Here is a 72,089-nt window from a genome sequence, read left to right on the forward strand (position 1 = left end):
TGATAACAGGGCACGAAAGAAATTCACACAATCTCATTCTCACAATAAGACAATAAGAAAGAACGAAACAGACAAAAATACCAGTTTCGCTCTGCACAGGTGACTTTCTTTTATTTACCCAAAATGCATTTCTTAAAGTTGGACTTTTGCACGTCAGGTAAATGTCTCTTGAAATTTACTGTAAATAAATATGTTGAGCAGCTGCATGAGAATTAGACAACACCAAGGTCATTGGTTCTCGTGCCTTGATTAATTCCGTTCACACTTTGGAGGAAGAACAAAAGCAGACAATGAACGCCTGCTGACCTGGTTGGAGTGCATATGATTCCAGTGTGAAGTTTTGACTAGAAATGTGAGGCAAAGCCATACAGCCACATAAACACAGAGATTTATACATCTGGGTCCAACAAATAACCAAAGACAAGTCTTCATTGAGAAATACGGTAACACTTTACTTTTTTATGCATAAGACTGACATTACACTGTCATTATTTGTCATTAGTATGAATAAGGTGTCATGAAGGGATTAACCTTTTGAGCTATGTTGGCATTTATTGGGTTAGGTGGCAGCATCTAATGGGGCTAGGTAGGGTTAAGGTTAAAGCTGATTGATGAGTTTCTGAGAAATCTATGTTTATGTATGATTTTTTTTTAAATGAGAAAAAATACCTAACTAGTCTTTTCCTATGGTCTACTGCCAGTGGTCATTCATATACATTAATGTATATAAGTCCCTCCTTCGTCCTATAGACCCCTATACAAATGGAAAGAATCGCAGAGTGTGCCCAGCCAATAGGCTTCAACTTCGTGTTTTTGAGACTGTCAATCAAAGTCAGTGCGGAGCTGTGCACGGAAACAAGGCCACACGTCACAACAGCAAACAGGTAAATATGATTTTGACTCTTACCTGATCCATAGATCTACAGTATATTAATGCAACCTGATGCGACCTTGCCATGTTCCGCAAAAAGTAGAGGCGTGGCTTCTGGTAGATTGGAAGAGGCAGTGGGAGGAAGTGAGACGTCCTCTCAGAAACTCCAGATAGCAGCTTTAAGGTTAGGGTTCGGGGTTAGGGTAACAAACAACACTTAATTACAGCCTTCATGACACCTTATTCACGCTAATGACATGTGTCATGTCATAATAATGACAGCGTAATGTCAGCCTTATGTGTAAAACTTCAAGTAAAGCGTTACCAGAAATACAATGACTACTTGGGCGGAACATTCATTTGACGTCTTCACTTTGGATGAAATTTCTTGTCAAGCCACGTACACAAAACTAAATGACATGATCGAATTATAAAGCATCTTCAAGTTACTTAAGAAAAACTTTAGTATCTATAGAGCTTTCAATTAGTCCAATTCATCCGTTTGTTTCTTTGCTCTCCAAACTGATGATACTGTTGAACACTTTGCAGTACTGACAAAGTGTACTGTCCTGTGTTGAATTATTGGTACACACTGTTCTACATTTCTTCTGCTAAAAGGAGTGAACCTTTTACAAGCTATTTATGTGCTGGATGACTAAACTGTGGTCTCCATGTGAAGCTTACAACACTCATGAGGGTCAAACGAGGGAAGTGGGCCATGAACAGCTGGAAACCTCTCATGTAACGGAGGAGGACACGCAACAGAAATCACGTGTGACAGATAGAGACACAACGCTGCAGGAGATTGAGCTCGTAGTAATACTACAGATTTGTTGTTAAGTCCCACTCATCAAGGACGGCATGTGTGGGCGGCTCACACCTTCTGGGCTTTGTTGATGTATTTGTCATTCATTGTGAACTCATAATCCGGCTTCACACAGTGACCATCACAGGTACATACACATACGGAGTTGATATGTTTTATTTTACTTTGATTTATGACTCTGCTGTGGACCATTTATAAGCTGAACCAGTGGCTTCCACTGTCCACTGACTGTATGAGAGAGAGAGAGAGAAACAGATGGAGACTTGCGCTGCTGATCCTTCTTCATGTTCATAGATGAGGACAGTGTGAGTGTTGCTGTTGGTCGTCAGATGCTGAGTCACAGACAGTCAGTGTATCCGATATATCAGCTATACTAGTTATCAGCTGGTTATGACCAGAGGTGAAAGTAACAGATGATAGTGCTCTTTGTTACTGTAATTGAGTTGCTTTTATGGGTACTTGTACTTTTTCGAGTATATTTCTCAATCATGAATTATGCTTTAAAGAAGTAAAATGATTTGTTACATTTCTACACCGAAATGTCGCTGAGTAAATTATTGTTTTTAGTTTTAAAATAATCAACGGACATTGTGAAACTACAAAAAATGAAATGACAACAATCAAATGTATCACATCATAGCCGACCAACCAGATTTTAACATAATGCACCATGCCTAAACACCATTGAATAGTGGTTATTTTTCCAATTTTAGAGTTGATAAATTTAGTCTACTTCAGAGACTGAGAATTGTTTTTTTTTTTTTGTTTTTTTTAATTGAATTCATTGGTATTATTTCCTTTGAAATGAATCTACATTTTAACAAACCTTTTTATTTTATACAGATGCCTTTGTGGAAAAATAAATTAAGTTCCATTTGTGCAAGATTTTTTTAGTCTTCCTTTTTAAATGTATACATGGCAAGATTTATTACCAAAAATAAATGTGGAGGATGAAAGTAACTAGTGACTTTTACTTTGAGTACTATTTAATTGAGCTACTTTTTACTTGTACTTCAGTATTTTATGTATGACTTACTTGTACTTGTACAAGTACAGTACAATTTCAATCAAGTAACTTCCCCTTGAGCAGGATATCAGTACTCTTTACACCTCTGGGTTTGACATAATGTATGACATTTACTACATAGACCCCTACCAACATTGATATTTCTACCCAAGTATTCACCGGTGATTCATAAACAGTTTTTATCCACACTATTTTCCACTTTTATTCAGCCTTAACTGTAAATCTGTTGTCTTACATATAGCTCTTTTTTCTGCAATAATATTGTTGTTTTCACACACACATTTTTCCATGTGGCATTATTTATGTTTTTAGGATTCTAAAGTAGCTTGAAATTTGGACATGTAATTTATAAGAGAGAAATTCCTGTGAGGATTTTGAAAAACATAATAAATGTCTTCTTGCGTGCACCTTTGATAAAAGTGTCATTAAAAAAAAAATGCTGTGAGGCTCGTTTTATAGAAGAAAGCTGACTCGGGGTTGAATCGGTGTTAATTGAATAGAGGCATGCAGGCAGCAGTAATACAGAGCATTAAAAAAAACTAATTACAGCATTCCCAACACAGAAGAGCAAGGTAGTAACGTCTTACAGTTTGGAACAAACTTCAACCAGAGACGAGTCATTAAGGTTCTCATTTAGCACAAAAAACTGATGATGGAAACACGGTCACAAGTTTAATAAATATTTTGAAAAATATCCTCAATTAGACATTTTTTTCTCCTCCAACTGTTATATTTATCCCTTTACTTTATAGACATGTTTTTCTCCCAGCCTAAAGGTCACAAAGCACATGTAGTCATTCCCTCAAGAGTGCTGCTCCGATGATTTCTTGTGTCTGAAATTGCTTTTTGTGCAGCGCTGACTTGACTTTTCATCAAGTGTTTACTCAATAACGTTGGTCGCCACTTAGCATTTTCCCTTGCAAAATGTTACTTTATGACTCTACATAACAAATGTTTACCACTGATAAGGTCATTTTAAGAATTTTTGTTTTTTTTTTTTTGGGTAGGGGGGGGTACTGATTGCATCATAGTGTAAGGTTCCACATGTATCTGAACACACCCTGTGGCAGGTGGGAGGGTGGATTGAGTGAGTGATTAATATGTCCTGTAGATAATGTCCACATTTGGGTATTTTGCAGGAGTTTTACTGTCACTATGGGTTCAAGTGCTCCTCCCAGCTGCAAAAACAGGTGTAGTCTCAGACGTTGTTACCTCTGCCGTGGAGGTAATATTTTAGTATTTTCACCATTTAATTTATTATGATTATTTGTTATTTTGTCTGCTAGCAGAATTTTCATCAAAAACTACTTTAAGGCATTTTGACCAAATTTTAACCATAGTAGACTTTACACCATAGAAGAATTTATTACATTTGAGGGGATCTGGATAAATATACTGAATCTGCATCAGTTTAATCTCACCATTGGCAAACTTTTAAAATGTATATCTTGGTTAGTAATTGAACGATTTTTATTAATTTGTCGAGCTGACACCTAAGTTACTCCACTGAAATTGCCATTTTATTGCTTAAAAAAAAATACATTTGGACTTGCTGTATCATTATTGATGGGGATGGACATTTCTTCCAAGCCTTTAAAGTGTGAATAATCACGGTACCATGATCAGAACACGGATCCAGATAACTGTCATATTCTGACAAAGAGGATAGTTGACGCTTGGCAGAGGATTGCACTCTCTGAGTGCTCTTGTTTGAAAAATGTGATACAGTTCAATATGTGAGTTCTACTGATGAATCCAATTATGGTTAAATGAAAGCTCATCCTGAGGCCTGTGTTCAGTAATTTACTCACACTGACAGTGTTCCTTGGGAGACATTTCAGTGTGTTCTTGCTGTTCTGTGAAGATTTATTTTTTATTTGAGAGCTAACGACTCCAGCAAAAGCAAACATGGGCCTGGGGTCCTAATCCCTGCTGTAAAAAAGAGAACCCTCTCTAAATATCGAATATATTTAGCTTTGTTCTTGCACAAGCTTTGTTTCCTTCCAGCTGCCTTTGCCCCTCTTCTCTCTTTCTCTCTCTTTGCTGAGAGATCAAATGGTAATATTACTCCAGCCATGTGTGAGCTCTGTACAAACATTAGCTCAGTACTTGCCCGTTCCATTGGACTTTTTCCGCAACAACGTTAGACTGTGCGACTTGCTGTGAGAAAACCATTTTGTGGGATGATTCCTAAAGGTCAAGGGAATTGTTCTCAAATTGCAAAACACACACAGTGCCAATCTGTGATGAGGTGAGCCAGTTAGAGAGAGTGTAAGACAAAAACCTGAGCAGCTGGAAGATTCGCTCGATAATCTCACTAGCTATCACCGCTGTAATCTGTAATGAGCTGATAGGGTATTGGCCTTGACAGCTACTGCTGTAAACTAACTCATTATGACCTGAATTGAACCGGCAAACTCTCCAGCTTAGTCTGCAGTGTAATGTGATGAGAACCAGAGGAGGAGGGATCGTAAATGCCTGAAATTATATTTGACTGAATAAGGTCAGAAAAAGGAACAAACGCCTCTGAAAAGGCATGTTTACATTTTCATAATCCTGCTTAATTATTACTTCACATGGTCCAAGCAATTTGTCACAATTGCTGACTTGATTGTAAGGATTAATAATTATGATAATAATATTTTTGATAATGGACTAATACTGGGGTTTGTTTTATGAATACCACGTAAAAAGGAGTAGTTCATAGCACTATCATGTCAATATGAACCAAAATGTCATAGATGAAGGTTTTTATAAATAATATACCAAGACTGACAGTTGAGAGCTTCACGTTACACTTTAAAGCAGGGGTGTCAAACTTATTTTATATTAGGTGCCAAATACAGACCCAGTTTGATCTCAAGTGGGTTTCAAATGGCAGGAAAAAGAAGAGCAATCTCAACAATAATGTACCCTAGTCTGCCACTTCCACGTATAAGTGATCTATTTCATAATATTTCGTGAGATGTCTCACTATGGGGATACACACTCTGTCTGCAGCCCTCAGAAGCATTCTCGTAATCTGCCAATCCTGATTGGCTGGTGATAAACGTGTGTACGTCCGCCAGGGACACTCCCACCTCCTATAAGAGGAGGAGGCGGACGGGCAGCACGTCATTCAACACCTCTTTGCATATCTCGCTTCTTCTACCAGCTCAACTGTCAGCAGACGAATCTTTCCCTTGCCTCCGTCACCGGGTGCTGATAGGAATTGGACGCACTTGCTTATTTGAGCACACTAGATCAACCAGCTCTGACCTTGCTTCTGCTCGGTCAGCGCTGTCTCAGCTCGACACCACACCACGAGCTCTCGGACGTTGGCACCACCAGCTGACGGCTCCGCTCCAATGCTGCCCTCGACCACTCTGAAGGTCCGGCGGCACGTTAGTCCACCACGCAAGCCTTCACACACCACTGGATGGCTTAGCTCCATACTCGAGCTGCAACCAGCTAGCTAGCCGCCACGTGGTAGCGCCAAGCTATCCATCTGTTCTCCCTGCCTGTGTCTGCGCCATGAATGGTGGCCAAAGCCCCTCACACTGGAGGGCTCGGAGCTCTGAGGCACGCCTTTGCCAATGTGGCAATAATATCTCGAGAAAGGACACAAACCAGGTCTGCTTGAGCTTGCCTCGGGAGGGAAAGCACACCAGCCACCCCTCTCCCAGGTCTGGATGTGGTGCAAGCACACTGCGGCTCGGCTCGCCATTCCATGGCCCGCCGTTGTGACAGAGACCGATCCCATATGAGGGGAAGAGACTCCCCACATCCAGGGGCGCATCGAGACCACCATCTTCCCGTGTTCCCTGAGCTGCTGGTCGAGGTGGTGCGCTCCTGGCAGGACAGCCCCTTCAGCAGCAGGGCTCCAGTGGCCGGTGCCTCATCCCTCGACTGTGAGGCGATGGAGAGCCTCGGACCGCTCCGGATTCCTCCTGTGGAACCACTTGTCGCGGCACACCTGCTCCATGGCTGTCTGCGGTGTCCCCCGGAAATCGAGTTACCGACCAAAGTGGACAGGTTCCAATCGAACATGTCTGGCAGGACTTATGCAGTGGCCGCATTCCCCAAATCCTGGATTTACGTGCTCTAAACAGATATCTCAGAAAATACAGGTTCAGGATGCTCACGCATGCTTCCCTGCTGTGTCTGGTGTGACAGGGCGATTGGTTTGCATCTAATTTAAACAAGAAGTTGATGTTTTCTCAGCTGATTCGGATGCTCTAAATAGCTGGAAGTGGCACCTGGGCCTTGAGTTTGTCACATGTGCTTTTAAGGGATATATAAGTGGTACATTTTGTTGGCTCAGTATTAGAATCTCTAATAAATTTGTATCCAATTGTGAGTTAGATAATTTGTTTACTTTATTTTTAGCTTACATGATTCTGCTTGCCTCCTCTGACACCCACGTTTGACCCTTTGTTACTAAAAGTTAAGAGCATCGCGAGGATTTAAATGCAGTTTCAGGTTTTACTCCATTAAAATCTAGATTTCCATTAACTGAAGTGTCTTTATGAAGCTGTATTTTATATTTAATTTGTTTCTTTTATTAACAAGTGGAACATTTTATTTGATATTCAGCTTAAGGAAGTAGATGAAGGACAGGGACACCAAGAGGACAGCGGACAAAACACACAGTGGTTTAAAAAGCCAGGAAGACCATTCTTAAACATCAGAGAAAAACAACATTTTAGACAAAAAGAAAACCTAGTCATGTATGCGATTAATATTTATCTGTGTATCTAACAACAGAAAAAAACACACGAAAGAGTAAGAGGCAGAAAAAACCATGGCTGCGTCTGAATAGTCCCTCTTATCTTCTTTCCTATCCACTTTGTGAAACTAAAAGAATGCTCACACTCACCTTCCACTCAGAAATATGAATTATGTTGAATAAAACATAATGTGGCTAAAAATGTCTCTGATCCCTTTTTCTTGAATGACAGAGTGTCTGTTTTATGTCAGTTATAATCTGATAATATGGCTTACAAATAATAAGATATGGGTTCAAGATTACTTAAAGTTGTGCAAGGCACATTATGCATTGGTAACTTACATGATCTACGTCCCTTGTTGGTCATCGTGAAGTTCCATAAGTGAACGGGTGTGCCCGTCCCTTTACATGTTGTTGCAGCAAGGAATTCTGGGTCAGCAGTATCTCATCTCCTTTGGTAAAGGATGCATTAGTGTTTCCTAGGCTAAAGGAGGTTATAAAGCAAGCATTGAGTCTCTTTTCCTTAGCTTAAAGATAATTCAAACCCTCGTCATCATGGCCACCACTTAAACACTTCCAGGGGTAAAGGAACAGTGGATAGAAAAGGAGATAGGAGGGACTATTCGGACGCAGCACATGTACTGCCAACCAAGAACTGAAACTCAAATAGGACTGACTTTCGGTCTCTCAAGTATATATTTAGGCACTATGAGTGAGCCGTGACATTCACTCTTTAGGTCGTAAGCACAGCTTAACGTAAGTTGACTTGTTGCTACTGCCATCATCATTCTATTCATCTGTCTGTTAGCATTGTTCTGGTTACTGGTTTCATGATGCTTATGCACCCTCTTCAATAACCTACTGGTCAATCATCTTCCACCGTGCAGGGAAAGGCCTACCAGCGTTTGTGTTTGTTTGTTAGTTAGCAGCTAACTCACCACCATTTTGACAGCAGCACTTCCAGGATTGCAGGAAACCAGAGGGACTAAACCAAGTCATGTAAATAGGGGTGTTTGGTGTGCTGGTGTTGGGACAAACCATTTGTACAGGGATGTTTGTGTGATTAAAAAAAAAAAAAAAAACAGTGGAGGTGAATGAATTAACACTCATTTATTATAGAAGCTTGAATAATGCATGTTTTGTATGTTGTTTATGATAATTTATTTTGTTGTTGAGTTAATTGATTTTAGATTGGGTTTGGTTTGCCTGTGGGAGGAGTTACAGGTATAGACTGCCTATAAATGGAGGCCCACCCTCAGTTGGAGGGAGGAACCTGTAGTGAGCGGAACTGATAAAGCTGACAGCAAAACAAACTGAGGGTAAAGTAGAATATGTTCCGAATTTGTAAAATGTAGCCTGGCATCTCAATGCCCTTTTCTTTTGTGTTTGCTCAGTTTATGGTTCACTGTTTTGGGGATTCACTGCAAATATGTTACACCAGCCAAAAAAGAAGAATAAATAGAAAAAGTTTAAACTCAATTCTGCTCTCAAGTCTGTCTGTCCCCTCCGCTGGTGGGCATCCTACCACACACACTATATACATTTTAGGAAAATCATAGGAATAACTTATTGTTTCTTTCAGTCCATTATTAATGTGTTGCATTGTATTGCATCCTTATCTATGTAACGTAGAGTCAGTTTCTTGCTTTGTTTTTAAATGACTTTATTGATCATTTAACCAAATAAACCATTAGATGTGTACTTCACAGGCCAAAGCGTGACAGACAGAACCACAGCGGATGGACCTCAGACCACCCACTGATTACACTGAAAAACCAACTCTGTTTTTTAAGTAAGAAAACTAGTAAGGCCTCCACAATGTCACCATCTTAAATATTCCATTTAAACATGTGGACACAGATTCTTAAGTTGAACACATTTTCATTGCCTGTGTTTTGATCATTTTGTCAGAGCCTCACAAACTACTACTTGGCAAACGTGTCATCAAGTAAACAAATGGAGGTGAGAACCACTGTCAGTACAAACAGAAATAAGCCTACATTTGAAGGCTGTCCGACAAACAAACAAAACAACAAGTGTGAGAATCTTTGTTTTTTTTTAGACACCCAACATTTACACTAAAGAAATTTAAATCCAGCTTGATGCACATTTTTAATGTTCTGTAACTACTGTATTGGCAATGTGTGATATCCCCTCTCGTTTTTTTTCCCACCATCCTACTTGCTTAATGTGGTTCATAAGTCTTGAAGTCCAGCGCCTGATATTTGAGTTCAAAGTGTCTCTAGTCTGGATTCTCTGGTACAGTACAGTCCTGTGTATGTGTGTCCTCCTGAAACTCCTGGCAAAGTACAAGCAGTCCAACAGGAGCGAGACATGAAACCAGCAACAGTATTCAGCTTCTCCCCACACACTGTGAGCTTAGGGTGGTCGTTGGGTCTGATGCTCTCCTTTCAACATTCCTTTGGTCAGTACCATTAAAACAGGGCTTAATAACCACAGACGCTACTACAGCAGGCTGCCCGGCCAGGTCACAATGGTCAGTGTGATTCTGCCCCGAAGCTCTTTCAGAAGGCGAACCAACGCTGTGTGGGTCATCCCCCAAGTGCTCTTCCCGTTCACCTCCAGCAGGATGTCTCCACACCTACACAGAAAGATCAGGCACAGAAAAAAAACAACGTTTTACCAATATTAATGAGAAAAGTTGTGCCTTATAGCTAACCGTATAGAACAAACAATTAATACATTGTGCGTTTCTTAATTTTACATTTCTAAGGACGTGAGCATAGCAAATACAAACAAAAAAGTAATATTTAAAAAAAAAAAAAGCAATGCTATTTTTTTAATAGACTAGTTTTACTTTAAATGTCCCATTTTATACTGTTTTTCATCAATTTCACACAGCTGTTAAAGGTCTAACAACACTTTCGATATGATCAATATTCGATATGCATTGCACCAAACCCATGCGTGGTCCTGATATTCAGCTGTATAAAAGTTGCTCAAATGAGCTCTGCTGAGGACAGGCTGTTTCTGTGCCTGCACCTTTAAATGCTAATGAGTTCTGTTTGTCGACGCCTACTTCTGTAGCTGGAACAGAATATAGGTACTTATGTTGATTTGTACAACCAACAACAGATCAACCTCAATACTTATGTGTCCTATGCAAATTACAATTTTAAAACCTTTTTATATATACTTTCAAAATATATTACAATTATCCCAGGCAATTTACATTGTTGCGTTTTTGCCCATTGATGATTCTCGTGCATAAGTCAAACGTTGCTGAATACCTTATCCTTCCATCGTTGTAGGCTGGTGTTCCTTCCACAATAGAGCGGATAAAAAAGGATTGATTGCAGTTCACCTCTTCTTGACCTCCCACAATACTGAACCCCAGGCTGCCGGATGTGCTGCGCCTCAGGACGATGTCTTTGCAGCAGTACAGATGCCTGCATGGGCCAAAGAAGGAGATTAAACACACTAATCTCTTATCTGCATCCTACTACCATGCATTCTATATCTATGGTAAGTTCATAAAAACAGCTCGACTGCAGAAAACAAACTCGCACTGAAAACAAAGGGACATCTTGTCATTAAATTAAGACACAGATTTATTTAAGTACCTTTGGCTCCACCACTGGTCTAGACTATATTTCTCCTGTGAGTCAGGGACTGCCCTGCATTTCTAATCAATTCTTTGTTGTAGCAGAAAAACATTTTTTTATTTCTCTCAGGTTATAGCAGCAGCTATTTATTGTCTGCGCTCAGTCTGACAGTCTAATGTCGTCTAAAAATACATCTGAAAAGGTTTTTCAGTCTCAGAAGTGTAACTGCAGTATTAATAGAAGTTTTTGTACCTGAAGGTTATACATAATGGCTCTGTCGAGATTCAAATGAGGTTCAGAAAGGTGTAAAGCTATAAACAAAAACACCTGCTCATGCTCACCTGGGTATCTGTAACCATGACACCCACAGCGGTGCGTAATCGTCATTAGGCAGCGGGCTTTTTGTGCTATCAGTGGGTGATGGTATGAGACATGGTGGCAGCATGCTGTCTTGCAGGCTTTCTTCCGGTGGACGCATCTCCAGGACCTTGAGGACGACTGGAGACGAGGTGTTTTTCAGGTTGGCCACGGCCTCCCCTCGCGTCACACCCGTCAGGTCCACCCCGTTCACATTTAGCAAAATATCACCTGTAGGAGGCAGCACGGGGACAGTAGAGCTTAACGTGTGACACATAATAGCTTTTCCACAGGACTCATAATGTGCCTGTTTTATATTCATGAGCTCTCGTGTTTAAACAGAAAAGGATGGAAACTAAGCAGCACCTGTGCTTCAAAAAGCAAATTTGAGATGAAAGTGGAGCAGGTTAAAGGGACGTCTCAGCCTAGTTCAATAATGCACAACATGAAAGGACATGTTTAGCCTGCGGGGATATGCAGATGAAAATTAATATTCCATTACATTACACAAACATGTTTCATAATGACACAGAGAGCTGCGACTATGCTCCCTGAAACAAGCTCAGACTCAAGAGTGAATTCAGCTCTGCTTTAAAAAGTCTTTAACAACCCCATTAGAGCCCACACAATCCAATGCTTGAAGGAGGAGAAGATGATGTGTAATAATGGATTTAAAATGATGAAATTTAAAGCATGATGCGTTTGGAAATAGGAAACATTCCCACTGCCTGCAGCTTTCATAGCCAGTTATAGTTATTTGTATGCTGCATGCTGCATGTGTTGGGTGTTACTTGGTGGATAAAACCAAATAATTGAATAGTTGATGAATCCTGCTCTGCAGCAGTGTTAATGATGCTGATGTTTGTGATTTGTTTATTAAGCCAATTTGCGGTGTAGTGAACCACAGCAGCACCTTCATTTTCTTTTAGAGTAATAACAGACAATCCTGCTAATGAAACAGGAGTCTTAAATGTTCAACTATTAGCCTCTTGGCAAGCATCACAGCACAGCATTACAAAATGAATATTTTAAAAGCGTAGTCAGTTGCACAAAGGCGGTTATTATTAAACCAATTACACAGGGGATCATTTGAATTGTCGTACCTTTGCGAATGGAGCCCTCCTGCCCAACCACTCCATCAGAGTCAACGTTGGTGACATAGATCGGGAGGTCCCACCCTCGGCTGGACATGCCACCAGCCACCGTCATTCCCAGCGAGTCGTACGGCTCTTTGGTTAAAGTAACCGTCTTCTCATAGCATGCAGGCTTCTGACATGAGTCCTGGAGAGCAGAGTTAGACAAAAAGGAGGAACCAGTCTAGATTATCAGTGATGGGTTAGAACATTTATTTGTGCCATCCTTCTCCAGGGGTGGACTGGCCATCTGGCATACGGGACATCGTCGTGGTGGGCCGTCGACCCGAAGTGGGCCGGTCCGGTCCGCTAAGTTTTTTGTGTTTTTTTTAATGACGAGTGAGTGGAGGCAGACATAGTAACAGGTGACAAAAAATGGTTCAAAAGTGGCCAAAACATGTCTAGAAAAGAGTAAAAAGTGACTAAAATGGGCCAAAAGCAGTCAAGAGTGGCCAAAAAATGGGCAAATAAAGAGAAACCATGTATGTAATGGCAAAGGGTAGCTTAAAAGGGCAAAATGTGGCAAACAATAGTGAAAAAGGACAAAAATGTGGAACAAAATGAGGCAAAATGTAGAAGGAAAAGGAAACAAGTGGCATTAACTAACATCTGAAAAAAATGTTGTTTGAAAAGGGGCAAAAATGGGACAAAGAAAGTTGCAAAACGGCCAAAGGATATCAGTAAAAAGGAGTTAAAAAGTTTCCACCTTTTAAGGTTTTCTAGGGGAATAATAATTCAAATTAAGACATAAAAATCCACATGTTGTGCATTATTGACTTAACGGCTTCTTTGTGGTGTCTGCTGATAAAATAGTGGGCTGGTCTGGATAGAAAATGCCAGGGATACATTTTTATTCCAGTCCACCCCTGTCCTTCTTTGTTCATTGTTCATTGGTGATTCTCTCATTGGACACAGCACAAAGAAAGCAACTTGTACAAAAGCAAAATAACTTCAAATGTGATTGAAAGCTACAAAAAGGGCACCTTTGGTATGATTACATGGCGCAATTATGTTTCAGATGAGCCCATTATCTTACTAATACAGAAGAAGAAGTCACATGAGTGCCACCTATGCTGCGCTATGCAAAGAAAAGTCTAATAACACACAGTTAATTTCTAAGTAATGAATGACCTCATTAGCCTTACTGCTGCTATATAATGTATGGTGGTAATTAAGAGAAGGACAATAAAATCACTCAAGTGCTTCTTCATTACGTGCTCATGCTGAACATAAAGAGACTGATTTATTCATGGGTGTTGTGATGTGCCATTCGGCGTAGCAAACATGACCGTGTGTGGGATAAAATAAAAAAGTGGGACATTCTTCACAGCACGTATGCTTGTGAGTCAGATGAGAGAGAGTGGAGCAGTAATGAATAACACATGGACACAATGGGGTTGATGCAACGTAGCCTTTGCTGCTTTAGCTAATGTGTTGCATTCACACTTTAGCGCTGCCCTCACTGCAGGAGATTACTGGAAGTCATACAAGTAGCACGAGGACACAGGGCTGACGAGAACTGTACACACTCAGTGTGTCATGTGGTGAAAATGACTGTATCATAATTGGCCTCATGGGTTTCCGTAGTACAGACTTACCGGAGCATCTATCACAAGTTTGTAGCTTTGCGACTAAGCTCATAACAGGGTTAAGGTAACTGATTCTCTAGTCTCTTAAATTTGTTTTCCAATTTTTCCAAGTTCTACACATGGTCAACCCATTTTTGGCCTGCAATGCTTTCTGAAAGGCATGTGTTTGGCTCAGCCTCAACCTTGTTTACGTTTTCTTACAAGGCCCTTTGGGAACACTTTACTTGAAGTTTTATACATAAGGCTGGCATTACACTGTCATTAGCATGAATAAGGTGTCAGGATGACTGTCATTAAGACTGCGTTCACACTGAAGGCAAATGTGGCCCAAATCTGAACTTTTGGGAGTCAAGTGACCAGATCAGATTTTTTAAAAGCAGTGAACTCTCAAATCCGACCCCTATATGATCTTTTCAAATCAGATTTAAAGTGTCGTTTGCTAAATTATGACGCCTTTCGCTAAATTATGACACCTTTGGTGCTATGTCATGTATGGCATGAGCTGTTGAAAAACAAGTTTCAAACACAACCTCTTCTTTTCTAAATGTGAACTTTGTGTGTTTTTTTTCTAATGCAAGGTTCTTTTTTTAAAAATGCTGAGGGATTCACCTTTGGTTGGGCATGTTGTTATTTTATCAAACCCCCAGGGGATTTAACATTCATTGTTAAAACTTTGCAGTATGGAAAATTGTTGTCACTTGTTCAAATAAAAGAAAATACTTGCAATAATTAAATCCAGTGTCTCTTTTTAAAGGGAGAAAAAAACAGAAATCGGAATTGAAAATCGAGTTTTCAAAGTAAAAAAATCGGGACCATGGAGTAGAAGCTGTGTGTGACCACTTGGAGCTGTATGACATGGTCTTTATAATCAAGACCGCACTAGGAAGGATTTGACGTGGAGGAGAATCAGCGAGGAGGTGGTAGTAGCAGGTAAAAGTTTGTAGTTTTCATTGAGCTGGGATAGCATTATCCACTAATCACACCGGCTTTTTTCACTGGTGGTTTATGTTTCTGAGAGGAGAAAAAGGAGTGCAGCTCCTCACTTCAGCAGGCAGTGAAACTCACTGAGTTGGATGTGTTGCTGGTGGGCAGTGCTTCAATTCAAATGCGTGTATGAAGCGAATAGGAACTTATTTTGATTCTGCGAAACCTGCGGAATGTTTCGTGCGGTAGATGCATCCGGTGCCGCAGAAGACGCATTCGGTGTGAACGCAACATTAGGTTAGGGTAACAAAGGGTTAGGGTTACAAACAGTACTTAATGACAGCCTTCATGACAACTTATTCATGCTAATGACAGGTGTCATATCATAACAATGACAGCGTAATGTCAGCCTTTATGTATAAAACTTTAAGTAAAGTGTTACCAGTCCTTTTAACATAACGGAGCAACATGACGCCCATCCTGTGTTACAACTGGCCAAATCTGTGGTTCAAGCTGCAAATAAACCTGTCTGCTCTGGAGCAGACAGATGTGTGATGATAACTTGTCGGACATCTTGTTAGGATATTTGTTCTTTGAACTGATCAGTGTTTATGGGTAGAATTTACCAGATGCTGAATTAGTTATGTAATTCACATTAATCCTTTCTCTTTTGCAGCAAATGTCCTCCCACATGAATATATCACTGATAACTATGCTCCTCCTGTAGTGCTTTGTAATGACATGCACACCTCAGCTTTGATGGGAAAATAATGCCTTCATTGATCATTTGTACCTGAAAGTGAATATTAACCATGGGCAGTGGACAAAGCTTCTCTCTGTGTATCAGGCCTTTTATCATCTCATGAGCGTGTGTTTGAATGTGCTGCTCACCAGCAGTGTTTGCTCTATATCCACAGGGGAATATGGTGGTGGACCCTCCATGGCCCACGGCGCTTCCTGGAGGATGTCAGGGGCGGGCAGGCAGATTTGACGGGACACAATGAAATGAACTCTCTCCTCACTCGCCTATAAAGAAGCAACAAAGGGTAGAAAAGTTGTGAGCTGTGGCAATGCAGGCTACACAGATATATGTTCCAAATGCTGATTTGATAAGTGACGTCAGGAAATGATGAGCCTAACATGATTTTTTTTTTTTACATCAATCACAAAAACCATGTACAGTAACTTCCTCCTGATCATGTCAAATTCTTTTCTTTCAACAATGTCGTGTTTTACGATACAACTATTGCTTAATGTTGAATGTTACTATTTAACAGTGCTGAATCTCAATTTTCTATTTTTTACACAACATAATGTTTACTAAAAAAAAAAAAAAAAAATAATTTATAAGCATGCACCATTGCGAAAAGCACATCAATGTGGTTTAGTCACTAATGTAAAAATATAAAACGTAAATTATGTTCAGAGGTAATCATGTCTCAATATCTGTATTTATAACACACAAAAAAGAGATATGTTGAATAAAGCCAGAATAATCACTTTGATAGGGCCCTATAAAATCTGTTTAATTTTTTTCCAAATTTTGTTTTATTTTTCCTCAAATTCCGTGTTTTCCACATTTTTATTTTTTCTTAGAAATATTAATACATTCTTTCCCTAAAATATTAGTTTTTAACTCCTGTGAGAAAACAAGATATATACCCTCGCAATGACGCGCATGTCGGGATGTGGCGCACGTTGAGGTGTGTTGCATGTCGGGGTGTGGCAGAAAATTTGACGTGTTGGAACGTAGCTGACCTTTTTTCAAAAATTAATACAGAGTATTACTAAACATAACATGGTTATGGTTTATTATTTGTTTTACTTGAGAGAGTCATTATAAGTACTCTGTGGAATATTTGGACCAGAACGACAATGTATAAAATATATCATTTTGAATTATTACTTGTTTAAATTAAACATGTAATAATTAAAATTATTTTATTACATTAGTGCGTGTGTGTTTGTTTGCGTGCGTGCGTGCGTGTGTTCATTGCACCTCTCTCACAAAATGACTCATGACACATTATTCCAATTTTTTCAAATGTGAGAGAGAAACTATAAAACCGATTTAATAGTAAAAGGAAATAAAAGGTACATCTTGCATTTTAATTCTTTGTATAAATGACAGTATATAAAATCATAAAATATTAAAAAGCAGTGAGAAACCATTGAGCATTAATGTTAACTATACATATTTACAACAAAAATACACAAATCTCATGAAAAACACACAAATGACAAAAAATTAGGCTTTACATGATCAGGAGTTTTGGGCCGCTCACCAATCATTGACGTAATGATTAAACAAAAACAAATGTTTGCAAGGATGCATCAGTTATTTCACAACTAGGGGCCATAATATTTGACAGTGTCAGAACTTATCATTAACCTACAATGTTTCAGACGCTACAATCCGTGGCATCGATGGTCTCGTCCACAACAAATAAACAGCTTTTCCCACAGATCTTCTGTAGCTCTGATTAGATGTTGTTCAAACGCTCCCAGCGGGTGAAGCTGATTAAAGCTGATCATGTTTTCACGGAACGATGCAGCGCTTGACGAGAAACGAGGCACAGCAAAGTTAAGCAGGCACTGGTCGGCTCTGTATTTTAAGAGTCAGTTATGATTTGTGTAGTTTTTTGGCAGTTTATACGCTGTTTCGGGTGGTTTAGGAGGCGTTTAATGAGCGGTCCCCGGAAACACTTCCCAATAAAAAAAACATTCCTTGCCCAACAGTGACGGCGTTTCATGCCGATTCTGTCGATTCCGTGATTCTGTCAGTGATTCCGTTAACGTGGATTTTACAGGGCCCTGCTTTGACGATGCAACAAGGCTTTACTAATTTAAATCTTACAGTTATGATAAATGAACTTGATTTATAAAGTGCTTCTATTACCACCAAAGTAATCCCAAAGCACTTTATAATATTATCACAGATTCACACTAACATTCACACACCATACGAGCCGCTAGTCAACCAATGGGAGCAAATTAGGGTTCAGCGTCTTGACCAAAGACACTTCAACACATGGATAGGTGTGGCCTGGGATTGAACCCCCAACTTCTCAATGATATAACATTGTATAACTGTGTTATAACATGACACAAAGGCTAATTATAATCAACATAATGATCCAAAAGACATCAACATTTTATCGAAAACAATGCCAAATTCAATGATGGACTTCTAAAATCTACGTCACCTACATCCCTAAAACACAGCTTAATATAAAACATATTTAATCCCAGGTTGGAAATACATTGTTTGAAGTCAAACTTTTCAAGGATATTTTATATCCACTCTCCACATTTACATGCAAACCATCAAATCAGAATATAGATTGGCTGACTATGCTATCAATCCTTGGAGAGATCTGTGCACCATGCAACAAAGAGCTGATTCCTGAATTAGCCATTCCAGCCCATTATTGTCTCAATTGGACTAATTGGATTTTTTTAGCTTCCAGCCACTAATCTCTTTGTTCTGAAAACCTACGTTGGCTCCATTGAGACCCAGAAGCGCCGGTCAGACTGTTCAGACAGGAACTGCAACCTCAGAGACCTTAAGCGGTTGGCTGAAAAGAAATTACTGTAACTGCTATTAACAAAAAAAAAACAACGCAGACTGGCATCAACCAGGACCCCCGGGCCGCCGTATGGCCACCACAGTTTTAAATACTATTAACTGCAAGGAAAGCAGACAGAACCACACAGCATAACGCAATTAGCCTGAATTACCACAATTACTGTATCTCTAGTACCTCTGCGACTTCAGAGTAAGAACCGAGCACAGTCATTTATGGTCTGTGACGTGGTCAGGTTTGTCACAACTGTAAACTTCCTATATTATACCAATGACTATTGTGTTTTCGTTAGCACATGCTGGCTGACCTGAATTAGTAGTGCCGCATGTTCTGGAGCTCCGTAACGCAGATCGTGGCCATTGATTGCCAGCACGCGGTCGCCAACACACAACTGTCCATCACGTGCTGCCAGTCCGCCCTCCAGCAGGTGAAAGATGAAGACTCCATGCTCCTCTGGCCGCCTGACCAGCTTGATTCCTAGCTGTTCATCTGGAGTGTGTTTAATCAGGACCACATGGATGCTGTCGTCCCGAACAGGATGGTGGGACAGTCCATGTGGGAGGCCCCCGGTGATCTCATGACCATGCCCGTGCAGATGACTCTGTGATTGTGAGCGGTAGCGGTGGCGCTGCTCTCTGAGGATGGTTAGCCGCAGGAGTTGGCAGGGCTGCTTTAGGGCCGCGACAGCAAAGCAGTGGGGTACATTGCTGATGTCGATGCCATTTACCTGCAAGAAAAGTACCTCGAGTTTCTAAAATGGTTCAGAAATGTTTATCTGAATGTTTCCTGAAGGTCATTTACCTTGAGAATCATGTCCCCTGGCAGCAAACGCCCATCTCGTGCAATGACACCTTCTCTGTAAATGTCCTGAATGAGGATGCGAACCAAGGGAGTCTCACTACCGCCGACTACACTAATGGCCAATGGTTCTGAAGGATCAACCCTTGTGATCTTAATACTAGTAACCTCACCATCAGGAATCAAGTGATGAAGCTGGGGAAGGGCCAAACCTGCAGAAAAAAATGGCACAATTCAGTGAAACAATAAAAGAAAAAAGGCAACTTGTAGACCTGTCCAAATATCTGCAGTGGAAACAGATAGTAGAGAAACACAATAAGGACATAAACTATTGAGTAGAGATTGAGCTGAGGAACCAGCTGTCTCTAATCCCTCAGGTTAGTAAAACAAACTTGCAGCCAAGAGGGAATATTTACTTGGTTGATTATCTCGTGTGATGTTCCTCTCATTAGTCACGTACATCTGTGCTTCAGAAAACCTTTGATTTCAAATTTCCGGAGCCATTACTTGGGTGGGGATGCAACATTTTACAACACAACTGTTTATCTTTCTTTCCTCTGTTGCTCCCTTCTTTCTTGGCTTGCATATTTCCCCAAAACAATAGAATGACAGATTTTACTGGACCACATGGAAGTGGGTCAGGATATTTCATCATCATTTCTCCTATGGTCACTTTTCACTGTCAGTACTGCTTTTTTTTAAAGTTAATATTTAGTCTTTATTGCTGACAATAGCTTTAAAAATCCACACCATATTAACCGGAACTTGTGGCTATTATGTAACCGTATTTTCTGTCCGTCACACATACCGTCATTTCTGTTTTTGCTCCCACCCCTTTTTCTTTTTCTCTGAAGAAGCAAGCAATGAATAATTCATCTATTTTCTCAAACATTTCAGTTGTGGCCCCCGAGAATAATCTGAGCGCTGATCATTTGTCAGCCCTCAAACTTATGCAATACTACAATTAATCTCCTTTATCAATGCGCGCTGTAGTTCCCCTTCAACATTGTTTTTTTTTTCTTCCACCAATCTTCTGTCTGCGATTGTTAGATTACATATCACAAAGATGCTTTTTTAGCAGTCTATGGACTACTCCATCATTTAGGCACAAAATAAGACAAGAAAGTGAAGGGGTAAAGGTTAGGTATGTGAGAAATAAAATAACAAACCAGGTACTGTGGAAAAAACGGACAATGCCGTCAAGCTCCTCTCAGTGACATCTGGTATCCCATCCTAGTCCAAAGTGCCTAAGGCAACAACATCTCCCCTCTGATCTGTGTCCAGTTATGCGCCAGTGAACTTATGTAATCAGCAGCTGAATTATTAAAGAAACATATGCTACTGTTACACTGCAGGCTCCCACCAATATCGCCTTCCTTCTATAGCTGAGGGATCATTGAAATTATACACATCTTGAAATGTAAGTGGAGCCATTTCCTCTTCAGCCACCTTTAGGCAGCATAAAGAATCAGAGATAAGAGTAAAGCAGGTTTTTATCCATACCTTCCTGTGGAACACTGGAGTTTCTGGCATTATCTCTCTCCTCTGATGTCTCGTTGCTGACAGCATTTCCACTTTTAGTCCTGCGCAGAACACTAAAGGCCCGGTTCAATCTCTTGAAGGAGCGACTTCTCACTGAGGATCGGTCAAAGTTTCTGACTGGAAAGACACAAGGGAGAAGGAAAGGCACTTTAGAGTTTTCTTCATCCTCTCAACATGCCCGGACATGTCAGGAGCTGGTTCTCCATAGCCAATCAAAATGCTCTTCTCAGCTGCCTTTAAAAGAAAGCTGTGCTACCCATGCGCTTGTGTTACTGAGCAGATTATGAAAAAGAGGAAACCACTGCATTAAAAGTAGCCTCTTATCTTGAAAGCCACTTGCATTGTTAGATTATAGTTCCCGTTGCCATTTAATGGTTGGACAATTTTGTAAATTAAAATTATAACCCACACCCATTAAATCATCACCAGACGTGTGCAGGTAAGTTGTCCTGCTACTTGTCTTGCTGAACCTTTATGACCCTGTAAATAATATTCCCTGCAAAGATTGTCTAAAACTAGACTAATGGCATCCAGCTTTGCCCCTTGCCTCTCATGAGCTCATTTAGAAACTTTATACACCTCTTTGATTTCCAGAATGTACTGGCAGAATGTCTTATGAGGTTGTATAAAGAAAACATAAACTAGCCCTTATAAACAGTTTTATGAAGGGTCTTCATAAATTGAATGCAGCACTACACTATGGAAGACATGCTTCTTATGTTAATTCCAGATATATTACAAGATTTAGACAATGCCATTTTTAAACAGTGACCCAAAAGAGATCCATACAGAAAACTCTAGAAAGCAACAATAATGGCATTCTTGAACCTGTGTGTTCACACTACAAAGACCTCAATGAAAAGGTTTTGATTTTTGCCTGAATATTATCCTGTTTGCTCCACATTTGTTTATTGATAAAATTCCAAACATTCTCCAATAGTACGTTTTCCCTTAACAGTAAGGTGGCCTCTTTCAACCTGTGGCTCTTAGTTTAATAACCCAATATCAGTATGAGGTTGTGTAACTATAGTAGTGATTTAATACAATGTGGATTCTCAATATGATGTCAAATATAAGATTTTCAGAAAAAAACTCTTATCTGCTTGTCAGATTTTCCTCGAGTAAGACAGATATGCTAGTGCAAGCTGCAGTGGAGAGGCGGTGGTCTGAGCCTGAGCACAGGGCAGCAAGCCTCTGCAGACCTCCACCCTCCCTCTACAGGCCCAGCGAGATGCAAGGACTCCTGACAGCAACATTATTCTTTAAAAGCGGGAGCCGGTTCTGAAGCTGACAGCTTGTTCAGCAGTAGTGGCATTTGTGGTGGTGGTCGGCGCTCAGCTAGCTGGACTTAAAGTGCTGGTGCAGCATCAAATAGTGTCCCCGTTGCCTGTGTGTGCATATTTTGGTAAAAAGATTAGAGGAATAGAGAGAACACTTAACACAGCTTCCTGTTTTTACAGGTGGAAAAGTGAGAGACTTCTGCAATCCTGACACTGGGCAATATCATACTTTTACCCTGGTTATACAGTATTTATCCTTCATTCCTCCTTGGCTGCATAATGCCCGAGCAACGATTTTGCTGTTTTTCTCTGAGAGAGATTTTATGGATTGGAGAAGAAATTGGACAACAATAGAGATAAGGGAATGGGATTTCTATCAGAAACTATTAACACAAACAAAGACAGTATTTGAGGTTAAATGTGAGTCTGGCTTGTGAAATCTATGTCTGCAGGGAGAATTTTAGGTTGGAAAAGTTTAAAAGTAGAAATTAAATCAAAACTGCTGTGCAACAATGGTCGGGGCCAGGCAGTTTTAGAAAAGCAGCAGCTATTAGCTTGTACAAGTAGATTTCAAATAGCTGTCAAAAATGTAGTTATTAAGACAAAAATCTGAAAATACACAAATTGCATCTAGACAGCATGGAGATGTTTTTGATTTGTCAATGACAATGACTTATTGGCTTGAGAAGTGAAAGACAAATGTTTTCCATTTTTTGCATTGACTCCAATTGTTCTAATGAGAGCTAAACTAAAAATTCTGGATAAAATTGGTATATTTTGCATATAACATATAACATATAAGACAACAATTCTCAACTGGTGGGTCGCGGACCTGTCAAAAATAAATAAATACTTAATGTCTCTCACATTGTACTTTGGTCTCTTCTTTTGACAGGCATGCTGTGAAATGCATATTACACAGGAAAATATTTATGTTTTATTAAAGATTATATATATTTGTGTTTCCAACAGCTAGTTTTGAAAAACTGAATTTGGTTGGTTGAATTCTAAAAAAAAGTGAGTCACGATTTAATGACCGTGGCAAAATGTGGGTGCCAGAGTGAGACCAGTTAAGAACCCCTGATATAAGAAACAGACTGGAACAAGAAAGTATTGGGACAAGATTATGGAAAGATGGACAAACAAAAGCACTGATACCACCGTTAGCCTTAAAAAAAAATCCTGTTTATCAAAAAAACAAAGAGTTTTGACAGACTGACATTTACTTGCCTTGTGATCTGTGTAAATAAATAAATACTGTACTTCCAATGTCACTAGAATAGAATGTACAATAGATGAAACTTGACCACAGACAAACGTTTGTTTGCCCACTCACACTCACTCTTCTTGGAGCTACAACGAGCAGCTAAGCTGGTCGTGCTTCCTGACTGACTGTTGTCCTCCATGCTGGGATCGAAGGCGGGGTTGACGAGGCCATGCTCATCTGACATAAGAGCCACGGCAGCGGAGGTTGTGCCATCTCCGGGCAGCGTGGCGATGGTGAGTTCTGATGTGCTGTCAGTGCATTCGCCCTCCTGTGAGCGCCGCTTCCTGTCTGCTGAGAGCCCATAGTGAGATGCTCCTTTACACCTGCAGACAGAAATTTAGAAAGATTCAAATTAAACTTAGATTGTACATTGGATGTTAATTAAGAGGAGATTACTCTTGATATGTTAATGAAATGGGAATATGTACTGTAAGGTTGGGTTCAAGCCTTGGATGAGCTTTATGTGTCGAAGCAGCAGAGAAAGAATGGGCCCGTTTGTGTTCAACTTGATGAAAAGGTCAGAGTGTGAAGACAAATGTGGGCACATCTCCTCCCAGCCTAAGGCTTCCTGATCTCTGCCCTTTGCTTTGAAACCGCTTAATACAAAAGCCATTTATCTGACCTTAACACTTAACGAGAATTGATGTAAAAAACAACAACTGAAGAAAGACATTCAAAGACCTTTTTACTAGAACTCTTCAGTGATTTAAGCGGTCCTATCCACTCCCTCTCAATGATGCTATCTGAAATCATGGAAATGATAGCTTTCTGTTTGACTATAAGTATTTCTGACAGATGATTGAATCCAGATGTAAAAAAAAAAGACATAACAAAAACACATGATTGAGGCCCGAGCTGACACATTTGAATGTAAAACAGTGGTCGTTTAAATATTGTTTATCTGGAGTTCCAGATGTCAACTCTGTCAACAACTGCACAAGCACAACCAAATCTCCCTCACACACATAAACAGACATGCACAAAAATCGACCAAGCTTTTCTTACTGAGGGTAATAAATGTTTTTTGTGGGAATTGCAGAATTGCCTTCAGCACATCTATTGCATTGTTGTAAACATTCATCAGAAAAATGGGAAAACCCCCTTTGCCCCCCAGCATGCTTTGTTGATCCCATGGTTTGCCACCAAAACAGATGAAGGCAATATTAAAGAAGTAGAAGAAGATAAAGCAGTCTGTTTGGGTGTGCTGCTAGTTGATGGTCCAGGATGATCTGTTTCTTCTGCCCAAAAATGATTTTCCGACATGTGTTTCCGGCCACTCTGTGTCCTATGTTGTGTATGTGCTGATTGAGTTTGAACCATATCTCCTCCCTCTATCTTACAGGTGACGCCCATTTTCCTATTTGCCCTGCACTACTGAAGGTGGCTGGACACAGACTGTAGTATTTCTGTTGCTGGTGATCGTGTTTTCCATTTTTGCACAGTTGGATTAATTTCAGATGTGACCTGTGCCTGCCCACTCCCATTTCTTCACTACTGGGTCCTTCCTCAACAATCCTACTTCTTCACACTATCTCGTGTGAAGAACGCCCCCTTTACATCCTGCTACTTACACATAAAGACTCTCAAGCTATCCACAGTTTCAGTATCACTCATTTGGATATCCTAACCCCCAATTTCCACTGGATGCGGCACCGCTGCGTTATGTCACCGCCTCGCCAGCGGAGCTGATAGGTTTCCACTTTAGTCTATGTGTTAATTTCTACCGGGTCCGCTGCGGTGCGTCTGCTCCTTCCCAGCTCCGACAGTCCAGTGCCCTCCGCCAGATATACGCAGGGCTTCTATTTCTGGTGGACACCGGAGCACGACGCATCAATCAGCACAGAGCAAATGAAGCTAAACAGGAAATTAAGCATGTACTCTGCAATAAAATATCGGGTTACTTTTCAAAATAAAACACTTCAGATTATATTTCAAGTAAATACATCACCAAAACGTCATAATGTGTAAAAACAAATTCACATTCACTGTATTGATTCCTCTCATACTGTAACTCACTGTAACTGCAGCAACTTTGATTTAGTTCATGTTTTACTGGTGTAGTTTTATCTCTTCTCTGTTGGCTGTTGCTAAAAAATGTGGCTATGACAAATCCAGAGAGTCTAACCTTCTTGTTCTCCTTCGTTAGGAACACAGACCTGTTTATCTGTTTATTGTTGCATTTAGAACACATACATTTAACTGCGTTCTCGCGCGATCATATAAATATCGTCTCGTGACGTCACAGTCGTCCAACCAGAGTGCACCGTGGTGCACTCAAAACGCAACCGGTGGGGATTACCAAAAGGCAGACTGGGGGGCAAAACAGGATCGGTGCCGTGGCGCAGCGAAGACGTATCCAGTGGAAACACCCAGTTAATGTGAAGTCAACTTTTAGTGGTGATTTTGCTTATTAATGCTAGATAGATTGATTATGCTGATAATGACTGTTTTGGATGGGGCTCTTCAGGTACTAGACGGCCCAGGACTGGTTAATCGTCTGCATATTTGCTCTAACTCTGCTCTAATTGACCAGCCGAGCGCCCCTGCATCCTACTCCCCCAGACAAGATCCTATACTTGAACTCTTGCCGCCATGTCGGCATTTGTTTTGATTTATTTTGACACGAGTGCACTCTTTTTGCAACAAATTTGCTTGTCTATTTTTTGTAAAAATATTGTTATACATTTATTATAATGCATAACTGTGACCGTCACCCTTCCTCCCTAAGAAAATGTAAACTTTATTATAGCAAAGATGTCAAAGAGAGGGCAGTGTTCCGCCTTAGTTAAAATGTAAATAAAAGGATAAAGGTTTTGGAGAGGACAATTTCTTTCCTTTGTTAGTCTGACTTTAAAAAGGCACTTTTTGTTCAGTGTTTCATCTCAGTCTGTGTTGATCTCTGTGAAACTGGCACTAAATCATTGATTTAGTTCTTTGAATAGCATGAGATCGTATTCTAAGCTCTGGGCTCTGCTTCATTACATTCATTCACAAAGCTGTATCTGATGAAGTTGGGTTGAACTTGTGTCGATAGCTGCCATATCTGGTTTTCGTTTTAAACACTTCTTCATAACTTATTGACGAACTAGAGGCTAAATATTAATAAGGGTTCCATTAATGATATATGTTATATTAGTGCTGTTATCAGTCTTTTATGATGTGCAGCCCTTGCAATGAGCAGAATACAGCTCCACGACTCTTTTCTTCTAGCTGTATGCCATAAATACACAAAAAGAGTAGCATCCATGAAAGTCTGGTAAAACAAGTTGCCAATGAAATGTGATTACACACGGGGAGCCATTTGAGCCTGAAAAGGCCAACAGTGCCCTCAGGGCAACCAGCCAGGCATCAGAAGCAGCATTTTGTCTCAATAAGAGCGCTGCCTGCATGGGTCATGCACTTTGCCACTACTTCCAGAGGAAAATCATTCCAACCTGAAGTGGGATCTACATCACACTCGTAGCCACGAGTCTCATTCCTAGTCAAAGGTGAAGCACTTATTGATCCCTACTTTTGTTCTATGACATAACACACTGATCCGTGTACGTGTGTCTGACTGTGCGACAGCTGTGCCATTGTGAGTTATCGTAGTTCATTCCGCTAGTAAATTGAATGACATCAGGCATGTCTATGCAGCAACATAACACTTAATTGAGTGAAGTGGTTGAACAGAGCAATATTTCAAACAACAGCAGTGAAGAGGGCACTGCAGCAGTCTGTAGGTGCAGAAGCCTTGCTTGCATCACTCAGTTTCAATTAAGGGAATTAAAGCTGAATGAGCCCATAAAACACTAGCAGGACTCACAGCACTCCTCAAACACTTGAAACTAATATCCATGCACACATACAATGGGTTGTACACTGTATGTGGAGGCTTGCAGACAACTTGTGCAATGTTGACGCTATTATTGACCCTGCTCTGCCATTTTTTTTTTTTAGATAGTTGTAAGCATGCAGTCAATGTTTAGTAAGGCTTTTCAAAGCTAGTTCACACCTGCAACAGGATAATTGGCCTGTTTTAAGAAAACTGATCAACAGGTAAATATTTCCACACCGAAATTTCTTCTTTGACTTTATTTTTACACACATCAAATGCAAACCAGTAAACCAAGAGGCTTTTTGACTCACTGAAATTATACTTTTGACAACCTGATTCAGAGAATAGGACAGCTACTTATAGGCAACACATAGTGTTTGAGTACATATATAGTTTGTTTAAAATTCATGGGGAAAAAACATTTTTTTTTTAAAGTATAAAGACACAGTGGGATATAGCAGGATTTGAAAGATGAATGGAGAAAAGGAGCCGAAAGAATATGATGTTCATGACAGGGTGACCTAGTGGCCGAAAGGCTCAAAGTGAATCAGATAAAACTGATGACGAAGCTTCATAATGGTCTTATTTTGGACAGTGTGTTTTACTCTGGGAACAGATTTAGACAGTGGCAATGTCATTCCAAAGGTAACGGCCTGAGGCGTTTTGTTTTTCTTTCAAACTAAAATGTTATCCAATGTTTTAAAGTTTGAGATTCTTTTCCCTAACATCACTTAGTGGACATGTTTCGAGGGGTCGCGAGAGTTATAACTCTTGGATTTAGAAATTTAAAATAAGTCCTTCAGTTTGAAACTACATGAGGCTGTATAGGTTTTAGAATGAGGATCTTTGTTGTGTTTCGGGACTCGATTTTCTTTTAAGGAAATAAAAAATCACTCACAACTACTGCCTTGGGCTTAGCCTGGCATTTAAACACTATAATAAAAAGGGAGACACAGTGGTGGCAGTTCTACAAACATGACGGCAATTTCTGGATTTTTGTTTAAGGTATTCATATTTAAATTTTACATTTGTTTGCCTTTGAAAAAAAAGGGGGAATATGTCCAATTTAGAAACACAACAGCGTCAAACTAGGTTTATTTTTACACACTGTGCCGTTGTTTATTAATTACCTCCACAGTCTCCAGGGTGAGGTTAATACTATTATCTATTTATAGATTTTCAGTCTGCTGAAGTTCCGTGGAGCAGAACAGTGCACTGTAGCCGCCGTCTTAGCCACTGCTACCTTTCATCCACACAGCTCTTTGATAGTTACATAAGAAAGTAAAGAGCTGCTGCTGAAGGAACTGAAGAAACTCTACCATGACTGGCACAAAATTAAAAACCACAGTCGAGTCAGTGGAGATGTGCAAACATCAGTGAATATGCACATATTCAGCAAAATGAACCTTCAGAGACCACCCCAAAGTGAGAAAAAAGTCTTTTCAACGCTGACTGCAGGACATTTTAACAGGTCTTGTTTCCTGGGCTGACTCTCTGGGCTTAAACAAAAAAACAAACTTAAGCCAGACTATACATTTGAGTCCACCTAACACTTTGTCAGGGGTTTTGTCTTCTCTTAATTAAAATCTTGCTCCTCCAGGTGACAAGAGTTAACAAAAACCATAGTCATAAATCAGTTGCTTAGAGCCTTAGCTTTGAAGGTTAAGACTGTGAGAAGTTAAAGCCAAGGAAGCACGACAGTAAGCCTTTGTCTTTGTTACCAGGGTGGTCTTACAGCTTTTACCTCCGAGACTAAAAGCCAATTAAAACAATACAATTGAATTTATCACTGATTCATGCATTTATTTTTGTTCTTCCAGAGGAGCAAACCTCTCTGTGGGTAAATTTTAGACTCATCGGTCGCTGCTTATACGGAGCATTTCCTAATGTGTCATTTTCAGATGATGATCACACAGCTTAGAGCGGGAATGTCAAACTCATTTTAGTTCAGGGGCCAAATACGGAGCAGTTTGACCTCTAGTGGGCCACAGATTTTAGGCGGTAAAAAAATAATTTTAACATCATTGTGCCCTAGTTTTCAATATCGGTTCAATTCACTTCAGAGAATTTTTGATTTTTATCAATTTTTGTGTAATTTAGAGGAATTTTTTGAAAAAGACTTGTAGAAAAGTTGAGTTAAAAGCCCCTAAAAATATTGTAGAGTTTCATAAAATTGGTGAATTTGAGATATCTACAACTAGATTATTTGTTGATTTAAAAAATAATCCATGTTTTCTCTGTCATTTTGACTTTTTCCTGCGGGCCAAATGAAGTACCCCTGACTGCAGTCTGCAGTTCGGGGCGGAGCTCAATGCGGCATGCTATTGTGCTGTTTGATTCTTATACTGTTAAAAATAATCAACCTCAAAATAAATAAATTGTTCCATATAAATAATTATATATATTACATTAATTAATTCTATTGGCATACAAAATAGATATGGGTTAGGGTTAGGTATTTTGTTTATGGGACTCGATGAAACCCCCCAAACAGTCCTTGGACCATTCAGTTTGGAATAGGGAATCAAAGGCAAGGCACGGGCCGGGGTATGTCGTCTCGCACCCCACCAAATCGTGCACATTCATCAGAAAAGTATGCGTAAGTGGATCAGTGGAGTGTGTGTCAAGTGTGGTCCATATGGGGCCCAGTATTAGGCGGACTAGGGACCGTCGGCCACCACCGTGTTAGGGTTAGGGTTAGAGTAAGTCTGAACGTAATTGGTTTATTGAACTGCAGGCTGCAGTCAGGGGCTTCTCGGTCAAATTGGATGCTCTGAAGGGCCGTATTTGGCCCCTGGGCCTTGAGTTTGACACATGTGGCTTAGAGGGTGCTGATTAGCACTGCAGTATTCTTGTCCCAGCCAGCCTCTGTTATCACATCATCTCCCTCTTAACCCTGGGATCTGCTGTGAGATAGAGAGCAAAGTAACCAAAGATCCTCACTGATCATCTCCCACCCCCCGCGTCGGCTCCGCTCACTCCTAGTGCAGCAACAATCACCCACGATGCGATTGGTAACCAAGTGGTTGCGCTGAAGTGCTCTGGCTGTGGTACAAACAGCTCTGTTCTTGTGATGTGAAATAAACACCATCTCACGACTCATCAAAGCTCATGAGAGTCTCCAATCCTCTTTAAGGGTGAGTGGATTATCCCTGCTAACCCAAATACTCTCCCTGCTCCCGGACTGCCACGGACCATCGTGTCGGGAGACACTGGGCACGCTCCACAAATTACCTCTGCTGATGTGATCACTAGAGGTCGCTCAGTCAGGTGCAGAGAATTAAACTCTGTTTCCTCGGTCATTTGAATTATTTCACTTTACAGTAAATATATTATGAGTCCGTAAGAGGCGCCACTGCTTCAAGAAATGCATGGGATGTAAATTGACAGATTTAGTGTTACATCATATCTTCGTCATTCTCTTTTCAAACATTAAGCCAAGAAAACTTTCCAAAAGTGGAAGAGAGAGAATATTATTCAGTGTGGAAGCTTCCTTTGAGTTTTTTTCACCAAACAATCTGTGAAAAAAAACCCTGTTTGTACACATGTCGTATGCATGCTTTCCTTGTGTAACAACAAATGTGAAAGTGTTGAGTCTATTCTTAGGGACAGACACAGGAGGTGACAAATCCGACGTCAGAATCAGTGTCAAGCTTGAGAACAAGGTTCTGTTGGCCAAACTGTCGCAATTATCATGTCTACCAAAGTGAGGTATGTCTGTTGCTGCTATGCTTTTGACTAAATGAATCTGTAAAGTGTAAATAAAATAATACCAAAGATTCACATCTGATTAGCAAAGGTATACAATTATTAAGCCAACAACCATATCTTACCCTTTCTGAAACAGCTTTTGCAGCTCGTCTTTTCACAAGTTTAGCAGTGTGTTTATGGCTATTTTTACAATGTTAAATAGACCAGACATGTAGGTTCTGCCAGAAGGTCTGGCTTGATTTAATAAATCCCAAAACTCATTCCTTCTTAAATTTATTCAAACCATACTCGATCTGTCTTTTTGGACCTTGCTTTGTGCACTGGTGTACAGTCATTCCAAGTGGCTTTTGAATACTTCTGGCAAAATAGTGAAACATTCGAAACAAGCTGCATACCTTGCTTGGTTTTATCCATCGGAGATACAATCACTTCAATATATTAATTAAACCCATCTATGAGCACTTTTGGCAATATGCAGGTATGCAAATCATTGTTCATTAGAGGTAAGACAATACACAAGACAATACACAATAATAGACTCACAATAACAATGCATTACGATGTTTTGGAAAGGTGAAAAAACAAAACAAAGAAATAGCAGTTCGAAAAATACCAATGTTTTTATTTGACTTTAACTCTGGACATACTTACATACTGTGGGTATGACTTTTTCAACTCAATAGGAATAGAAAAAATAAAAACACTGACTCCCCCAATCATACGTACCATTGACGACAGATTTTGTGATGTTTAAAAATGATAGTATGTTGTACAATATATTGTCCCACTTGTATTCCTTATTCAGTATCATCGGCTTTATCAAAGCCATTAACCAATATCTCTAATATTATCTAATTAGTTACAAGTTGTTCGCACTTAGTCCTTACAGCAAGAAGATCCATGGTTAGATTCCTATATAGTGGACCAGGAAGATCCCTCTGGGTGGAGTTTGCATGCTCCCTCTGAGCACACTAGGCTTTTCCCAGTTTCCGTCACTAATAAAACATGCATAATAGGAACATTGTTCAAGGTTAGCCAAATGTGGAAGTGACTTAGTCCCCAGATCGACCTTCCACTCTGACCTTTAAACTTCATGCTAAAAAAAAAGGCCTTAAAACATACAAAGACACAGACATTAAGTACACAAGTCAAATGTGTGGCCATCAGTGAACATACCTTCTTGAATCTATTTGAATGACATTATAACATCAAAAAGAGTAAAATTTGACATAAGGGATAATATGTGGACACACTGAACCAGAATAGAGAGCGCACCGCAAAGACAGAGTAATCCAGTTAATGAAATGGTAATCAACAGATGCACTAGTGTCCTGTTTGGATGCACCTACTAGGTGTAATCCTATTCACGCAAAAGAAGAGGAAGAGGCCACAGTTAGATGGGAAGGTCTTTGGTGTGAAATGAATTTGTTTAATCGTATTTAAGACCTGCTAGAGTTAAGGAAGAGTTGAGAGTGAATCATCTCCATCTTTCTTTTAGAATGAATGCCTTTCTGAAAACAAAGTATTCTGCTCTTCTTTGTTTGAACTTGCCTAATGTTCTCCGTTGCGGTAAAGACCAGCCTAGCAGGTTTAGCATGGTTATTGTGTTTAAATGTTTATGAGCAGAGAGAAAGAGAAAGAGGCCTTGGACTGGCACAGCGGGAGTCGAGTCAGCCTGTTTGAACCAGCCCACACTCTGAGTCATGCCTTTTCACCAGTCAATATGTGTGATCATCACAGGAGCTGTGACCCTCTGATCGCACTGGAAGAATATTTATGCTGCATTTACCGTGTCAGTGTCTGGTTTCAAGCAGGTGGAAATATATATAAGCTTCCTTTGTCAAAACAGAGAAAGAGCTGAGGGTTCACAAAGACATGGCTTTATTCTGATGGTTTGGTTAACAAGATCTCAACTTAGAAGCATTATGGGTTTGGCCGCCACAAGAGTAGCTTGGTTTCCATTACCCTTGGAAATGCACAAAATCTAAATGGCGAAATAAAAACTGGTAATGGAAACACCTGAATTTAGAAAGAACACTCACGTATCGCTAAAAACTTTTTACGGTTTCATGAGGAGAAATTGTGAACGTTTCCATATTGAAATGTATCGCAAAACTGTTCTTTTTGCAATTACATAACATACCTGCTCACATGGTGCGGTGTGTGTAGACAGAAGAGGATGCCGAGACATTTCGTGGCATTATACTTTAAAAAACAAAGGTCTACAGAGTGTTATAAAGAGGTTTGGATCGTCCATCTTTCTGCAGCATTCAAAGCGCAATTATACTTTGTCGACATTTAGAAATATTGCTTTTATTTTGCAAAAACCTGTAATGGAAACACAGCTAGTGATGATTCTGCTGCCTTTGACTGAAGTGTAGACAAATCTAACTTTAATCCCACTACACTGTCCCACATTCCTCCTACCTTTTAGCCTATATTTCCAATTCTATCACACTGGCCCTTGGCAGTGTCTTAGTTTCTCTACCTCCACATGCCACAAATGTTTAACACAAAACCAAGACATGGTCAGCCCAACCCAAAGCCCAGGCAGTCAGCAGGGCACTGCTCACATGAGAGATTAACCCAACACGGTTCTTCTTACGGCTGTTAGCTACACTCTGCCGGCTGCTCACATTGGACCCCCACCACCAACAACTCTCAGAACCAATGAAGGGGAGGCTGATTCTGAGGCCGCCAGAGGCAAAGGTTACCAGATACTCATTTTAACAATATGCTAATCAGCAGTGGCATGACGAAGAGACAGAGACAATTATGATTCAGCACAAATATCACTCAGATGAGCGTACAAATGCTTTTTGTTGTTCTTAAGGAACAAAGATAATCTACAACACTTGAAAATCAACCACCACTCATCAAAACAGATGTTCCAACCTGTTGATCACCTTTTGTATATTGTAGATTTTTTACAACCTAAAGACATGTTTCAGACTTGTGTTTCCTTTCTCAGTTCTTTTTTCTACTTGTAGTCTTTGGTGTTCCGTGCACATAAATGTTCACTTCCTCCAACAGCGATGTGTGCTTTAGAATTTAATGCAAACCAATGAGGAAAAAGTGTCTGCTCTCAGAGTTTTGGTAGTAGGCTAAGCTGACAGCTAAATGTTACAAGTAGCTACATTCAGGTTTGGAAGTTCATCTGACAGACTCTATTCCACAGAGCCTTGAAAGGTTTCCAATCATTAGAGTGTTAATCCAGGAAAACCTAACAGCCCAATTGGATCTCCTGCTGGCTGGACAAGCCTGTGGCCTCCGTCAGGGCTTTGGTTTGGGACTGCCTGCAGTGTGCCCGGAATCTAACCCTGAGAAATCTAGAGGGTTGGATGAGGCTGTATACACCTTTTTCTCCTGTGACTGAAAGAGTAGCAGCTGATATTTTATATCTGATATGCCATGTGCTGGAGAGTTGTCTGCTCAGTTTAATATTAAAGCTACTGGGAAAGCAGCTTTGAGCGCAATAATTAGCAGAGTATTGTTTGTTGCTGGTTTATTTTTAGATTTTTACACATGTAATCTTTTAACTCTCTCTCCCTACTCTTTAACATTTTTTTTATTTATTGCATACTTGTCTTGTGTTGCTGTGACACCTGAAGTCGCCCAATGGGGGACTTCAAATGTAATTTATCTGCCCCTTCATATATGCTTTGTGGCTTTACTCTGACCATGCTCATTGGTGCTAAAGTTTGCCATCTCAAATCAGGATTTCAGGAGTACAGTTTGGGTTTTGGTTTCAGGATGATTGAAATTTCTAGAAATCATCTCCATATAGGGGTGACCATGGCTCAGTGGTTGGGTGAGTGGGTCGTCTATAAACCGAAGGTTTGGGGATTCAAATCCTGCTCTATCCAAGTCGTAGTGTCCTTTGGCAAGGCACTTTACCCACATTGCCTCGTATGAATGGGTATGAATTGTAGGCATGAAATGGCTACGCTTCTGTCAGTATAATGTTTTAAAATTCGGAATTAGTTATTCCAAATCAAATTATTCGGAATGTTATGCTTTGTGTTTACATGGAAATAGTAATTCCAAATTGAGGTTTACATGGAAAACATGGTTTATTCAGCTTTATTTCATTCCGTTTTAGGTCTGGGGTTGGGAACAGTTCTGATTGGACAGGGGGAAAATGTGACGCATTCACGTCTATCAGCTTAGCCTTTTCTTCTCAGCTACAACAGAAAAGACTACAAAATAAGAACTGTTTTCACTTTTATTTTGATTGTAGTTTTGAAGCAGCAGCTCAACAATAACACACGGTTTCACTTTCGTCCGCGGAGCAGGATAAAGGAGATAGAGTAGCAGAGAAGGAAGCTAGAACACCGTACTTTGGTCATTCAAAGCCAGCAGTTAATGCAACAGCTTTGAGTCTCTTTGAAAAAAGCACTACCGGTATATAAATCAAAGCCAATTATGTCATTATTATTATTATTATTATTATTAGTTTTGTGTGTTTTTATTACATTTTTATTACTGATATTTACAAATGAATTTTCATATTGTAGCTTTAAAAATGTAACGTGCAGAGAGAGCTTAAGGAGGGCAAGTAGAATCTAATCCAGAATTTCTGTTCTGCGCTGCTCTCTCGCTTGCCTTCACTGTATTTCATGCTGTCAGATACAACAAGATGGCGAGCTGCCTAAATACAGAAAAATGATTAGTAATTAATCCAAAAAAAAGTTTAATTAGTGAAGCCTGCCCTACACTTTCAGGACACACGAGAACAAAAAAGGGCAAAGTGTGGTCTGTTGCTCTTTCCTCAACAAAGCGCCTGATACCAGCAAACGGCTGGTGTTGTTCTGATACAAGGAGTGCACAGCAGCTGGGTGGATAATCCTGTTAGGGTACATTCAGGCTGAGGATGGCAGAAGTGAGCACAGCTCACAGTGATCAAACACCTTCTAGATGAGGACTGAAAGGGCGGACGCTAAGCTAATCAAGGTGTTTAAGTCATTTCAGCTCAAGTCCTGAAACAACACAGATTAATCATTAAGGCTTCATAACACTGGACCGTGGTGAGGATCTCATAAGGGAGACAGTGTTGGATTCATTTTAGGTGATAAGAAGAAACAGGATTCATTGCCTTTTGCTAAGAACCAGAACAATGACATTGATATCAGGCAGTTTATGAGACAGTTTGCAACAACAGAGAAATGTTTCTAATAACCAACCATTGTTTGATGGAAGTGTAAGCAAGACAAAACACTACTTGTATTTACCACACAATCAAAACCAAGAGTAGTGCTAAGCACATCGAGAAAATACAGACGAGGGGAGAGAAAAAGGACGTACAGGAAAACACATAGTGGATGCAGAGAGGTAGTCGTCACACCAGCAGCTGGAGGCTTCTCCTGTCAACGGTATAGATCAAGACAAATGGTGTGCCACTGCTCTCTAGCCAGGCAGAAAAGCACTACGTCCGAGTTTGTCTGCTCCTGTTTTCTCTCTCTGTCATGTCATAATCAGCACACTCCTCACTGTCAATGGCTTTCATAAACACATCCTGTCAATATTGTTCACAGATCAGTGGGAGACCTTCAGGTGTCTCTGGGAACCATTGAACAACCTCCTAGAAGGAGATTCTTCTCTAGTTACCTTTCCATTTCCTCACAGATCCTCTGCCTCTACCTTCCATCAACACGAGTTAAGTTCAACTCTTCACCACAACTCATTTGGACCATATTGTGGGCTCTTGGAAGCTGCAAGAGCTAAAGCCCCTCTCAGCAAAGACACAGCTGGGCTTTACAACAAAATGAGGGGATTTTTGAGACACTGTATTGTTTCATGTATTCATGCATAATGAGCCATTTCTGTCAGGCTGGAGTGAGGAGCAGCAGCACAGCTCAGAGGGATCAGAGTGTTTTGGCTTTGTATACAGTTGCTAAATGCAGTCAACATTTGACCCACATTAATTAACTCCAGAGGCAGATGCAGAGCACACAACCCAAGCCAGAAAAAAACTGAACCACACATAATCTTGTGTGTAATGATATGCAAAATGGGTGGCTAATTATCCCGTAGGCTGACTTTAACAGAGTGAAAACTATACAAAGACGTGCTTTTTAAAGCACTTTGGTCAATTGTAAATATTGCATTACAGTGGTCTGTTATGTTCTTTATGTTTATATGTTAATTTCTATGTTTTCATTTTGTTACATTGAACTACGTCAGTAATTGTGCTGGATGATTGACGGGCTAGATAGCAATGCAATCTCATATATTTATGTTCATATTCATCTCAAGTCTTTGGGTTTCAAAAACATATGTTAAATTAATTGGAATCTCAAAATGTTCCCAAACATTTAAAAAGAAAATAAAAATCTTCCGTTCATCGTTTCATTCATCATAGCTCAATTTCATGGTTTCAAATATTTACTACGACTTGAAAGACGACCACTATTACTACTACTATTACTACTATTACTACTACAACTGCTGCTACTACTACTATTACAACAACTACTTTTACCAACAATAACAATCAAACATTAATTTGGTCGTGTTTTTTAGTCCGAACAGGGTTGCGAGATCTGTCAGTGTCTACCTGGGCTCACAGTGTGTGCATAGTGGGGTACACCGCGAACAGAACACCAGCTGGTCACGTGCAAAGACAGAGAAACGCACCCCCCCCCACAACGAATGGAGGTTTAATCTGACGCAAAAGCTTTTGGACTGTTGGATCAAAAGAAATGAACACAGGCTATGGGAGAACATGCAAACTCCAGATGGAAAGGCTTTAGGCATCCAATCCTAAAACCAAACCAATGATCATAATAATATATAATAATATTGTTGATAATGCAAATTATTTTAACAACAGTCTCCTTTTTTCTGTTAGTATTAAAGGTAACAATAATATTTCCAGTTGAAAGGATCATAAATGTCGTTATGAGTAGACATGCAGTACCCATCCAAATGTATTCAAAATACTTCTCTATAAGTGAATTCTTTACACATTATTTTAGTGTTATGTTCAAAACATTTCTATAATACATTTTTTTTTTTTTTTTAAAAAAAAAAGGATAAATTACCATTGACAACAATAGTGAGCAAATCTAATAAATACTGAAGATAAAAAGGTTATTTCAGATGTTGGTTACAGATAAAAAAAAACACCGTCAGCCAGCAGATTTTTTACTCCTATATCAAATTTATGTGTAGCTGCTATCTTTAAATAAAGTAAACAAAGAGGAGACTGTATGATAGGCTGCAAAGAGATGAGGTCTGAGAGTAGATGGCTATGAATTTTAAATGTTAAGGTAAAAGTGCACATCACTAACAAACTACCATCCCAGTATTCAGGGATACACTTTGGGAGTATTACTTCTGTCAACCATGAGCAAATGCTCGCTGACATTGTCTTCCCATAAACAGAAGTCACACACTTACACGCGCTGCTAAAGGGAGTGAGAGAAGAGAGGAGAGATACGCTCATGCTGCAGTGGTTCTCTGAAGCATCACATGTGGTCGGACAGGATGAAGCTCTACCTGATGAATGTGCTGTCTCCCACCATACCCAGTCATTAAAACCCCTATAAACAACTGTCAGCTCGTCATCAAAACCTATACAAACCCCTCCCTTGGTTCTCACAGAGGATGATCCAAATGTAAACAGTAGATGGAAGTGGACAGAAACAGAGGGAAACGTGTATACACATTGACAGCTGCTCAGTGTGTAGATGGAGGGGGAGTGATGAGGTGGTGCTGATGAGAGGGATGCGGGATGGTGGAAGCACAGTGTACTCACAGTTCAGAATAGAGGATGTGCAGGTTGCCCAAATTGTCTGTGTAGTTGGCCGGGCTGAGCCAGGGCAGCACCAGCAGCAGCAGAGCCTTCATGGTCAGCCCTCAGCTTGTTTTTTCCTCCACCAATCTTCCCGCCCTTTTGTTCCCTAAAGCTGTCTTCTCTCTTGTTTCTTTCCTCGCCCCCCTCCTCCTCCTCCTCCAGCTCCAACTCTCTAAACCTGGCCGTACTGACCCCCTCCTCCTGCCTCAACCTTCTCTTTTTCCCCCTCAGAACTATATTAATCTGCCACTTACTACCTTTTTACCCCTATCTGTTCCCCCTGCCACCTTTTCCACTTCTGTTTGTTCAAGTTTTTTTTTTTTTTTTCTGTGCCTCAGGCTGGCTGCCCGGTCATCTCAGCCGCAGAGGCAAGTGGGCCAGTTGCCAGAGGTTGAAGACGAAGTGCAAGAGGAGGAGGAGGTAAATGGAGCAGTGGTGATGGCAGCCGTAGAAGAAGCAGAAGAGGAAGCAGGTGCAGAGGAGAAGTCCTGTTGTGGCAGAGGAGGAAGAGGAAAAAGTGCAGGGAGAAAAGGAAGGAAACCCGTGCAAAGGTGGCTCATTTGGAATACAATTTGAGATGTGCAGCCCCTTAATCTGCTCTGGGCACTGCCGAGTTGTAAGAGGATTTACGCTCGTATGCGTGTGTGTTGAGGTCCGTTTCCCTCAGAGTGTGCATGTGTGCGTGTGTGTGTGTGTGCGTGTGTGTGTGCGTATGTGGATGTCAGGGAGAACAGTGCACGCTGTGACTTATACTGCAGCAGAAACCAGTGAGGGTGGGAGGGTGGCATGGAGTGAACCAAAGGGAGAAAGGAAAGAGGGGGGACGCTTCATAGTACTCTGATTAGCTTTACTTGACAGAGTAATATACACACATGATCACACACACACAACCTCTGCATCCACCCTCCTCATTCTTAAATGCACATAGGAGGAATTTTAAATTGGAAATGTGGAGTTTGGAGGGTATATTTTTGCTTTTCCAAACCCTAACCCCCTTGACTGAGATGGTGGACTGCTCCAAGTGCAGCAGATTGGTCTGATCGCTCAAAAGAATCTGTCAACATGTGTGGAAAAAAAACATAGAGAGATAGAGAGAGTGGGATAGAGAGAGCATGAGGAAAACACACGCAAATCAATATCCCTTGCAGGGTTGAAGACTGGTTCATTCCAACGATATGAATGAAAATAATATAGAAAAGCAATCACTGCAAGGTTTCATTCATTCATCGTCCCATTCATTTATACATACACTTTCATAATAAATGGTGATTGTTTTTCTATATATATATATATATATATATATATATATATACAGTATATAGTTAGGAAGCAACACTGATTGTGTATCAATGTTTTTGGTCACTTTTGCCAGTGCCTTCATCCTCTAGAGCACGTGTGTCAAGTCAAGGTCCAGGGGCCAATATCTGGCCTTTTAAAGCTCTCAATTCGACCCACAGGAGAAAGTTAAAATGACATGACTCATTGTATGAATAACCAACCCACAAATTTAATGACACTGCACAATTTTTTTTCAGCAGCCATTTTTTTTTACATCTCAGATTGTTGTAAGTACAATTTTCGCCAAAGTATTCACTAAAATGTCCCCAAAGTAATTAAAAAAATGCTCACAAAATCAAGAAAATTTAAGTGAACATTCTGCACATTCTGATATCTGTCACTTATTGTTTGGATATTGTTGGTGTTTTACATAGTTGCAATACTATTATACGTGGAAGTACAAAGTAGGGCACATGGATGATAAAAGTGCTTGTTTTACTGCCTATAATCCGGGGCCCACTTGAGATTAAACTGGTCCCTATTTAGCTCCTGAACTAAAATGAGTTTGACACCCCTGCTCTCGAGGTAGCACGAGGTGGTGTCAACCCACAAAAGTTTTTCAGGTAGTGCATCAATGCATGCTTTGGCAAGAAGGTTTACTATGTCTATCAGCACTATATATATATATGTGTGTGTGTGTGTGTGTGTGTGTATAATCCATACACTGTGTTTCTTTTAAACATGTCCTAAATGTATAAAGTGCACCTCTCAGATTATAGACCAAAACACTGTGTCTCAGACAGTTATTCAAACACTTATAAGTAAGTCAGTGCTACACCATTCACCCTGACTGTGCAGCGAGATAAATGGTGCATAGAGCGCACAGGGTCACACACAAGAATGAGCTATGGTTCTGGTAGTGTAGCTATGGCATATGGACCTGAGGTTATACTTGAAGATGTTACGTCTCTCATCTAAGAGGCTTATTCAGTTCTGAAACTGACTTGTTGGAAGTCTGACATTTGTTTAGACAGTTGATTTATTTGTTGAGCCTGTTATGTGGTCATTAGCATACTAAATGATCGTAGACACACGCAAGCATAAAAGTTAGGATGGGACGATATATAGCGAGATAGATATTGCGTAAAGTAGAGGAAGTACAGATTCTTATTGAGTGGAAAAGGTTATACCCAGAGTATATTTATGGATGCCAAAGAATGGTTATTTTTTTTAAACTACATTTTTTTGTATTTTTTACACCTTCAAAAAACATTGTATCATTTTCAAGAGCCCAGTATCTTACATTGTCTCATCTCGTGAACATTGTATATCATCCCACACAAGATGGCTTCTTTCACATCTCTCTCAAATGGTAAAAATGGTAAATGGACTTGATTTTATACAGCGCTTTATCCCCACACTGAAGCAGTCTCAAAGCGCTTTACATATCAGCTCATTCACCCAATCACTCTCACATTCACACACCAGTGGGACAGGACTGCCATGCAAGGCGCTTGTCGACCACTGGGAGCAACTTAGGGTTCAGTGTCTTGCCCAAGGACACTTCGACACATAGTCAGGTACTGGGATCGAACCCCCAACCTCTCGATCAGAAGACGACCCACTACCACCTGAGCCACGGTCGCCCTCAGACCATCTAACCATCTATCTTCTCTTGTCCTAAAAATAATGTCATGTTAGAGCTCTGTGAGTCTCAAGGAATCAGTATTTGTAATTCTTTTGATTCTTAGTTGTAAGAAATAGAGGTGTAGCAGGTTTACTTTAGTAACAGAAAAACCTAACAAGGCGTGTCACCTAGATCCAAGATCCATAATAACATTTGGTATCAGAAGCAATGCATGTTGCCTGAACCACTCTAAGCAGCCACAGTATTTCCAATCATGGAAAAAATGAAATAAGAACGCTTCTATGCGTGGATCTAGTCAACATCCCACTATGCAATGTGCAAAACTTTTCCAAAAATGTCAATAAACTTGTGTTTACGGTGGAGATGAAAACAAACTTTTGGCATCAGTTTCAAAGTTTTACTTTTTTTTTCTCCAAGCTAATAAGCTTAGATTTTTTGATCTATAAGACCTACACTATGTCTTTATCTGATTAAAAAAAAAGCAGCTTTAACCAAGCAACCACAATTAGCAATAAACAGATGAGTAAAAATCATCGCAGACATGCATTAGTTACAGCTAACAAAAAAGATATGAATAAAATATGTTCATATGTCACCATTCAGTGCATTATCATCACATTAGATTATGTTTTGGGAAATACTTTGCTACAAGGAACATTATTGCTGAAACATGGTGACATCAGAAACATGCTGATTATTATATAATTTCATCAACGCTGCCCCACATTTCAAACATTTGCACAGACTTTGTTAGCAAAAGCTCGCTGGCCTGAAGATCTAGTACAAAGGGCAGGAGAATTTAAACTAAAAGATAATCTGTACTGATGCATCATTTTTAACCCTGTCAACTCTAATAGGAAAACCTGAAAGAAAGACTGAGAGTTCAGCAGAGAGTTTTTTTCCTACATGTTCCCGATGCTAAATCAAATTTAAACCTTACTTGATTCTCAGAATTATTTATCATTTTTTTCCAGCTTAAGCCAGTTGTAATGCCATCCTAAATTAGACCTGCTGTTCTTTTCCCCTATTTATTCCCATCCCGTATTTTTCTTTCCTCCCTTTCTTGAACTGTTATCTGTATTTCAAACACTGAGCAGCCTGCTACCCTCAGGAACACCTTTTACTGGTGTAAATACTGCCTGAATTAATATTTCATAGAAAAAAGTAGAATGTTTAAGGGGAAAATGTATTGGTGCGTGCATGAATATGTGTGTCAACAAGATAATGCATGCATGCATGCATGCGTGCATCATGAGGCGCAAGTTGTCCCCTGGTATTTACTAAACACAACAATATGACCACAAGGCATGCAGGAAATGGAAAAGTAATTGGATTGCAACAGGATGCAGTTTGTGAACAGAAGCCCGTCTGCCCCACAGGAGTCATTTTGTACGCCAGCACATTAACTGGCTCTTACAAAAACAGCATTATAACAAACACGTATATACACATCCTCCTGCCCCATTTACTTTTCACAACCCACTTACACATGGCAATTTCTCACTCGGACGTTCAGTCTCAGCATATAGGTTTCTAACTGTTTTTTTTTTGAAAAGCAATAAATACAGAAACAATTTCAGTGACTACACCAGTCAGATATCTCTCCTACACACTTTATTCAAACAGAAGTCCATATGTGATCACTCTCCTGTCTACATAAGGCAAGTTCCACTCAGGCCGTTCCACACTGCACAAAGTGATCCATCCATTTAATCTTAATCACATGTTTTTGTGATTTCTCACTGCATTTATAAGAGCTAGCTGTAATGGAACTGGTAATACTAGCCGCTATAAAATAAGAAAAAACAGCAACAAAATACAAGCTTTACTTTATCCATTCATTTTCTAACCCACTTGTTCCTTTTTTCAGGGTCGCTTTAATTCACAACAGTGATAGAATCCTTTTCACAAAATAAGCATAGTATAATCTAGAATACATTTCAAATGCATTAAGGGCAAAAAAGCAAACTTGTTGGTTACATCAAACAGTAACTCATTAAAAGATAAAATGATTTAAACATTAATTTAATTCAAAAGTACTTTAACCGATTTATCCTTTCTTGCAAACAGAAATGATCAAAGTCATTCTGTGCCAGTCAAACATGTAATACAATTGCACTCAACAATGTGAGCCCACCTTTTAAAGATTGAAAAAACAAGACTTAGCTCAGTGGTTTCAGATATAAAAATGACAAACATCATTCTGGGTAATATTACATTTCAGAGACAAAGACATCTGTGCAGCCTCGTGTGTACACAGAGCCATTACAAAATGTCATGTCTGCTGGAGTTTCTGTTCAAAGCTCAGAATGGTCATGTAACATGTTTTAAAGACCTCACTCTGGGCCACTTGTTGGCTCATTAGGGGCTAAATGCAGGCTGTCATTTGACTACTCCTGTTGTTGAATGATGAATGATGCTGGCTTTACAGCAGGTGTGTCCAAACTTGGTCCTAAAGGGTCACAATCCTGCAGGTTTCAGATGTTGTTCAAAAACACCTCATTACTAACAGAGGATCCTTGCCAGGCTGTCTGTAGAACACCATAATGACACAAAGTCTCACTCCAAAGCATAGAATGACTACGCTTGTCCAGTGTGCAATAGGCAGACTATGCATCCTTTGAGACCACCATTTTACAATAATATGATTCTCAGAAACCTCAGAGTTCAAGGTTCAGGTCTCGGTCTCCTGTACAGGCCTTATGAGAGCAAAACAGCATCAGGGTCAAAATGAGGCTTCATGTACCGCTAGGCCTCAAAGAGTTAAGTGAGCTCTTTTGAGCCCCTTTAAACAACACTAACAGCTTGAACAAGAACAATGATATTATTATTATCATTATTATTGTATATTTGTATTATTTTGTATATATATTTCTGGTGTTTTTTTTTATTTTCCATTTATATTCTTTTATACTTTTCTTCTTTAATCTATTCTTTAAGGGCTTAACGGGGAAACGTGGGGGGCGTTATTTCATCATGTACATGTTCATGCACATGATGACAAATAAAAATCCTTGAATTTTTATTAGAAATAGGTGAATTATCTTTTGAAATATAGTTTATTTTAAAAAACAAAAAAAAAAATATTGTTCAGTTCCTATTATCAATCTAAAAATAATCACGTTTTACATCATTACAAGGTTTCAAACAGTCTTAAACTACACTTAAAAAAATGTAAATGAATATAAATAATAATAATGATAATTATAAATAAATAATTCATGCAATCAGTATGGTTTTAAAAGGTTAACACGCAGTGGACAAGCGTAGTCATTTACACTCTGGAGTGAGACTGAGGTTGCATAATGACACCTACATCACACTGACAGTATAGACTTTGCATACTTTGTGTGTTACTTTCTCAGACACAGGCTTAGTGAAAGCCGTAACCATGAGCTGCACCCATTGCCCAAGGCTAAACGACAATGGTTTATTTTTACCCTCACAAAATCTCCATGACTGAGGTGCACACACCCTAGTACCTCTAGATGTGCAGGTTGTAATGACATACATGCTAAAACTCTTTGGACTCTAGTGTCATTGGTTTCCTTAAATTACATTTGAAACTAGAACTGCAAGCAGTTATGAAAGGGGGCCAAATCTTCCCGCGCGACTCGGCCCCCATGGAAGTACGTCACAAAGGATGACGGGCTTGGGGCGAGCGTCAGGACACAGGCCAACGTGCCATTTGCTGTGAACACGTGAATATAATGTTTATTTAGATCAGGTTCAACTGAAGACTCTACGTGCCAAGTTTCAAGTTGATTGGACAAAACCCCAAGGAGGAGTTTGAAAAAGTAGGTTTTTCAATTTTCGCAATTTTGCACCACACAATTATAGGCGGAAATGGGCGTGGCCTAGCTCAGCTGATTCAGTGCTATTTAGGCAATCTGTGGATATGATGTTTTTGAATGTGCGTAATACGGTGTGGGAGTTATAGGCCAAAACGTGTTTACCTTGATTATAGCGCTACATGCTGGCGGACATATGTGTGTTTTTGCGTTCGAGGTAAGCTGAGGGGTTTGGACCAACCCTCCAAATGGCACCACCCTCCCTTGCACGATTTAGCCTGCAGCACCACTTTTACCAACAAAAAAATGAAAGTTAAGAATGACAACTATAATAGAAATCAGAACCATTACAATAGGGTTCCGAGCACCGCTGGTTCTGGGAACTGCGTATGCATACATAAGCGGTCCCCAGGTCACATGGGTTTGGCCCCCTAATAAATGTTGTCTTTGAAAATGACCTAGAGGATTAGAGAAAGAGGGGAAACAAGGTTTCTGCTTGAGGACAGAGCATCAATAAAACAAACATGGAGCTCTAGGTAAAGTAATCTAATTAAAAAACCATGAGCGGGAGAGGTATTTTAGGCAGAGAAAAATCAACCTACTGCTAAACACTAAATAAAACATAAAAATATGTGGGGAAAAAATCAGTGTAAGAAAACGTGTGAAGACTTGAAGGAGACCAGAATGACAATTTCTCAATCTAATTCCTTCCCAAGGCCATTAATGATTGAATTAATCATTAAGAAGTTCTTAAGCTGCTGCCAGTATCACAACAGCCAGGGACAAGGCCCCATGCTGCCATTATATCACTGGAGGTAACAAAAAAAAAAAAGATTGACCTCATTCTGTTCATCAAGCACGGGATCTGAAACATGATTTCAGTGCGATACTGCTGTTTAATGATAGAAAAATGATCAGTCTTTGAGCAAATTGTGGCAAACTGCAGTAGAATGCACATCCTCTAGCTTATGGGAACACAAATATAAAATAAGACTCAAATTCACAGGAGCTTGAAGGCACAGTTAAGAGTTTTATTACATCTCAGTGTTCTAGTCAGCTCATATCTCAGTGTTAACATCCATGTTTTCCCCTCACTCTGTGTGTTAACAAAACATCTGCTTTTCAATATCCTTCTTTCCCTCCATGTCCAATTTTTTTTATTCATTTAATTTTTATTTTATTTTCTATAAATCCATATACTAGGTCCTTGCTTTATTTCTGCTTCTCAAAATTTCTGAAAGCAACATTTTTTAGTACCACTGTGACATGTCCAAGCATGTTAAGTAACTATAAGTAACTATAGCAACTCGAAAACGTTAACGTTGAAGCATGCTGTGTATTTCACTTCCCTCCATCAATGTGACTGGTATGACACATGATTCAGAAGCTGAACAGACAGAAGCTTTTCAGTGGACAACTATCCCTGTATACACCCGGGGTACAATTTCATGGTGTCAGAGGGGCCTAAACTGTTTTGGTGCTTAACGTTGTTAAATATGGGTTGATTCTAAAAAAAAGTTTCCAAAAACAGGATTCGACTGAAGGCTATAGATACAAATATTTGAGTAACTTTGCCGTATTACAGGTTTCTTTTTCTTCTTCTTTGGAAATGAAAATATGGCCACACTAACTAGGTACCGTAACTGACCGCAATCCTGTCTAGGATGTACCCTGCCATTCACCTGCAGCGGGGATAAACAATAGCAACCCCCCACCCCCCACCCCATGCAGGATGAAGAGAAAATACATGGAAGACCAGCGTACAATGCTCGTTATTCAGCCACAAGCTTTCGGCTAATAATATTTTATTCCTTTCTGTTTGTCAGTGGGCATTTTGCGCTCGCAACAGATCCACCAGATTTGCACCTTTGGATTTAGAGCCCTGGATCTCACTGGAAATGAAGGTTTAGGTCCCAGTATGGACATACTGTAAATACAGTTGTATCATCTTGTACAGTCCAGTGGTGTAGTCTTGATTTTTCTAGTGGGTGTACTGTTTTTTACCAGTGCACTGGACCCCCCCACGTGCACGCGTACCAACATCCTCCATATAACCACAACATAAATGCATACAGGCATTTAAAACTTTGTATTTATTACATCTTGAATCTTGAATGAAACCCACTCCTCTGATATGGCCACTCATTTCTGTCAAGACACCAGTTGCTTTGACGGCCGTCCACACTCCACAATTACATTTTGTTCCACTTTTAACTTTTCATTAAGGCTGAAATGCAAGTTGCTTCTTTCAGGTCAGCTCTGAGTTGCTGAAAGTATTTGTAAATCACAGTCAGGATGTGGTTCCTTTAAGAAAATCACCTGAGTTGCTGCGCAGCAGAGCAGCAAGTTAAAATTGTTACAAAAGAGAAATACATGCGCTGTTTGCTCAAACGTCTCTGAGTGCTTTAACACTCAGAAGTGATGGAGTTTTACAGAACAGACATCTCCACTGAGCCTCTGACAGGCAGCCGCTAACACAGAGGAAGCAGCACAGACTGTGTCCGTGAAAGAGAGGGTGTGTTAACACAGCGTACTTCTGCACTTATTGAGCTCTGATTAAGTCTGTACTGCTGATATGAGCCTGATTAGTAAATGGTGTTTTAGGTATTACCACTCACTCCTTCCCTCTGTCCACAGCCACCACCATTATACCTAAGCTTCACACTTGTCACCAGACTGGCTTGATTACACAACACAAGAAGCACAATATGCACAACAACAACTTCACATCTCACTCTCACTTTAAAATAATCAACTCTTCACCACCCTTTCCATTTCCTACCTTGAGTCTCTCCTCCCTGTTCCCTTCCCCCTCACTGAGGGGTAACACTGCCCTCTCTTTTTATATGATTGCATTTCTTGTAGTGTTGACCTTTGACAGCATGTGCAGACAACAAAAAAAAGCGTCTTCTGTACGCCGCTTGTCGCTTGATTTTTTGTTTCTCCCTCCGCCCACTTTCCAGAATCACCCAATCAAAACACACTAATCTGTAAGAACTTTGTAAGGCAAGGACGGCACATGCACGCACACACACACACCCACACGCACACACAGTGTGCACATCTACGGCAGTGATGGCTGACTGCTGTCCGCTTTTGAAAAATTGGGGAAAATTAGCGAGCGCTAATTACACGTATCACAGGGCAGTTTGTAGTGGGTATACGGAAATTCTGGGGCTATCTTAGTGGTTATACAGCGTATACCTGCGTATCACGTAGACAACACCACTGCCACAGTCCCTGAATCACAATCCTAAAACCTGATCTTAAAATCTCTCTACTGAGCTCTACTGAATTCATTACTCCCATTTTGCGTTATCTCTCTCGATGTGGCCTCAGTCCTCCACCTATAACTCTTTCTAACGACGTGAGGAAAGCTGAAGCCTGCTGGGAGCTAGCCTTAGAGATCCATACCTCATTATAACATTTTGACTATACGGCAAAGAGCAAAACAAGGACACTGCTTAAGAGACTTTCACAAACTTTGGATGTTAGGGAATAGGATATACTAGTGCTGTATGTAAGGTGCGATAACTATCCAGGCGGCCTTTGAGCTTGGAGAGCTTTAATCTGTGTTAATGAAAAAGACAGGAAAAAAAAGTGTTGTCTTTTCCCCCAAATTCAAACAGCAAAGCTATAGCTCTAGTTTAGATTAAAGCTTTGGTGGAGAAAAACTTTCCTCTTTAGGACGAGAGCTGTGAGTTAATGATGGTGGGTAGTCGAAGGAGAGGAAAACTTTAGGAATGTATGACTATTGATTTAAAATGAGAGAAAGTCAGAAAGAAAAGAACATTTGGTAACACTTTACTTGAAGTTTTATACATAAGGATGACATTATGCTGTCATTTTCTGTCATTAGCGTGAATAAGATGTCATTAAACTGTCATTATGTGTTGTTTGCTAAAATATGACACCTTTGGAACTATGTTGGCATTTTTTGGGCTAGGGGTTAGGTTTAATTATGGTTAGGGGTTAGGGTTAGGGTAGAGGTTACGGTTAGGGATTAGGGTTATGTAGGGTTAGGGTTACGGTTTACGGTTATGTAGGGTTAGGGTTAGGGGTTAGGGTAAGGTAGGGTTAGGGTAAGGTAGGGTTAGGGTAAGGTAGGGTTAGGGGTTAGGATTTTGTAGGGTTAGGGTTACGTAGGGTTAGGATTAGACATGGTTAGGGGTTAGGGTTATGTAGAGTTAGGGTTCGGTAGGGTTAGGGTAGGGGTTATGGTTAGGGGTTAGGGTTAAGTAGGGTTAGGATAGGGAACTAAATGTCAGCCTTTATGTATAAAACTTCAAGTCAAGTGTCAAACCAACTTACCTGCTCTTGAGGTGATCCTGGAGTTCGCCACGTGCCAGAGTTTCTGTGCAATGGTCAGTGAAGGGACAAGCAACTGTTAACTTGTCCAGCAGCTTGTGGACCAGCAGACTGGGCTTCCTGCAGCTCTGCAGCATGAGCGGCGTGCGGCACACAGGGCAGAAATCGCTTTCCAGCAGGAAGCTGGTGAGACACTCTTGGCAGTAAGTGTGTCCACAGGGCGTGTCCAGAGGCTTTATGAGAGGTTGCAGACAGATGTGACAGACAAGGTCATCGTCCACCTCCTCCTTGTAGTTGTACTCATGGTTCTCCTCCAGCTGGTGACTGTGGCCACATGATGTGCAGAGGGCAGGAGAGGCAGGAGGAGACAACAGCTCCAGGTCTGATGGCGAAAGGGGCGGAGCCGATGCTTCTGCCATTACTGAGGGGAGTTCAATCTGAGTGCTCCCCACCTGGATGCTCATATAGAAGATAGAAATTTGGGATGTGGGCTAGAACTTGAAAAGTTCCTACGAGCTGAGGAGCAGAAATTAAAAAAAACATTAGAAAATGTGATATTTAAGGTAAATACATCCATCAATATTGATATAAATAATATTAGTGAGAGGGACACATTAGTGTTGTAAGAACTAGAGATTCAGTCATCTTTACAAGGTCACACATGGAGATTTTTCCATAAAGCTAAAGGTTGTGTTATGATTGAGAAAAAAAACACCTAATTACAGTACTTTATAGTAAGTACTTCAGCATTTTACCTCTTAATATTTTCATTTAATTTATTAATCTTTTAAAAGGGATAATGCACATTAATAGACAGACATGCTGTAAATGAATCACAAGTAGCCAAAAAAAAGGCTGGTTTTCATCTGGTGTCCCTGGCCAGATTTTAAAAGGCAACCTAAAATGTAAAAGGTATTAAAATATAGAAGAATATCTAATGACAAAAGAGAACGTGTATGACAAATAACAAAATAATTACTGATAAAACAAAGCACTAAACCTGGACTGTAACTGCTGAAGATTGAAATAACAATAGTTGCAAAGGACATTTTAAAGGTAAAAAAACAAGTTGGTCAAGATACTTTTTTATTTAAAGGTGGGTGGCCATAACATTATTATTATTATTATTATTATTATTATTATTATTATTATTATTATTATTATTATTATTATTATTATTATTATTATTATTTCTACAAATGTACCAGTACTTGAATAAAATCAAGAAGATATATAAAATTAATGCATTTCTTAGAATATGATTGTCAAAATTGATGAGCATTTTTTAAATTTTGATCATTGGTCCTTCTAGCTTACAATAAACATATTTGCAGTATTGAGCTTAAAAACTATAGTTATAATAAAGATCATGTTACATGCCGAGAAGGAGATTTTAGGTCCGTCTTCTGCTGCTGCCATCTTTCTTGTTACCAATAATTAACATGTATGTTTGGTTAACCAGGGACTCTAAACTGAACAGTAGTTATTATACTGTATGTTATTTTGAATGACTATGAACATGATAAATGGCCAAAAATTGGATTTGATCATTTTTTGAATTTATGAAATCTGCTTTTTTTGCCATTAAAACAATACAATATTTTTCTTAAAATAGACTTTTAATTAATGCTCTGCTACACACACTTAACCTGAAGTCTTTTTTTTTTGTATTTGCTACTGGTTGTTTTTGCTGCTTTCCAGTATTAAAAGACATTTTGGAAACCAAGGTAGGAAGCCATTGAAGTCTCCCTTGAATTGACAATATTCCAGGTACTAAAACGAGTGATTCACCTTAGTTTGTTAAAATGTCTCTCCTGGCATATACATTAGGAATCGATTTTGTACATTTTCTTCTCTAGCATGCAGGAACATGTTCCATATTCAATGACAGACATAGTTACAGATGAGTCTGTCATGACAGTCACACATCAGTGTGGACGTAGAGAGGGACATAAAGTAATGCAGGTTTTCTTTGTTACCCAGGCTTACATTGGGCTTGACATTGAGAGCTCGCCAGAGCACACGTCATAGCCAAAGCAGGCGGGCTCCTTGAGCAAATGGACACAAACAGATGGGCTCAGTCAGGCACACGTCACCTTGGCAACAGAAATCTTGTTGGCGCACCACTTGCTTTGTTTCTGGACCAACAACTGAGTTTTGGCTGCTTTTTGAGACACTACATTTGATGTTAACATTAACTGAACGCGTGTTTGGAGTATATGATTGCAGATGCAATGCATGTGCTGCTTCTCATTTATTCAAACGGATTTCCATTCCACCCCATGCCTACATGTAAACAATTATTTCCTTGTGCTTGTCCTAAAGCAGGAGTGTCAAACTCATTTTAGTTCAGGGGCCAAATATGGACCAGTTTGATCTCAAGTCTGTCACAGTTTTTAGGTGGGAAAAAAAACAATTGTATCATCAATAGTGCAATAGTTTTTAATATCACTGCCTGTTGGACCTTCACTTAAAAAAAAAAAATCCTAATTTGTAACCAATTTTAGAGGAATTTTTTGGAATAGTTTGTGAGAAATTGAAAATCTGTGGGAAAGTTGAGAGTTCTTTCCACAATTTGCAATTAAAAATGACTGCATTCATGTGATATGAAGAAACAAAAACTGCAAGCCCCTAAAAATTATGTAGAGTTTAATTAAATTGGTGAATTTTTACGGTCTCCTACAGGCCAAATTGGATGCTCTAAATGGCTGGATTTGGCCCCCGTGCCTTGAGTTTGACACGTGTCCTAAAGAATGCAAATCTTTCGAGAAATTATAAAGTTGTTCGATCCAACTGGTCACAAGCTAATGTAGCTCATTCCATGATAAGTACATTGTTGGTGCTTATTGTGACAGCCTACATTCACACTTGGGCACCGTGGGCGTTTAATAATTCACATTTCAGCCTCACAGGTTTTTATTCCTGAGAGTGACACCTGTTACTCTACTGTGTTAAGTCTCCTTGACTGTAAACAGACCCCGTTTAATCTCTGTGATCTCACTGATATAATGCAAATGTAATGATTAAACTCATGTCTGATAGTTTCCCATTCGGAGCTGCTGCACAGTTTGTGTGACGTTTCCCTCCAATTTGCATCAAACCTAGAAAGCCTTGTCATGTGTGTTATTGCATATTCATGGGACACACCTATGCCTCCACAGCATCAGCCCTTTCTAATGAGAAATTTAACCTGTTGCACCGTTTGGGTGAAGTTTCCCTCTAATTTGCATCAGAAACCAGGAAGCCTTGGCATATGTGCTATTACACCTTGGTGCTCCTTCTCTACTATTAAGCCTTCCCTACTTTACATGTTGATGGGATTTAAAACGTCCCATTTTGGTAATTGAACCTGCAGGTGTAGACCTCTGTTTCATTTTATTATTTAAAGATTTTAAATTACAAACTTCTCTAAAGGATTCCTGGATTCGAAGACAGATTAACTAATCTGTCTTCTAATCCAACACCAAATTAAACATTACACAATGCACCAGCAGCTGAAAAACAACAAGTCAAACATACAAATCTGTGTTTTTCCGTGTTCAAATGCAGGTACCAACATGCACAGGCACACACACTGTCACATTCGAATACGTTGACGCGCCCTGGTTTTCAGATTTGCATATTCACAGGATACACCCACGCCTTCAGAGCACCAGATCTCTCTCTCTCTCTCTCTGCCTAATTTTCTAATCCATAAAATGACAGGATGAAACAGTCCCACAGAAATAGTTGGGACGACTCTAGTCATTTGCTACATTTCTACACGCAACCGTTACTGAGTACATTTTTATTTTGTGTTTACTTTTAAAATGATCAACGGACATTGTGAAACTACAATAAATAAAATGACCCTCGAATGTGATGCATTTGGTTGTTTTCTGGTGCGTCACAACAGCATTGAATGGAAGTCAATTTCTCAGTTTTAGAGTTCACAAATATAGCTATACTTAGAGCCTGACAATATGTTTTATTTTGAATTGAATTCATTGGTGTTATTTTATTTAAAAATGTATTAACCATTAATTAGTTGCTTATTTGTCATCATTAAGTACTGATTAATGCCTTATTAAGCATGTATTAATAAATATTAATAAAGCTTATTGTACACTCAATGGCAGTCTCGCAGTCCAAACAGGGTTAGGTTTAATGTAACATTTTCATGTTGAGATCATAATTCATATACAACAAGTTCCTTATTTAATACTAATAAGTAATAATTCTGAGGTTATTGAGGGAAAACTCTTAGTTAATGGCTCACTGGTTGTATAAAAAGGCCATGCAGAATAAAGCATTCATAAGTACTTAATAATGACTCATTAAGATGTGCATGCTAATAAGCAACTAAATAATGCTTAATAGGTGTTCCCTAAACTAAAGTGTTACCAACTTGGGATATTATACAGATGCCTTTGTGGAACATAAATTAAGATCCAATTGTGCAAGATTTTGTGTCTCCTTTTTAAGTTTATACATGAGATGTTTACTGTACGTGAGGGAACCGTGGCAAGATTGTATTTTTCAAAACTAACAGTACTTCTACTCGTGTAGGATATATCAGTACTCTTTATGCCTCTGAATACAACCTGTTTTAGTTGCAGTTCAGACTTCACATAAAACACCAGACATGGCTGCATAGGCTTTTTCTATACTTCTCCAATTCTGAGAGCACGATACAACCTTATTTCCCTCTATGTACATTTGATGTAAACAACACAGCACATTCATTCTGCTTATTTGCCGTGATCTAAAAGGCTGCAGGTTTGTGCCGAGTTTGTTTTTTTCTCTCATTGATCAACCGTGATATGCAACCCTACAAGGTGAGTATAGAGCCTCAGAAAATGTCACCATTCACCCTGTGTGCACACCCGCTCCCCTTCACTGTATCAATCAAACAAAGCACACCCTCTGAGCAAAAAGGCACAGCCAGCAATATGATTCAAAGGAAAGTGCCTGCAGTTTGTCAATCATTGTATAACTATTGTGCGTTCACATGTGCACAAGGCACCAGCACACAGGCTTCTCAAAAGTTAATAGACACCCTTAATACATGAACTAATTTGTAAAGCCATCGCGCGATTGGTTAATCATATTTCATGACCAGTACTTTAACTACATGGTGATGCGGAGGTAAACAACACTCTGTGAGAAGTGCTGAGAATTCAGATCTGGTATTTTCTTGTTGAGTCTGCACATGTTTCCACCAGTCTACACCGTTTATCACACACAGTCATTTATAACAGGTTCTGTAAAAGTGCCTGTCATCATCTGTCTGTTTGTGTGCACCCGCTGATGGACTGGTGACCTGTTTATAAATCTGCCCAGTGAGATACGTTTCATATGCTACAAATTATTTTAATCTAAAACTGAGGATTCTTAATGACACGGTCAGAATCACAGAGCTAAAAAATAAGAAGAAATTAGCGCTGAGCTGCTTTCTTCAGCAGTTTTACTGTGTTTTGGACTAAAATGCTGGGATTAATTGGATTTTTGAAGATTTAGGGACCACTTTTGATGGAATATATGGATATATTAAAGGTGAGCAGTGCTCACAAGTTTGACAAAATAATCAGTAAGTTTGACAAAATAATTGACTGCGTTTGCTGGGATGGTTGTGTCTTAGAATGGTTTATTTGGTTAAAACGTGAGATTCCAAGCTTTCAAACAGTATATGATACTTGTGACATGCTGCAGTATTTCAGAAGCATTTAATCCCTTCAGAGCGTGAACGAGTGAGAACATGCATTTTGACCCGTATTCGAGACGGTTAAGCTAATTCTGGAAAACCATCATTTCCAAAAAATCTGGTCTGTGTACAGTTGACATGTTTATTCCTGTCACTGTGGCTTTAACTGACGAGAATGCCTGTAGCAGGAGTGGTGCCATTGCCTGCTGCTATGTAATAAACTTGCTGAAACACAATACAAAGACCTGGACATTATCAGCTAATCACCGTGACATAAAACTACACTTTACAGCGCACCGGCGACATGGCCTGAAAAAGCTTCATTAAACCCCACAAACATTAAAATGTGTCGCAATCAGCTCAGATTTATCCGCCAAATCCAACACGCACAGACTCAAACCTAGTATGTTGTGTTCAGACATGTCCCAGAAATGCATGAAAATTCCATTTGGCTGTTTGTTTTCTCTGAATGTGCACACCAGGAACTCTGCACAATAAAAACATGGGGGTAAAACAGAAAGACTATTTGGATGAAACGGAACCTGTAACCTCACCTTTAAAGGGGATTAGAAATGAATCTGTGTTTACATGTTTCAGACTCTTCAGTCATGTAACCTCACAATGCTTCTCACTTTTATTTCAACATGAAATGATAGTCAGAATGTTGCTAAATGTTATTAAATTTCATTTTTACATAACGGCTAGGAGCTAAATATAACAAATGTTTCTAATATCCAGCACATTTTGTTCATTTTAACTTAACATATGGCCTTGTGAACATCAGTGACATTGTTTCTGTATCATTCTTTCTTCTTTTTCCACTAATTTGGACATAATGCTTCTGTTTATGTTTGTATGGCAGCCTCTTTCTGAATTAGGGGGAGTCTGAGCCAGACCTGAGACCAGCTGCAGGCAGATGTGAAGCTCTGTGAGGTGTCTCTGCTATGAGAGTCGCTTGGTTGCACAAAGTCTACCACACTAAGACATTCTACACAAAAAGCAAAGTGAGATGCATTTTTCCTTTTAGTCTGTCACTTTAAAAATAAAGAAGAACACACACTGATAAAGTCAAGCAAACTATTTTTAGCTAAAACAAACAGAAAAGGTTGGAAATTGGCAGACTGTTTCAAAAATACACACACATTTGAGAATAAAACCTTAAATGAGGACATTTTTACTTACATGGCTTTACCGGCAGCGTTCACTTTCAACAGAGTGGCTCACCTGAGCAGGTAAAAGTCCCACAGAGGGTGTAACATTAAACCATTGAGCGAAAGGGAGGCAGAGGAGGGTTAAATGACTCTGCAAAGAAGACTTTGTCCCTGTGTCAGGGCTTGCCATTTGGCTCCCCTACTTCCCAGCCCTGAATCTTTATCCTGCTGTGGGTCTATTGAGAACCCTCCAGCCCAAAGGTGGAGTATTCCTATGGTGTGAGCTCACCAACCTGTTCACTTACCAGTCAAGACAAGGTGACCAGGAAGTGTTATGGAGGAGGGGTGGGGCCTCAGGAAAAAGGTAAACAAGAGAACTGCCCAAACCTGCTTTAGGAGATCTGGAGAAGCTGGATTTTCCAAAGAAAAGCGGTTGATATGGGAAACTAAGATTGTTATTTAAATATACAAAGGTTCACACTCAAAATCAACTGAGGATGTATTTTAATAACACCAAAATGTAATTAGGAAAAGGCAGCTTCAACAGGAAGATGTTTCATGGTTTAATCATTCATGTAATATTTTTATATAACTCTACTGCTCTCAAAAACCTCTGACTCTTGCTGTTGACAGGCAGTAGGTTTTTGACAAAAGTTAGCTTATTTGGATGAAAAGTGGCCAAAAAAAAATTAAAGGACAAATGTTTGATAAAAGTGTCTAAAAGAACTTGCAAAAAGGGACAAAAATAGGGGGAAAAAAGGGATAGTTATTTGCAAAAGGTAAAAAAGTGTCAGAACTTTTTGAACACGGGAAAAAATTTCAAATTGGACTGAAGTTGAAAAATTGCCAAAGGAATTAGGTAAAAGGAAGGTAAAAGGTTTACCCCTTTTCAGGTTTTCTGGGGGAAGAATAATTAAAATGAAGACATAAAGAGCCACGTTGAGCATCACTGACTTAATAACGGCATCTTTGTGGTGTTCGCTGATAATGTAGTGGGCTGGTCTGGACAGAAAATGCCAGGGCTGAATGTCTGTCCCAGTCCACCCTGGTTGTTGATAATGATATATTTAAAGTTTAGATGATGTCACCATATACAGCAGGTACAATATCTAAAGTAGCATCACCTTGTACAGGGCTTTCTTTCTTTGAACTGGTAAAGCTCGTCTTTAACAATAGCTACTTTTGCAAAGCCGTGCCTACAACTGAGGCTGTGTATACAAACAGTTGTTATCTGGGATGTGGTTTTCTCTCCTACCTCTCTCTGATCTTTAAATCTGCATTGAGCAACAGGTGAGTCAAACAAACCCTGCAGATGCAAAGTGACTTTTTTCTTCGTGAGTCACAGTGTGTGGTGAACCCACATGATTCATCCAGTGAAAAAGACTGTTAATATTCTGGAAGCACAGTACCTACCTTTGATAGCTTATAATGACTTGGTCTTCTTTCTTCCTTTCTTTCCTTGGCGTCATCGTCTGCCATTCTTGTCATCTGGGTAGAGCAGATATAGCCCATGCATGTCTGCAGCAGATGGATTGTACACAATAGAACAAAAGGAGGTGTTATGGTACTTCTTCTTCGAATGACTAATGCATTATGTGCAATGTGAAGTTACCTGAATGCTAATGAATCCATAAATCCACTTGCAGCAGTGTTGATTTTGTGGACTAAAAATTCTCGTCAAAGTTTTCGTCGAAAGCATTTCTTACAGTGACAAAAACTAACTATGACTAAATTAAAAAAAAAAAAAAACCTTTATAGATATTTTCATTTACTAATAACAATTAAACTATAATGTTTGCATGGGACCAAATCCAACCAGAAATAAGTTTCTTATATGGAAGGTATCCAATCAAAACTACTTTGTTGCTTTTGCGTGATCATTTAGTCGACTATATCTGTAACCGATTTCGGCGAGTGAAATCTTAATGTCATTTAGTTGACGAAAACTAGAATATATTACTGAAATAGTCCTGATGACTACATTTTGTCTAAAACTTCATCAAAATTTGCAGTCAAAATTAAATCTGATCTGCAGTGTCTGCTGGAACCACTACAAGGAGTCTTTTCAACAAGGTGTTACATGGGCTGTGTTCCAAATGTCATACAAACGTACTACACATACTAAATCGAACATCAAAATGAGTATGTGGTACTTTCACATTAGTTAATGTGAAAAGATTGAGTAAGTGAGAAATACCTGGATGTTGTGGAGCCGAAGAAAGGGAGTCGGAGGTGGAGTATTCAGCATAGAACTCCAATCTTTATTTTCCATTAACACGGCTCTTATTCACCACACTAACACACAGGGGTGAGCATGTGTAACACCAAAATACTTCGCCGTGGAAACACCCTTCTCAATACCATAAGTTCCCCCCCGGAACTCCTCAGTTATTGGGTGGATTATGAACCTGAAAACATGAGCACCACAATGTATACTATATACGGACAAGTATGCTTGGTGAGCACAAATAGTCATACTCAACCGCTCCATGATGCAATGCAAGCAGAATGCAAAATTGTCCTGGGAATGGCTTCAAGCTAAAAAGTCAAACATCCCAGTTTCAAAACAAAAGCATCTCTTCTTGTCTTCCATTAGTTTTTAACACTTTTGTAAATAGGGCTCTTGTGGTACACCGCAGACTTTTTGACCTAAAATGTTGACCCAAACAAGCTATTTTAAATGATTCCTCAGGCCAATATACAGCGCTTGACAGTATGAATGCTCCAAGTGGGGCTTCCCTCTTGAAATACTGACTATGTAAGTTTAGAGAGACGGACGTTTTTGGCCAGGACTTTATGGCAGTCACGTGACCGCAGGCTCGGATATAGTCATTGGGCTAAGGCTTTTGCTACTATTTTGCTTCGGAGGAGGCTACAAAGACTCCGCCGAGACCCGGCCCCCTTCTGACTGGCACCGGACACCGCCCCGCGCACGCCAGGTCACCCGTCCCCCATCCCCCCCGACCCTGGCCGCCGCGTCAAGTCCCAACGAAGGAGACCGACGACGGCGGCGAGGCCAGGGAGTGGGGGGGAGCGCCACCGACAAGGCGAGGAGGGCCGAGCGCCGGGCCTTCGGCAACGGGGAGAGGAGGGCGGCGGCGGCGACTGGAGGCCGCAGCGCGAGCCCACCCCCGCTTCGCACCCCAGCCCTTAGAGCCAATGCTATCCCAAAGTTACAGGTCAACTACTGTCTGCATATACAATCAAAAGACAAGGGAGGCTGGCCCAACTGACTGACTGATGATTTTTGCGACAGTGCTGCAGCACTTGTGGCCACTAGGGGCGCTTACAGGTTACAGGTCTAGCACCCCAGTGGCCAAAAGTTACACAGTGTGCCTTTAACCAGAAGTTTTGTCAGTAGCACAATGGCAAGTTTTATAGATCAAATGACAAAATGTTCTACTTGGTCATTTTCTCACTTAAATGCTTTCAAAACTTTCAAAGGTGGAGAATCAACAGAGATATTTAGCCTCAGTGTGCTTCAGGTTTTTGTGGTTGTAGGTTCGAAATGTATCTTGGGGAACTTCCGAATCCTCCTAACCATACTTATAGTATATAGTATCTATATATTCATTGAGTTTGTAGTGTGTAGTACAGTCTGTGCTGATGTCCTGTAAAGTATAGGTGTCAGTTTATGAATATGAATGTATGTTATATCCAGCTCAGGTGAAGGACTGATATTAAACTGTCCATTTATTCAAGAGTGCTGAAGCCGGTAGACGTCAAAGTCAGGCAGGACTTGGGCCCTTAAGGACTGGAGTTTAAAGCACCTGCTGAAAAACATCTTTAACACAATAAAAGCATGTAAAGCTTTAAATTTTTCGAGTATTTAAAAATATTAAATTCAAAGCTGCTTTGGGTTTAATTGCGCATTTGCTTCTTTTTTTCTTTTCTTTCTTGAAACATTTTATTTACAAATTGTATTTATAATGAGTGCTAAATTCTCCAGGTGTTCAAAAGTAACAGATTTAAATAACTTGTTTCCATGTACCAGTATTCTACAAGTTCTTAAAAAATAAAAAATATGAAATCTGCTGGGATATTTGTTTTACATTTAGTAGCATGCATTTTTCAAGTAAGAGAGCAACTTCAATACTTTTACCAAAGTTAATTTTTTTCATTAAAGTTTTATTCAAGGAATCTTTCATCTTGCTGACTCTCCTTATGCATCAAGATGGAAATGTTCCCATATATGAACGCATCACTGGTTCTCGAGAACCAATGCAGCTAAACGCAAAAATAAATCTCATGTATAGCTGAGCTTCCTTCCACAAGCTGCAACCATTGGTAACTCTCACAGTTAAATTGCCCCATATCCTCATATCTCAACCCTTGACAAATCCTCCAATTCCCAGAAGGACCATACTGCTGGCGAGAAGCTGTGAAAACACATTTCAGCCCAATGAAGTGCTAAATGGACAGACTTCACATTCTAATTTTCCATGACAATCATATCAGAATCTGTGTGGAAAAAGGCTCCCACTTCCGTTGAAAATTTTTCAGTCCAAAAATAACATTTCATGCCCTGCATTTCCCTCTCTGCTCATCTTTTATAATGTCAGTGATGTTATATAAAGGTTGTACAGTAAAAAGACGGACGGTTGGGGGACATGTTGGTCTTACTCTAATCATTTCGTAGTATTTTGGAGTGATTAAATTGGGCTTATGATGCAACAGCCCAGAATACCAGGACTTACAAGAATGTGAACAGACGGAGTCATTCATCACAGCCATAATCCTCTCATCCTGTTATTAGATCGTCACTCCATTCCACAGCCGTGCAAACCTTCTGCCACAAATATGGACACCTTACATTAGAATACCAGATGACCTATAGCAGTGTCCCATGTACCTCTTATTCTTTCTGCCATATCACGAGTACCCCTTAGTTCATGTTATACATCTTTTATTTGTGTCAGCAAGCTCGTCTGAACCCCTTCCTGCATCTGGTCCAACATCAACCTTGGATTTAAGCCTTTTTCTCATCAATTTCTGATGTTTTTGCCATTTTAGATTTTTCAACTTCATCTTTTGATGTAATTCAAAGAGTTGTGCCACATTTTATCGTCAATGGATGAGGGAAATGTCTGTGTGCATGGAAAAATGTGTTCTATAATGTTAGAATTTAAATTGACAAATGTTTCTGTGTACCCCCTGAGATGTGTTAAAGTACCTCTAAGGGTACACATCAGGGTTGGGGTCAATTATAATTAATTAATTACAGTTATGGCATAATTATAATTGTCATTTCAAAAATCTGTTGCTGTATGTTTGATATGTGTTACATAACAAGCTTTCCCACATTTTACCATTGAAAGGAGCATAGGGCAAGATTTGCGAAAAAATAAACATTCATTTTATGTTTTTTAATGCTAATGGGTGATGAAGCGCTAACAACCAAAGAGAATGAGCCCACACACATTTCTCCCTATTGCCTTGAAGAAACGTGAAGTCAAATGACGCTGGTGCGTGTTCTTGACAACTTGGAGAGGTGTCCCAAGACCAAAAATAAAGAAGAATGAGAAGAAGACAGCTTAGAGACTGAAAGAAGACAAGCACAGTGGACTAAACTACTGTTTGGTTCCACGGATGCATGCAGAGGCATCTGCACAAGTCTTGCAGTAAACAGTCACATGAACGGTGAGTAAATAAATAACCGTGTCACAGTTGGAGTATGGATCTGCCCTTATTTTCTCCCAACAGTGAAAACCTATTTTTTTTTTAAAAAATGACATATTTACATTTGTTTTAGTGGTAAGCACCGATTTTATTAACAAACAACTGTTAATGTCAACATCAGATTAACGACAAGTAACTAGCGAAAGTGAAACACAAACATGAGCGCAGTGCACACAAGAGACCCATCAAATCTATTTACATAATCCATGTATCAAAGTAATCGTAATTGGATTGTAATTGAACATGGGTAATTGAAAACCTAAAAATTTAATTGACAACAACCCTTGTACACATACCCCTGGTTAAGAACCACTGACCTATAGCTATAGTGGGTGTTGTTTTATTGCCAACATTGTATTGGAAAGGACCTTTAAGTGCTGAATGAATGATCCTTTAGATATTTAGATATGCACAAACACCTCTGCCTCTCTCTGTTTTCAACGTTGCTGCAGAATAAAAACCATTCAACCTTTGGTGGGAACAAAAATGTTATTTGTTCAGTGAACTAATTAGCTTTGAGTGAAAAATATTCATATATTCACAATCAGACATGAAAGCTCAAATTGTATTCATTTAGACAATTCCACGGATATGGGAACAGTTTATTAGTCAGGGCAGACTTGTCATTATTTCTGTCTGCTGCTGCGGTAATGGATTTGTACCTTCATGATGTACTGTATGCTTGTTAATGTCTCACCGATACCTGATAGTGATTTTCTGTTTTCATAACTTTCCATCAGTTTGCTTTGGCTGTCTGTGAGGCTTTGTGTCGTCCTTGCTGCTGTGAACGCTCCAGTATTACTGTCATATTGATTTTCATTGTTTTTTTTTCTGTTGGGCAGTTGTGCAGTTTGAAGTATTTCTCCTGCCTTTGTCCATACTGTTACAGTCACAGCAGCTGTTGCGCTCCTAAAGCTATAGCCACCAGTGGGTAAGTTGGGCTTTGATGTGAGGCTTTTGGATGTTTTTTCTTGAGCCTCAGGGCTCGACTTTATAGCTTTACATGCCCCTCTTGTAAACAGCCAGGTCAAAAATACAACAAATGTACGGATACCTCTGATCAAGATCCTTTGAGCAACTCTATTGGTAATACAATAAAGGTAATCATTTTTCATTGTTGCTGGAATTATGAATACTGTTCATTTAATTTTACTTTAGTGTTTTTACTTCATTCTTACTATGATTTTTCCTGTTTACTCGCCAAAACAGTACAAAAGTGACTTCCCAGGCTGCTGTTTTTACGGATTTCAAGTTGTGGCAAAATAATGGTGGATGATTATACTGTACTAGGTTTTACAAACAGATCCAAATCCGACCGAAAGTGAATGTCAGGGAGTCATATCTCAGGGAATACCGGGAACAAATTAGAACAAAAATTGTGTCAAGCCAATCACTTTCCTCATTGTCTGGTGAAGAAACACAATTAATCAAGGCGAGAATTCCTGTAAGAAAATACTACTTTTATGCATCCATCTATGGGACTCCACATCCCACAATGCAATGCTCAAAACTTTTCTGACAATTTCAATAAGAGCGTTTTTTACAGTAGTGACCAAAACAGACTTTCAAGCAGCAATTTAAAACTTTTACATATATATACGTATATTTTTTTTTTTTAAATCTTTGATTTATTGATCTTTGAGGTCTGTGTCTACACTATGTCTATTTGATTAAAATATTTAATCTCCAGCAGCTTGAATGCGTCTCTTGTGTGAATAAAGTTCTTACAGAAGCAGAAAATACTTCTTTTTGACTGAGACAGAATTTTTAAAAGTCTAACATGGTTGCATAGTATGTAAGTAAACCTTATTTGTTGAGCAATTTTACAGAGGTCACAACGTGTTTTACATCAAATGAAGCAAACAAAAAAAAAGACAAACAAAAGAAAATAAACAACAACGTTAAAAGCAGTGAGACGCAATTGCTGGTAAAAATAGATTTTTTTTAAAAAAAAGTCATTATATACAATGACGGTGTGCTTATCATCATCCACAAACCTGTGTGAACATGAATGTTTTTAAATGTTTTTTAAAAAACTCTAGGGCACGTGTCAAACTCACTCCCTCGAGAAAGTAAAAATGATAGAAAAAACATGAAACATTTTGTGTATGACCAACTAATTCAGTTAATTAAAATCCACAATTTTTGCAGAGCTGAGTTTTCCAGGTCTTATGTCACATGACAGTAGTCATTTTTGATCTGAAATTGTTGAAAGAAAACAAATTTTTTCCAAAACCCAGCAAATTTTCTTCAAATTATTCCACAAAATTTCCCCAAATTAACAAAATCAGCAGAATTTAAGTGAAGATCCTGCAGGGACCGATATACTCACATACTTGATCATTTATATATAATTTATATGTGAAAGTGCAAACCAGGGAACATTAATGTTGAATTTGGATGAGTTGGATCTTAGTAGCAACATAGTTAAAAAGTAAGTTATTCTGTTCTGTTTCTATAGTATTGTTGAAAAATGTGTTGAATTCAGCTTTTGTGTGTAAGAATTTCCCTCCTTTTATTCAGCATTCAGCTTAGGGCTTTTTCTCCTTTGCTCCTTGAAGTCTCACCAACGTCTTTAAATAAACTCACTATTTCATGGCTGAAGAGTAAAAGAAGATATTAAAACCTGAATAAAGCTTAGCAGAAACAGGGTCAGAGTCCGATTAGGAAGAAAAGAGTTGTAATCTGAAGTTATTGTGATGCGAGGGGAGACAACGGAGGAGAGCTACTGTGGTAAATTAAAATCAAGCTTCGGAGGGAAAAGAAAAATAGATACAAGAAGCAAGAGGAGAACAAACCGAGAGTGAAGGTTTTTTTGAACCCACCAATGGGTTAGTAAGCAGAACAGAGGAAGACGAGTGTGTCTATATATGGGAGCAAGTTGAGACTCTTCGTAACTCAGGAGGACGCCATAAGTGACACTTGGGTTTCCATTTCTGTCTTTTTCTCATTCCCTGTGTCTAGTCCATCTTCTTAACTGTTTTCCAACACCACATCCTTTCATTCGTCTCCTCTTCATCCCTCTTTCTCTCTGTTGCCCTTTCCCTCCCTCTCTTTTTTCTCTCTCCCTCTCTCGACCTCCCCTGCGGCTGTTCTGTGACGTCGAACAGACGTGGAGGTTAGCATCACTAAGAGGATGGTAAGAGGGCCATGGTGGTGGTGGTGGTGGTGGTGGGGGGGGGGGGGGGGGGGGGTTAGTTGGCTTGGACATAAATAGAAACCGACCTATCATGAACATGCTTTGCAAGAGACTCATATTTGCGTATTGCATATTACGTTACGTGCTGAGCTAACATGATTTACTGTCTATTTTTAGCAGAAGGATTAATATAAAATGCTAACTGCTGATTATAAAACTATGATGTTCCTGATTCATCAAGGACGTCATCTACTCTCCTCAAATATTCCCATTTTTTTTTTTTGTTTTCTGGAAGTGGGATCAGACTTCTTTAGTTTGGTGCAGTTTGGTAAAAAAAAAAATGAGGTAGGTACAGAACAAAACAATTTGGCTGCAACACTGGCAGGAGAGATGAGAGACTGCACAAACACACCAGAAGTGAAATGGCGACTCCATTTAGGTAGTCTCTAATCATGTGACTGTAGAGCAGACATGGGCAACTGGTGCATACCGTACCTGTCATGTTTGGGATTTGAAAATAAGGGACATTTTCTGGCGCTCACTACAAGCCGTCCCACCACCCCAACCAAGCTCCAGTATCCCTTATATTTTAATGGTGTACAAAAAATCTAAAATACCCACTTGTCAACCACTTACTAAATACAATTTTGTGATTACAAATGAATATTTACTGTTAATTTCACATTGCTTGTCTTTAAGTTAGACCCTAACATTTTATTTTCATTAAATATTTTCTTTTAATTTCTCATGCTCAGTCATGTGGTTCTCTGGTATTCACTAATTACTTATTATACACATTTGTTGCAGACTTTACATCCTTTAACACTTTTTGAAAGGAGTGTTTTATTTGTGGAGCTTGTGATTGGCTGATTTTTCATGGTGACTTACGTCGTTCCTTCCGCTGTGGTAGACGTTAAAATATCAGTTATTAATCTAACAGAACGTGTAACTGTGTCCCATCCTGCTGCTCTTTAGGAAGATAAACGCTCTGTCGCATTTTACAATGTATTTACACCAGTTCTTTGTTTTTTTTTTTGCCGGAACGTTTTCATTCATCATCTCTCTTCTGAGATGTTTCCCGGTTTGTTGCCGCTGTCGGCAATAATCCCGTGAGAACTACCACTCGGGCCATTTCAGGTGGTAGTTCTCGCGGGGCTAGAGACGGCATTCAGTTTAGTAAGTCATCTTTTAATTATTACATTAAAATACGGGATATTTACGGGAAAATACTAATATGGGAAGATGGCGGGAAAAAGGGGTAAAATACGGGAGTTTCTCGGCCAAAACGGGATACTTGACAGGTATGAACTGGTGGCCTGGGGGCCACATGTGGACCTCAGTCACCAAAGCTTTTAACTAATTTATTATGTTGGTATATATGTCCTTATTGTTTACTTTTGCTATTCTATGGTGTTGCTGCAATGTGTAAATTTCCCCTATGGAGATCAAATAAAGGTTTATTCTATTCTATAAATACAGAAAGCAACCCAAAAATGCACAAATTGACAGCTAAAATGCAGAAAATGACAGAAAAATACACACAATTGCAACAAGAATACAAAAAATTTCAAAAACACACATAATGACAACCAACCAAAAAAGACAAAACTATTTCCCCCCTAGTATTACTGCTTTGATTGGTCATTATTCTAAATGCTGACATGAATGTTGATCATGTGGGCCCTGGGAACAGATACAATCACATTTTTGTGGCCCCAGCTGTGATATAGTTACCCATCCCTGCTGTAGATGGTCAGAGGTGTAGGGCCAACCGTGCCAGACGCTAATGGAGTCCAGTGACTGTGTTCAAGACCTATTTTCAGAGTGAAACTGTTACATAATTAACAGTGGATCGATAAGTCAATGGAAACAGAAAGAAGAACAGCAACACACGGCTCATGTGTACGCGCAAACAACTCCCAGGAGAGCAACATGCAAATGCTCTTCTCTTCTCCAAATACAACTGCTTTGTTGTGCTATATTTTACTGTTTAGAAAAAAAAGGTCATATTGTGAATATATTTACCCAACAAGGAAAGGTTATGTAAGAGGCACGATGCAGGTATAGCTTTATCACTGCAGGATGGACGTGAAAGGTGCATGAAACTGCTTGCTATCGATCTGTATACTGTGCTGCTGTGAGTAAAGATTTGGTGAGGTTTCTCAAAGGTGAGAGTGATGTTTATGTGTGCAGTAAAAATGGATCTGAGCTGCTTTGAGTCCAATGGGAGCATTTGAGACATTTTCCATTTAGCTAATCACTGCAGGAAAGACATGTTATAATGCACAAAGGGCAAACACTACATATTTCCAATTTTGTTCTAGTCTCTATACAAACAAGGGTTAGCAGTCAGTTGTAATAAGTCGTGAATATAAAAAGACAATCCATACATACAGCTTTTTTTCTCATGTTAATCTGAATTATTACCAAAGTTTGCTCATTATATAGAGATGTACATGTACAACTTACAACTATCTAGACCTAGAATCATAGAGGTTATGATTTACTATAACACAAATCCTTTGACTTATAACATCACCACCTTTTATGATAAGTATTTTTATTACTTTATTATCTAATACTTAATAACTGACAATAACTAATAACTTGATAACTAATGACTTAATAACTTTACTAATTACTTAATATGTCTTAGTTTAAATATGACTGAATGACCATGAACACACTAAAGGGGACTCACTTTTGACTCACTTGACAGCTGGTCCAAAATAAATAGATACTTAATTTCTCTCATGTTGGACTTGTCTTTTATTTTGAAAGAAACCTTCCCTTTGACAGGAATGCTGTGAAATGCATGTTGCACAGGAAAATATATAGATTTATGTTTTAAAAACATTATATATATTTACATATGTGTGTGTGTGTTTTTAACAGCTTTGTTTGAAAAACTAAATTTGGTTGGTTGAATTCTAAAAAAAAAAAAAAGTGGGTCACGATTTCATGACCGTGGCAAAATGTGGGTCCCAGGGTGGAACCAGTTAAAAACCCCTGGTCTACAGTATGAGTGTGCAATTGTGATTCAGATTTGACAACACATTTCAGTCTCTAATGTGCTGAAATAGCATATGCTAGAAGTTGAAAATAACTATAAGTAAACGGAAAGCAAACATTTCTCATCTTAAGTCCAGACATCCAAAAGCAAAAAAGCAAAAAAAAACAATTCAATCATCAAGAATGGTGGTTGTTGAGGTGCAGAGTAAGATGGAGGCTGGAGTAGCGTTCATAAAACCAGCTCATGTTTATTTTAAGGCTAACAAAAAACCCAAATCCAATAACCAAAGAAAGCACAGGGAACAGGAGCCAAAATGCCACAGCACACAAAGAGAGGAACATAGACAATGAACCAGCAATAGCTCTATGTGTCCACTCAGCTAAATAGTGAGGGAGGCTTGATTGGGAACGAGCCACACCTGGGTGCAAAACATGAGGCAGCGATCCAAACACACTGACATCACTGGGAGGTGGAGACACAAGCAGAAAGACCTGGAAGTACCGAGAGACAAGAGTTAAAACAAGAAACAAGGACTAGAAAATGAAACTACACAGAATTAAATTAAACCATGCAAGACCCACAGAAAATCAAAAAGAGGACCACAAGGGCTAAACACAACAGAAACCAAACAGATATGACATCAATAGTACTTTTTTTTTTTTAATCAAAAATGTCAGTGACCTCTTTCCTTTGTAAATGTTACTTACTTTTATTTCCCATAATCCCTCTGTATTGTATTTTGTAATCTATAAATAGGTGTTATTGGTGATCCTGACCTCAAACATCCTTATATGAGGTGACTAGATTGGCCTTCTTAGAAATATAGTCAAGATTAGAGCGATTCTGCCGTCTCAGTTTGGTGAGGTCCTTATTCATTTGTTTGTGTCATCACGCTTCGACTACTGTAATGTGCGTCTGGTTTACCCATTCAGATGTTTCATAAGTTACAGATGGAAAAGAACGCAGCAGCTTGGGTTCTCACTGGCTTCAGTAGACATGAGCATATCACTCTCTTCACTGGCTACCAGTTCAGCTCAGAGCAGACTTTAAGGTACTGATGTTATTGTACAGTATACAGCTGTAAATGGAATTGGGCCATCAACACTTGTTAAATCTGTTGAACCTGCATGTTCCAACTCAGAGTTTGAGATTCCAGGGGATTGGGCTTCTGAATGTCCCCCAAAAAAACTGTTGGGGAACATGTTTTTACATTCCGCGCTCTAATGCTATGGAAAAGCTTGAAAATCAGGCTGTTCCCTCCATTGATGTATTTGTACACTGTTAAGAGTCCTAAAATTCCTGTTTTTATGTATCTTTCATCTTTATGTATCTTTCATATCATTGTTAATCTATTTGATGTACAGCAGTGTGATTGATGCACAGCACTTTGACTGAAAGCGCTTTATAAGGGCTCTATTCTCCCGCTTGGACTTAAGTGCTTTTTACGTGCCTGCAGTTACGCGCTTCTCTCCTACGCGTATTCTCCGATCCAGGCTGTTGACACGCCCACCGCGCGTAAGGAGCCAAAAAGCGCGTATGTGTGAATGAAGGCGGGCTGAAGGAAAGGAGGCGGTGATGTCATTTTTTTGGGCTGTCTAGAAATCACGGAACATGGAGTTTTCCCAACGCTTGTCAATGTCATTGAACTCCGTGAAAATGATAAAAGTCACTTTTAATTTGAAACTCCTTCGTTGATTAACAATGTAACAAGTTGATTTGATCAGATTGTTCATCAGATTATTGTAGTGTGACTGAGTCACAGTTAAAATCTCTCTCCTTGATCAGCGCTTCATCAGCATCATCGTCTTCATAATCATCATCGTCGCTGTAAAGCGTGACCGAGTTAGATGCACGGGAGATATGAGGAAATTACCCAGCCCCAGACCCCTAAATAAATAAATGTAAATGTATAAGGACTTGGTGGGATGGTTTGGGAGGGAAGGCAGAATGGTTACCTATGGATATTTATACAATGCAGCCACCATTTCTTTAGGTGAACACTCTTGGCTGCATTAAGATATGGATGATTTTGATTGATTATTGTTCAGTATTAAAAAGCGAGTAAAAAAACAGTTGAAACCAAAAAAGTCAGGTATGTGCAGGATTCCTGGTGAATAACTTCACTTATCAATTTAAGATGCAGTTCTCCTCTTCTGAAGTGGGTGTGTCAATCAGGCATCTGCCAACACTCTGAAGTGCTGGAGTCGAGATGGAGAAGTGGTTTTTGCTGCTGTTGAACTCATCAAAATGCGAGCACAGCCAGCACAGAGTAGTTATAGCTGTAATGAGCCTTTAAGTTTGAAGCACATCAATGAGGCGTCTCATTCCTAGTAAAGAGCTTCAGTGCTGCGGGCAGCAGCTGCACTAAATGAACTGGGACCAAATTTAGGCAAACAGTTCAGTCTTCTCCCTCAGCTTTGTGAGCATAACCAAACAAATGAAACCCAGAGAGTCTTATCATTCCCCAACATGTAAACATGCCTTGTTGGTTAATTAAACTGATAAATGACCAGAGAGTACCATACAAGCACATTAGTTAACAAAGGTAATTAAAGAAAGGGATTGAAACATCTTCCTCCTTTTATCCTGTGTGTGTGTAGACAACTGTTTATCTCACCCTGAGCTGTGATTGGCCCTTAGTGATCAAGCACAAGTCTTCAGGGTAAAAAAAAAAGTCAGGATTAACTTAACACAAAGCAATTACAAACTGTCTTACTCAGCAGATAACTAATACAAAGTGTCCTTATGGATCCCAAAATAATTTTAATACACTTTTAAAATACTCTGAGAGGTGATCAATGAAATGTTACTGAACTGCAGAACCAAGCACACGGGAGGATTACAAATGTTCATCATTATTATCATCCTAATAACCATTGAATATAAAGTAAGCGCTTGGATCGTGTTGACGTGTCCTGCTTTTTTATTTTATTTTTATTTTTTATCCTAAGGGACCCATCACAGTTACTCAACCTGGCAGTGATGAATGGCACCCAAGCAGGTCAGTGCAGATAATGATTGATCGGCCAATGAGGCCAACCAGTCACTGCCATTGTCACTTAGATGAGGGCAAATGTAGAAAAAGACACAAAGGTGCTTAATGATGAGTTCGTCACAAAATAATACATTAAAAAAAAAAAAAAAGTCATATACGAATATGTAGCAGTAGAAGTTAGGGTCGACGGCCCCTGGACTTCACTCACATCAATGAAAAGCAAAGGAATCTCTTGGATTTACATTTCCTTTCACATAGATCTCCAAAAGTGTGACTTTTTTGTCTTCTTAAAAGACCAGGATCCCTTTCTGATTTGTTTGACCCTACAACACATCTTTCTGTTAACAATGTATACCCAAACCTAACTGTTTTATTCTAGTTTCTTACCTTCTTTCCACAACCGGAGCTTTTAACAGTAGTGACTCACACTCCTACTTTGAGTCACTTATTGGAGGACATTGAGGTGCTTGTGGAAATAAAGTAAAATTGCTCAATTATCGTCTCTGTAAATGTTAACCCCGCTGTGCTGGGTTTTTATTTCTCTGACAGCAACTGTTATTAAAAGGTAGAGCAGACTTTCTAAGGGGTTATTTCTGGGAAGTA

At 39.5% G+C, this 72,089-nt stretch overlaps 1 protein-coding gene across 4 annotated transcripts; it reads right to left on the minus strand.

Moving 5' to 3' along the window:
• Positions 1 to 9,078: 9,078 nt before the first annotated feature.
• lnx1 (ligand of numb-protein X 1) lies at positions 9,079 to 56,973 on the minus strand. 4 transcript variants are annotated; one of them, XM_028443997.1, is made up of 11 exons: positions 56,692 to 56,973; positions 49,830 to 50,342; positions 23,551 to 23,798; positions 20,890 to 21,045; positions 19,390 to 19,598; positions 18,896 to 19,315; positions 15,893 to 16,027; positions 12,459 to 12,636; positions 11,340 to 11,586; positions 10,684 to 10,842; positions 9,079 to 10,034 (listed from the first exon to the last, which is right to left on the minus strand). In XM_028443997.1, exons 2-11 carry the CDS (start codon positions 50,288 to 50,290, stop codon positions 9,899 to 9,901), a joined length of 2,349 nt encoding a protein of 782 aa, XP_028299798.1. In that variant the 5' UTR covers positions 50,291 to 50,342; positions 56,692 to 56,973; the 3' UTR covers positions 9,079 to 9,898. The 4 variants fall into 4 exon arrangements, with proteins under 4 accessions (XP_028299798.1, XP_028299797.1, XP_028299799.1 ...); XM_028443996.1 differs by having other exon boundaries at positions 23,545 to 23,798; XM_028443998.1 differs by lacking the exons at positions 49,830 to 50,342; positions 56,692 to 56,973 and adding an exon at positions 38,763 to 39,532 and having other exon boundaries at positions 23,545 to 23,798.
• Between the last annotated feature and the right edge of the window lie 15,116 nt (positions 56,974 to 72,089).

The sequence above is a fragment of the Gouania willdenowi genome, chromosome 4 (assembly GCF_900634775.1).
Source record: "Gouania willdenowi chromosome 4, fGouWil2.1, whole genome shotgun sequence".
Taxonomy (NCBI): domain Eukaryota; kingdom Metazoa; phylum Chordata; class Actinopteri; order Blenniiformes; family Gobiesocidae; genus Gouania; species Gouania willdenowi.

Excerpts from the sequence above, each read along its gene's own strand:
- lnx1 (XM_028443996.1), bottom strand. The coding sequence starts at position 50,290 with ATGAGCATCCAGGTGGGGAGCACTCAGATTGAACTCCCCTCAGTAATG. Across the intron at positions 12,637-15,892 it reads ATATAGAGCAAACACTGCTG|GACTCATGTCAGAAGCCTGC; the intron begins GTGAGCAGCACA and ends TCTGCTCTCCAG. Across the intron at positions 10,843-11,339 it reads TCATGGTTACAGATACCCAG|GCATCTGTACTGCTGCAAAG; the intron begins GTGAGCATGAGC and ends TGGCCCATGCAG.